General features: G+C 35.8%; 7 protein-coding genes and 1 long non-coding RNA gene across 15 annotated transcripts in view; 2 read left to right on the top strand and 6 right to left on the bottom strand.

Annotated features, from left to right (window-relative positions):
* Positions 1-4,654, bottom strand: part of LOC122002837 (putative clathrin assembly protein At5g57200) — a 5,055-nt gene extending 401 nt beyond the window's left edge. Inside the window, exons 1-15 of one of the 3 annotated variants that reach the window (XM_042558185.1) lie at positions 4,377-4,654; positions 4,205-4,274; positions 4,007-4,104; positions 3,434-3,572; positions 3,229-3,356; positions 3,052-3,144; positions 2,864-2,914; positions 2,648-2,713; positions 2,472-2,537; positions 2,251-2,331; positions 2,069-2,149; positions 765-929; positions 622-697; positions 374-498; positions 1-23 (exon numbers count right to left, since the gene is read on the bottom strand). The exon at positions 1-23 is cut by the window's left edge and continues 401 nt beyond it. In XM_042558185.1, coding sequence (XP_042414119.1) covers positions 1-23; positions 374-498; positions 622-697; positions 765-929; positions 2,069-2,149; positions 2,251-2,331; positions 2,472-2,537; positions 2,648-2,713; positions 2,864-2,914; positions 3,052-3,144; positions 3,229-3,356; positions 3,434-3,572; positions 4,007-4,104; positions 4,205-4,274; positions 4,377-4,466 — 1,352 coding nt within the window. In that variant the 5' untranslated portion in view covers positions 4,467-4,654. The remainder of the gene's footprint in view (positions 24-373; positions 499-621; positions 698-764; positions 930-2,068; positions 2,150-2,250; positions 2,332-2,471; positions 2,538-2,647; positions 2,714-2,863; positions 2,915-3,051; positions 3,145-3,228; positions 3,357-3,433; positions 3,573-4,006; positions 4,105-4,204; positions 4,275-4,376) is intronic. The other 2 variants (XM_042558186.1, XM_042558187.1) reach the window with 2 other exon arrangements.
* A 452-nt stretch (positions 4,655-5,106) lies between these two features.
* On the bottom strand, positions 5,107-12,145 carry LOC122002836. Of its 3 annotated transcripts, none has more exons than XR_006117729.1 (4): positions 11,434-12,145; positions 11,274-11,333; positions 6,732-7,518; positions 5,107-5,993 (listed from the first exon to the last, which is right to left on the bottom strand). It is a non-coding gene; the product is annotated as an uncharacterized LOC122002836 (long non-coding RNA). The 3 variants fall into 3 exon arrangements; XR_006117731.1 differs by having other exon boundaries at positions 5,107-5,483; XR_006117730.1 differs by having other exon boundaries at positions 5,107-6,923; positions 7,068-7,518.
* Positions 12,125-13,675, top strand: LOC122002835 (serine/threonine-protein phosphatase PP1-like). Of its 2 annotated transcripts, none has more exons than XM_042558183.1 (3): positions 12,125-12,442; positions 12,535-13,094; positions 13,183-13,675. In XM_042558183.1, exons 1-3 carry the CDS (start codon positions 12,253-12,255, stop codon positions 13,357-13,359), a joined length of 927 nt encoding a protein of 308 aa, XP_042414117.1. In that variant the 5' UTR covers positions 12,125-12,252; the 3' UTR covers positions 13,360-13,675. The 2 variants fall into 2 exon arrangements, with proteins under 2 accessions (XP_042414117.1, XP_042414118.1); XM_042558184.1 differs by having other exon boundaries at positions 12,139-12,442; positions 13,170-13,343.
* Positions 13,676-28,108: 14,433 nt separating this feature from the next.
* Positions 28,109-29,548, bottom strand: LOC122002834 (E3 ubiquitin-protein ligase CIP8-like). Its single transcript, XM_042558182.1, has one exon. The coding sequence runs from the start codon at positions 29,509-29,511 to the stop codon at positions 28,369-28,371; it is 1,143 nt and encodes a 380-aa protein (XP_042414116.1). The 5' UTR covers positions 29,512-29,548; the 3' UTR covers positions 28,109-28,368.
* A 1,345-nt stretch (positions 29,549-30,893) lies between these two features.
* On the top strand, positions 30,894-33,166 carry LOC121999773 (GDSL esterase/lipase 7-like). Its single transcript, XM_042554411.1, has 5 exons — positions 30,894-31,137; positions 31,208-31,335; positions 31,429-31,677; positions 32,619-32,871; positions 32,946-33,166. The coding sequence occupies exons 1-5, from the start codon at positions 30,894-30,896 to the stop codon at positions 33,164-33,166; spliced, it is 1,095 nt and encodes a 364-aa protein (XP_042410345.1).
* An 803-nt stretch (positions 33,167-33,969) lies between these two features.
* On the bottom strand, positions 33,970-37,832 carry LOC122002833 (amino acid transporter AVT6A-like). Its single transcript, XM_042558181.1, has 5 exons — positions 36,919-37,832; positions 35,992-36,144; positions 35,671-35,874; positions 34,989-35,454; positions 33,970-34,487 (listed from the first exon to the last, which is right to left on the bottom strand). Exons 1-5 carry the CDS (start codon positions 37,343-37,345, stop codon positions 34,346-34,348), a joined length of 1,392 nt encoding a protein of 463 aa, XP_042414115.1. The 5' UTR covers positions 37,346-37,832; the 3' UTR covers positions 33,970-34,345.
* A 5,642-nt stretch (positions 37,833-43,474) lies between these two features.
* LOC122000559 (transcription factor bHLH76-like) lies at positions 43,475-45,337 on the bottom strand. 2 transcript variants are annotated; one of them, XM_042554931.1, is made up of 7 exons: positions 44,890-45,337; positions 44,503-44,640; positions 44,361-44,426; positions 44,218-44,286; positions 44,077-44,133; positions 43,889-43,999; positions 43,475-43,806 (listed from the first exon to the last, which is right to left on the bottom strand). In XM_042554931.1, exons 1-7 carry the CDS (start codon positions 45,175-45,177, stop codon positions 43,717-43,719), a joined length of 819 nt encoding a protein of 272 aa, XP_042410865.1. In that variant the 5' UTR covers positions 45,178-45,337; the 3' UTR covers positions 43,475-43,716. The 2 variants fall into 2 exon arrangements, with proteins under 2 accessions (XP_042410865.1, XP_042410866.1); XM_042554932.1 differs by having other exon boundaries at positions 43,889-43,996; positions 44,890-45,335.
* A 3,805-nt stretch (positions 45,338-49,142) lies between these two features.
* LOC122002831 (structural maintenance of chromosomes protein 4-like) lies at positions 49,143-68,006 on the bottom strand. Of its 2 annotated transcripts, XR_006117728.1 has the most exons (29): positions 67,742-68,006; positions 67,406-67,495; positions 67,172-67,273; positions 66,914-67,090; positions 66,614-66,744; positions 64,150-64,228; positions 63,914-64,071; positions 63,758-63,833; positions 62,219-62,347; positions 62,011-62,155; positions 61,776-61,906; positions 61,532-61,684; positions 61,253-61,442; positions 57,707-57,840; positions 55,795-55,953; positions 55,024-55,329; positions 54,761-54,937; positions 52,912-52,995; positions 52,626-52,835; positions 52,436-52,525; positions 52,237-52,358; positions 51,998-52,153; positions 51,814-51,921; positions 51,647-51,707; positions 51,313-51,447; positions 49,841-49,928; positions 49,703-49,775; positions 49,380-49,593; positions 49,143-49,227 (listed from the first exon to the last, which is right to left on the bottom strand). XR_006117728.1 is itself a non-coding variant. In XM_042558179.1 (28 exons), exons 1-28 carry the CDS (start codon positions 67,874-67,876, stop codon positions 49,473-49,475), a joined length of 3,720 nt encoding a protein of 1,239 aa, XP_042414113.1. In that variant the 5' UTR covers positions 67,877-68,006; the 3' UTR covers positions 49,143-49,472. The 2 variants fall into 2 exon arrangements, 1 of the variants encoding a protein (XP_042414113.1); XM_042558179.1 differs by having other exon boundaries at positions 49,143-49,593.
* Between the last annotated feature and the right edge of the window lie 1,912 nt (positions 68,007-69,918).

Here is a 69,918-nt window from a genome sequence, read left to right as displayed (position 1 = left end):
TCTTCGAATCCACAACCAGCCTGCTAACATACGAAATGAACGAAAGAATAAACAATGTGATCCAAAAAAAAAAAAAGATATCACTTCCAAAGAGAATAACATATAGACAGACTAATAGGTTCGAGTGGATGAATAAAAAATATTGAATTTAGAATTGAAAGGGAAACTAAACTCGCTAATTCATATTTAAACAATTCTTTCATCTCATTTCTCCTTTCGGGCATATACAACAAAATTTTTCTTGCTTTTAAGTACATAGCCAGAGAAAACTCTTCTTTTCTTCTCTTTTCTTCCCATCCTATACTTGTTCCCCTTCAGTTTCAAATTCTTTCAAGTAAACATAGTGTCAAAATAAGGATACGAAATGACAGACCAGTTTCGCTTCAGCCGGTTGGGAGGTGTTGCTGCTTGCAGTTATTACAAGTGCTAACTCCCATCCTGAAGGATCTGTGTATGTCTGAATGATGCCGCCGGTAGATTTAGGCTTGGTATCACTACCTGCAAGTGATACAGATCTATTTTATAAGTAAAGACACAAAACACCTCAATCTAGATGCAATAGTAATCTACAACAAAGTGAATTGAATAAGATCAAGTACGATCACAAAGTAATGAAACTACCAGGTGAAGATAACGCGAGAGCTAATGAATTTCTATCCTCAAGCTGAGTAGCCATGGAAGTAATTTCATCAAAATCCTGCAACATATCATGCTTCCAGTTTCTTTTGATGCCCAATGATCAGAGAAGAAGATATGAAAGTTACCAATAAGTTTGCTATTGTTTCAGACTGAGTTGTCATATCTTCAACTGCCTCTGATTTTTCTACATGCTCAACTGATGAAGGTTTAGCCTCTCGTAGAACAGTTTGCTCTAAACTCTCCCATGAAATTTGTTCTTCACAAGTTGACAAGTTCCTCTCTTGGGACTTCTGGCTCAATATCCAATATCCAAGGTGAATATGGAAGTTTATAAATCTATTTTCATAGAATGGCAAAGTAAAAATAATAGTGGAACAGAAGAATTATCATTTGGGAAAATGGAAAAGCGGCAACTAAAAAATTATCACTCGGAAGAAATTAAGTACAGAAGATGTAAAACCTCAATTGCTACTCATAAGTAAAAGACCAGATTGAGAATTCACTTGTCAGATAGACTGGATGAATTATGAATGTCTTCAAAATGATTCAGAGTTTCCTTGACTTACAACTTTATCATTGATCCTGGGGCCAGACAATCAAGAGGAGGTTTATGAACCAACTAAACAGTTTTGGGGAAATCTTGTGGGCAACTGGACTACCATTGAAGATATGTTTCATTGGATTTTGGTGAAACACAAACTCGTAGCAAGAGGAGTGCAGAAGTAACTCGTCTACCTTGTATAATAGGGCGTGGGATGCAGCATGGGTAGAAAGTAATCAAATGCAAATTAGAAAAATATGCCAATGAAATTAGACTCCTACTTAAATCATTTTACCTTCTAAATTACAAACCAATTACTACTTAACATCCCAAAAATTAAACAATCACTTAAAATGAAAATGCTAAAGATGAAATTTTACTAAAATTAATCCATATAAATCAAAACTTAAAAAAAAAAAGATTCCTAGTATCTTGGTAGAAAATCCTCTCTGAATCTAGAGGAGTTTTCTTCACCCTTTTACATTCTTATGTGAAAAATGAAACCAAAACTGAAAGTTCAATTAATCTAAATTCTAAAGTTGCAATGGTCTTAGCACATTGTATTTGGTACACGTTCAAATGGTGGCTTACAAAAATAAAGAATACCAGGGTAATACTGACCTGATCTCCTTTTACTCAAATTTCAAATTCACATTTCTTCCCATTGTATATAGTCATTTCATATCTCACTGAAATGAAATATGGCCTTGTCCCTTTTCTCAAAAGGATGAGAAAGTATTTATTTCAGCAGCAAAAATTGATTGGCAAGTCCAACCATATCCATAATATTGGGTAAAGCACATTTTCCTTTCCCAAAAGCCAGCTATAGAAATTATATACCAGACCTAAATGCACTCTCTTTAGAATCAAAAGAAATTACAGACTCACCAATGTTTTATTCAGAATAGATCCAATTCGAGTTGTTTCAGTAATGTGTTCCTCCATTGTGGCAAGAAATGATGAAGGTGGCTGTGGAATACAAACAAAACAATCAGTAATACTATTGAACTAAAAACTTCTAGTTGTCGGTAGAAAAGAAAATTGAAATAATAGGGAATGTCTAAGGAAACCTCTTTAAGGGCAGGAAACTGAAAATTTTTGACTAGCTCCAGACCTTTGCAGACCACATAGAATTCAGAAAGACTGAGTGCCTATTGATTGCAGAGACAACAGCCATAATGTTTGTTATGGTACTCAAAAGAATATTAATTCCATAAAAAGGACGAGAGAGAGAGAGAGAGAGAGAGAGAGAGAGAGAGAGAGAGATTCATCACAATGTTTGTTAATTTACCAAGTGCCCAGCCCTTTTGTAAATGTCCAGTGCTCTTGTAGCTTCATATCTTGGCATTGCAAAGAACTGCAGTAAGATTAACAGGACAGTGATAAATCTAAGCCAATCGAAGTATCTTTTTTTCCCCATTACAAAGCCACTATCATCTATTGGAAAAGTATTACTGAGTGCATTACCAAATCAACAAGATTGATTATCCCATCATTCATAGCACGATAGATTATGAAGCTTTCTTTAATCACCTAAACAAAAGATGTTTTCATATAAACAAACTAATCTGTCATGTAGCAACATCCTAACAGAATTTCAAAAACATGACAAACAGTAGCAATTGCTTGCCGAAAGGTTGTGACTTTGAAGAAAAATTTAGTACAAACAAATCATGAACATACCAGTGCCAGGGCATACTGTATAAGATAGTTGCAGAATGCAGCTCCTTCAGGCTATAAGAATAAACTATTTAGTTGTGTAGCAAAAATAAGAAAAGAAAGGTAATTATTATCATTAACAAGATATATCTTGCTTGATTCCTTAGACCAACAGAGAACACTGTTAATAGTGATCAGATAATATTCATTGCCTGGCAACCAATAATGCGAAAAAGCAAATGCTGTAAGGCAAGTAGCTTTTGTAGCAGTTCCTCGCTGCCTAAAGTTCTGGTACTAGTATGTTCCTGAATGTTATGAGAGTATAATCAACAAAAAGAAAAGAAAATTAATAAAATAAATAACAACACCAAGAGCTTCAGAAAGCATACTATGTCAGGGACATCCGAAAACCTCCTCGACAGATGCTCTTGAACATCATATTTTAAAATTTTGTAACACTTTAATCGTTCCTCCAGAAAGAGTGCATAAGTCCGGACCCATGAGGAGCAATCCCAAGCTAGAAAACATCATGAATATCTTCAATGCAACTGCTATATTATATATCATTTGACATATCAAACAGAACAAACTTACCAAGAGAACTGGAATTATCCTTGAAATTGGTCAGGTCAAGGAAATGTGCTTTGTTAGAATAGTGTAATAACTCTTCCCTAAACGTAGAGTCACCTTCTCTAAGTGTCCTGTGGATAACAATTAGTGTCTTCAAAGAGACCTGCAGAACATCACCAGATACAGCGATTCATTTTGATGAATCCTATGACAGAAAATTGCCAACATTTTCATCAGCAAGTGATGTTATCTAGAAACCTAAATTACACAAATCATGCTACATTTGTAACTCAACAAAGGAGAATTGACTCTGAAATTTGTTGCTTCTTCTGATTCATTTACTGCACCACGGTCTCTTCATACCAAACACCAAAGACAGTGAATTAATTAACCCTAGGAAACAAAGCAGATGATTGGCCAATCTGGTGCAACCACACGAGACTGACTTTATGAATTCAGTCAGAGAGCAAATTTTACATGAAGATTGCATTGTTTACTGCACACCAGTGCGGAGAAATAGCGAATGTCATATAATCAAATGGTTGACCATCAAAGGAGAGAACCGAAATGAACGAACCAATTATCAACCAAGCTCACCACCCAATTACGTGTCTTTGCCAATCTCCTAGAAAGTGTGCGCACGCAGTAAGCCACATCGATCCGCGGCAAACTCCCCGAAGCTGCAGCAATAAACTCTGGACACAAAAAAGAGCATGTAGACTTGAACTCGATCAAAATCCCTTTTTTAGGAGCGAGAGGTCAAAAGAAAGATAGTAGAGGGGGAAATGATCTTACTTTGAATGTGTCGCTCCTTGGGCGGGCGTTCGACGTGGCTAGTGGCCTTGACAACGGCGACGTCCACGTCCTTGATTCGAGACAAAGCAAATCGACGCCACAAACGCAGCGAGTTAGACTTGGGTTTTTCCACAAAGATCCAAGATATGTAATCGATCCGCGAAGAAACAACCTTGAAATTGCTCTTGACCGTGGCGAGGCTGAGGGTGGTGGTGTCCTTGAGGGCGCCGTAGGCTTGCCGCCAGCCCTTGAGCGTGCTCATTGATAGATCAATTCGAGAAAACGAAAGCGCTGATTCCAGTTCTTCTCTCTAAAAGCAAATAACAGAGCAGAAGGAACTGATTTCCAACTCAGCCACGATTCTCCATTTATCCTCCTCTTCGCAGTCGTCGTCGACAACTACTACTGCTGATCTCCTCCGCTGCGAATAAAATAGAATCAAGGCCAAAGAAAAAAATTAATCTACCCGTTTAACCAGACACAGGTCCAGCGCAAGCAAGATCTGCGGGATTCGCTAGTGGGTCCCTTTCCTTTGACGAACCAAGAAGCGGAGGTATATTTGGGTACGGAATAGGTTCACCGAAGACAGGACGATAACTACATCTCGCGGGAAAGGGGTATGGTTGATTAATAAATTTATTTACTTATATTTTTATTCAAATATATTATTTTACAATTTTAATTAACTATGATAAATTTAAAAATATCACGCATTCGATTTACTAAATTGATATTTTATTCCAATTATAAAATAAATAATATTTATACTTGAGCACGATAAAATGCTCGAACTTAGCTTAGCATGATTCGATAGGATTTTGATAGTGTCGATAGTTGTATCATTATCTTCGCTATTGGCCTACCTTTCTCCTAGTTTAATTCAAAGACATAAAAACGAAGAATTTTAAATCAGAATTTTACTTTCAATCTATCATCTTGTTCAAACTTCAAAGACAAAGCTTTGAACTAGTCATGTCGTGAAGTTCGACAAATCATGTTGTTCATTTCCTTCTCGTGTTGCTCTTAGATGCCCTCTTTGTCGCCTTCCTCCAAAATGTGATCCTTAAAGGAGGGTGGTGATGGTGGTGGCGGAGGCGGCTGTGGTAGACTTATGAATGAAGTATAGGAAGCTCTCTTTGCTTTGCTAGCCATTCGAATTCTTCTTCGCTTATTGAAGGAGTTCTCAGTTTTTGCCAGGTTGTTCGTGCTCGTGTTGCCCATGTCTGACAAATTTGAGAAAGACTTGGATTTACCGGAGAAGAAGCTCGACAATCCTCTCCTGCAACAATAAATTGGAATGCAACCAATTGATCTAACACAATACACCAGAAGTATAAAGAATTTTCAAAAGGGATTTCTTGCTTGATAGGGAGGGAGTCTTCCAAGGAACCCAAACATCTAAAAGCTCCATTCTTCGCCTGGCTCTTGACCTCTCCTCCTTTGCTCTCCTCCTCTTCCTCCTCCTCCTCCTCCTCCGAAGAGGCCAATGGCGACGACAATGAGTCACCACCGATGGAAGAACTCATGATCAACACCTCATCCTCCTTGCCTTGAAGGCTAACCTTGTCCTTCATCTCCAGTTCTTCCTATACCTCCTCACTGTGAGAACAATACCTTGAATACTACACTCATCAACGTTTATGTTGATTTAAAAGTGATCAAACACAGTTAGACACCAGAAATGCTGCCAATTACAGGATAGGGTTTGTCTCAATCTGGAGCAGCCCACATCACATAATTATTGCACTTCATTCTCTCCTTATCTCTATCCCTCATGCATAAGTGATTCCTGTTTATTAAATAGTTCAGTGCTGCACACTATGATAGGTCAATAACTAATAATTATTAAGCTACAAAGCACACTGTTAATAATAACTACAGGGTAAGGTTATATCTCATGATTGTGCTCTAGATTAGTGTTTTAAAACTATGGGTTTGGATTAAAGATATGTTTTTATTTAATTAGTTAGTGTCTCAACTTTCCAATACATTAACCAACTAATCTCTGCCTAATTAAGATAAATATACTTCCACTAGAAAACAGCATAAGCTTGCTTGAGATAATTTATTTTCTCTTTCTGCCTGAAATAATTGTTAGAAGATCCAAGCAAGTACCAAATGTCCAAGTTCCTAGCAAATTATCATTAGGCTTTGACTTTCTTAAAGAAGTATGAATCTACATTAGCAAATTTTGAGACCCAAGGCTTTGTAAGGTTCAAGAGACCATATTTTCCTAGTTATATTTCAACTAAGGCAAATAGTAACTCAATGCCTCAATGGGCAAATGAGAGTAAATCAATATGCCAAATTAATTGCTAAAAGATTAATGGTTACATATGAAGGCCTAGGTTTAGTCTCCATTGCCATTAGATGCTATATCACAACATCAATAGTTTCAAGATTCTTATGTTAGAGCTTGACTCAATTTTCATGGTAAAAACAACAAAAGATAAAAGAGGAAGTCGGTAATTGAGTAGGCTATATAACCTAAATAATTTCTTTTCATCGAAAGGAAGAAAGAAATTACTAGAGTTGATGACCACTGCACTGCTTGTCTTGAATCGACATGATGTTGCACACTTGAGGTTTCCACTTGGGGCATGACGGCACATCAATTAGCCATTTCTTTTATTAGCGTCAAATTTTTATATCTACCAACCATTTGTAATCTTTGGATACTCCTTTAGCAGCTATAATTAAATCATGACCTCGGATGTCCCTGCAACAAGAGAAATGGTTCTGTTACTGTGCCTCCCATGTTTAAGAAAAGACAATGGATCTTAATTAGGTTTCTAGTTTGTGTTGTAACAAGTCGAAGGAACGCAACTGTTTTGTCTAGGCACAAAGGGAAGGAGAAAGGTACCTGACAAGCGATGTTAATGGGTACAGACATTATAGTAGTTGTTGCTGATTGCAAACCATGAGACAAGCATATAAACTTTGAGAAAATAGACAAAAAGATTAGAGAATAAATTTCTTTAAAAAATAAAGAGAAAGAGGAAAAAGTTCATGCTTAGGGAATAAAATGTAGAGCAATTCAACAAAATCATGTTGCTTAGTCCTTTACTGCAATACCTCACAACAATGTTTCAGTAAACTTTACATTTGTCTTTCCTCTTTCCTGTAGAACTCCACAGAAAATCCAGTGAAAAATGAATGTTTGAAACATTCATTATCAAATTACAATAAGGTCTGTCCAATATCTTTTAAGGATGAGAGGTTTGCATAGGAGGAAAGAAAAAGAATGTGATGTTTTTTAGGACTGTCACTCAAGTAACCTTGCGCATCGTCTGCTGCTTCATTTCTTTTCAAGCCTGTTTCCAAGAGAAAACCAAAACAAAGTCAAAACAAAATATAACAAACGGAAAATTAACATGATTGTTATGCTTTATGTGCACTGCATTCAAATCTTTAGAGTTAAAAACCATATGGAATAAAATGACTAAACCAAGATCAAATCATTAGAATGACGCTGTTTGAATATCAGATGCAGTCCCTTGATTACACGGTTTAGGCATGCTAGAAGTAAACTGCAGCAGCGAAGGAAACAGTGATCAAATGAAAGCACTTTTTACATGGTTTACTAGCACTGCCATTTTGATGTTGGCTACACGCGCGAGAACATTACAAGTACCACCTAGCATCATGGGATTGATGACCACTTTCGTGCCATCAGAGATTATCAATGCTTCCTGGAGTTCCTTTCTGGTCCCAACAAGAATTGAGACTAGAAGTGATCAGACAACAATATAATAGTTAACATGGGGATTTTGTTTTTTTCAATGAAACTCTTGTAAAAGCAAATAAGGCAACATATTTTCAAAGGTACTTCCTGTTATACTTTAGAAATTATTAAGCATAATTCATTCTAAAACAAAAGAATCCCTTGGGATAAGAGCCATTTTTCATGGAAAGTTGGGTTCAAACCAAAGTTTTGGTCCAAATTTAATTCCCATAACCAGGTTCAAATTATTAAGCTTAGAAATTAAATAGTAATGCTAAATATTGAAAAAAGCTTAGTCTATAGTACACATCTGTGAATGAATGTGGATTTGGTTTGTTCGTGTAGTGAAAATTCCAGTCAACCAGGAAGCATATGCTTTCACAGGACAAATTGGAATAGCATATAGAATATCATGCCTAAAACATAACCAACAAAAAAAAATAATACATATATAGTTCAACTTAAGGAATGCTTCATTATTCTCAAGATATGAAGTCAAGGCAAAAAGTAGCAACCAAGCGCCAAACCACTGGCAAGTTCAAATATGAAGTATATAAACCTTCTGCTATGTAAGTAATAATAAGACTGTAAATCCAAGCATCATTATACCCATTTTATTAAACCCCGATCTGTTAATCCATTCTAAAAATAGAAACACTACGTGAGGAACCACCGATCACACCCTTTGTGATAGGCGACCACCTGCACCCCCTCGTGGGGAGCTGCCGCCTGCCACCTCATGGCCAACCAAAGTCATTCGCCAATCCCTTCCAATTGCAATTGTTTATTGGCACTTTCCTTCCATTGCTCTTCCCTATATTTATATCTGGAGCACCTCGTAGTCACACCATAAGGAAACATAGCACCTTTGTCCAGCATGAGTATAATTGTCCTGCCTCTTTCCTGGTGTGAGCAGTAGCACACCCGCAGAGATAGTTCAACATGTGTGTGACTTGAGCAGCTTGGTGAGGTTGCATCCCTGTTGATTTGTGCAAACAGCGGGTAGTCTCTATCATACTTCACCTTCACTCAAGCATCATCAAGTGAATCTGCAGTAAGCATTGTTTTCTAAGAGAGGAACTTGAAATTAAGGGTTGACATGATGTTCCTTTTCTTGTTATTAAATAGTTTCCTCATACTCATACTCTTTGGAATGCCATTTGCAAGGTATCACCATGGTGTTTTCATTGAGAACCAAATTGATTTCTGCTTGCAAGCTTCATCCAAGAGGTAGGATCCACCCTTTTACTTGAAGGGTGATTCTGATGAGATTAGAGGATCACCATGAGAATCTCATCCAAACCATGAGCTGATTTGCAGACATATTTTGGAATGTCATTTGCAAACGGCCAAACGCTAGATTTTACTCCACGGGCTGATTTATCACTTCGCAGAAAGTGCAATTTATTCATACGCCCTAAACAAGTCATGAAAACAGATTGAGTATATTCGAAGAAAGATTTCATGGCAACCAAATGGGATGCTAAGGGTTGGTTTAGTTACTCAACTAAGAAGTTTATATTTGAAGATAGATTTCATGGAACCTAATGGGATGCTAAGGGTTGGTTTAGAAACTCAACTAAGAAGATTATAATGAGATAAATATGAGTCCGTGCTTCATTTCCCTGAATATAAAAATGTAAAGGCAAAAAAGAAGAGACTATGACCACACAAGGTTAGTTATACAAAAGTTAAATTGCTTACGAATTATGACCATTGTTTTAAAAAGCTACCACATAAGCCACTAATGCGGTTGCATATGCAAGGAGGAATCACATCACATCTCCTTATAGTCATATAAACCTTATATTACCTAAACCAATCACTGAATGTGAAAGACAGTCATATAGTTAAATTGATTTATCGGCTACTTTTGCCAAATAGACAAAATATTTTATTCATGGTAGTCATGATTGTGATCCAAACCATCAGATCTTATAAGCTTAAGAATCAGATTGGCCTAAACAATAAAAGTTGTTAGGTAAGACCAAAATTGTGCTAGGATCTTACAAATCTACAATCCAATCCTATGCTTCCTCATCATACCTACATAGGATCTTGACACAAATAACCTTAACTAGGTGGAACAAATTTACTGATAAACATTTTTAAATGTGATGTTCAGTAAAAGTAGATAATTAATTTTATGCCATGTCGTTTGAAAAAAAGAGAGTTGAACTTATATGAGATTCTTGTAACTCCTAACTCAAAAAATGTTTTCTAAAAGTTTGTCATTCTTATTAAAGTTACTCATTACATAAAGATATTTGAATGATTCATATGAAAAACTTTAATTATGCACCATGATATTCAAATGACAAGTATAACATGTTCATATTATTATTATTATAAATCAAAATTAAATACATATGATAAATCATAAATGAAACTTGCAATCCTACAATCTGAATTGATAGACCTCTCCCTCTTCCTAAATAGGATCATGATCCTAACTTGATTTTATCAATTGCTAGGTCAACTAGTAAAATTTCTTTTATATGGATTATGTTGGTTGGTCAACATGCATTGTTGTATGTTAAATATTTTGTGTTATATGCATTGATTAAGTTCAGATGAAAAAATTGAACAGAGTTATGTTTGGGATGGTTGATTTAATAGTATATATTTATTTCTTAGGTTGATTAATTTGATATATTATTTTATAGAGGTTTGTTAGACACAATAGTATTTATTAATATTATTTTTTATAAAATACAAGTGGTCTCTTCATTATGTAGTAGTTCAACTGCATACCTCATGAATACGATTTCTGAAACTTTGCTTATGAGTTAAGCTAAGTGGATATAATTGAGTAACAAAGTCAAAACCTCCTAAATACTAAAGTTGATGTGGCAACACGTTAATAATCAACAAGCATGCAGCTTGGATCATTTTTGCATTCAGTCTAGATATTGGAAAATAGAAGGTTTTTTTTGGTTTATTAACGGACCTAAATAACAATAACTATAACCAGACAGAAAATTTAAAATGACTTCTCTCTGGATTCTGATATTTCCATAGATCTCAACATAACAATGGCTTCCAAACACGAGAATGGTGTTTAAGATTCATATCAACTACAAGCAGAACTGTGCTACTTTTAGCATTTGGACAAAAAAAAAAAACAAGAACAAATCTCGCACGAAACTGATGTTTGCGAGATAAAAAAATGGCATCAACAACCAAACGATGATTAGAGCAGAAACGGAGAAAGATATACAGAAGTAAAAAATTGCTTCTTAAAAATGGCGTTCGACAATATAAAAGCCCTGATTTCTTGAGACGAAAAAATATTGTTTTTTCTCAAACAAAAGGATCAGCATATGGGCGACGAACCGCTCTTACCTAATGCGTCTTTCTCCGAGGGTGCGGTTTTTCAGCCGCCAATCTGTAGATCCAGTAAACCTAGAAACACGGCAAATCTAAAGAGGATTAGCATCGGCTAGTCATCTCCACAGAAGATGAGGGGGGAGGCGGAGGAAGGACGAAAGATCGACTCGCGTACCAAAGCGGAGACGTGGGCAACCAATAGGACAACCACGAAGAGAGGAGCTGCATCCAGCATCCACGGTCCCGATGTGCTCTCCGCCATAGCCCAAACCCTCGACCCTTCCAGTTGGAGCTCGAAAGAGAAATCGTGCTACGTTTCTGAGACTGAGAGGAGATCGGGGAAGAAGTATTCTTTGTTTCTGGTCAAATTTACCGATCCGCACCCTGAAAAATGAGAAATGACAAAGAAGACCCCTAGTGTTAAAAATTCTTAAACAACGCCTCTTTGCCACTGGACTTGACAACATTTTTATCATTTTAAATAAATGAAAATATAATTAAATTATCTATTTTAAAAAATTAAAAAAATAAATAAGAGACTAGGTGATATTATTATTATTATTATTATTATTATTATTATTATTATTATTATTTAATTTCCGCTTGAAACAGCGAGTGGGTGGTTCACCACATGCTTGCCCATTGCATTGCCTCAAGGCTCCACCGCTGACCTTATCCGCAAGTAAATCGTGGCGGGCCCGCCGCTCGCACACCCGTTTCATCCGACGTGGCGCCACCGCGCAAGACGGGGAGCCATTTCTAGCCCTTCCTCCTCCTTCGCCTCAACGACCACCACCACCACCCCCACCTCCTCCTCTCCTGCTCCTCCGCCTCCTCTCTCTCTCCTCTTCATTTCGATCGAGAAATCAAATTTCCCAATAAAAAAACAAGACCTTTTTCCTTCCACCGACTCTTCCTGTTCCTTTATAGTTTATACTCAAATCGGGCACTCGGATTCAGAAAGAAAAAAAAAACAAGATCTGGATCGGGAACGATGGAAGGAGGCGGCGCCGGAGGGGCAATCGACGAACTGATCCAGAGACTGCTGGAGAGCAAGAACAAGGGCGCCGGCAAAAAGGTGCATCTGAGCGAGACGGAGATCCGCAGCCTCTGCTCTGCCGCGAAGGAGATCTTCCTCGCCCAGCCCGTCCTCCTCGAGCTCGAAGCCCCCATCAACATCTGCGGTACGAACTGACTCAAAAAAAAACTCAATCCCTTATTTGCTTCGGAAAATTAGGCACCAGGAATGAGAAATTAGAATGCGCGGATTCCTCAGGGGACGTGCACGGGCAGTTCTCGGACCTGCTGCGGCTGTTCGAGTACGGTGGGCTGCCGCCGAGCGCGAACTACTTGTTCCTCGGCGACTACGTGGATCGGGGGAAGCAGAGCATCGAGACGATCTGCCTGCTGCTGGCGTACAAGATCAAGTACCCGGACAACTTCTTCCTGCTGCGGGGCAACCACGAGTGCGCCTCCATCAACCGGATCTACGGGTTCTACGACGAGTGCAAGCGGCGGTTCAGCGTCCGCCTCTGGCGCCTCTTCACCGACTGCTTCAACTGCCTCCCGGTGGCGGCCCTCATCGACGACAAGATCCTGTGTATGCACGGGGGGCTGTCGCCGGACCTGCAGGCGATGGAGCAGATCAGGGAGATCGAGCGGCCGGTGGACGTGCCGGACCAGGGTCTGCTCTGCGATCTGCTGTGGTCGGACCCGGACCGAGAGATCAGGGGGTGGGGGGAGAACGACCGGGGCGTCTCCTACACTTTTGGGGCCGACAAGGTGGCCGAGTTCTTGAGGAAGCACGATCTCGATCTCATCTGCCGGGCTCATCAAGTAAACTTCCATACTTTCTCGATCCATTCCAAACTGTTTCGTTTCGCCTGTCGAATAATTTGGATGAACCTTGAGGGTGATGGTGCAGGTTGTGGAAGATGGGTATGAATTCTTTGCGGACAGGCAGCTGGTGACCATCTTCTCGGCCCCCAACTACTGCGGAGAGTTCAACAATGCTGGTGCCCTGATGAGTGTGGATCCGAGCTTGCTCTGCTCCTTCCAAATCCTGAAGCCATACAGAGCAAAGGGCCAGGTAAATGACTGATCCTCGTAGGGATGAAGCGACTGAGCTCTGGTTGTGAGCTAGAGAGAGCGGATTAAGGGACAACTGCTTTACATAAAGCTGTTGGATTACCATTTCCATTCAAAAGATTGTTTTTGATATCATTTTGTTGCAGCCAGTTACTGATGCCAGAAGATACGTAACTCAAAAACTGTATATAGAAAAATTTCCCAGAAGTAATTCATTTGATGTTACTGTGAGACGTCACAGTTTTGCTAAACATGTGTTGTAATCATGAGATGTAGCTGAATAAGATCAAAACAATGGTTAAATAAAAAATATTGAACCCCAGAGGTTGTTTTGTTGATGTTAATTGGGAAGGAGTTCGATAAAAACATATATATTGAACCCCTTGAAAGTTAAAGACCTACATAGCCACACCTAGATAACCATTTAGTAGTGACTATGATTGTTGATCTTGTTCGGAATCCGAGTCGGATGAAGATCGGATGAGGTGTCGCTGGTGTTGACGGAGGAGAGATTATGATGTTGCGGTTGTACGGACTTCGGCGAACAGACCTCCACGTGGCCCTGAAGGACTACCGGGTCTGAACCGGTGGTACTAGAAATCTACGCATTCTCAGACAAGCACACAGAATGTTAGAGACCAAGGATCAGGGAAAAAGTCTCCGGAGCTGGTCCTCCGACGCTCAAGTCAGATACTTTTCCTCCAGAAGAACAGTGTACGAAGGAAAAGAAAAGTAGACAAGTGAGCAAGTGAGCGTACCTACGCAAGGGAAAGGGCATCCCTTTTTATATGACAGGGCGTACCTTCTGGAGACTGACCCCTGTCAAAGGGTGTCAGGTGTCAGGACTTATCGAGTAGTGGAGGACACGTGGCCTTTTCCTATAGATTAGAGGAAGGTTCTATTGGCAGAGGACCTCAATCACTGGAATATTCCCTGACATGCAGTAGATATTCTCTGACAGGTGGTTATGATTCCTTGGCCTGTTGTCACGTAACGCCTACTGTTCTGCCCGGGTGTGGTCGAGGCAGCTCGGGTCGATTCACTAAGTGCTAATGAACAGACTGAGTGAATGGAGGGGGTGTGATTGGAGTCCCTTTCTGCCGACTTTTATGATTCAAACCCGACCGAGAATGACAAGTCTACTTACACAAGCTAGCTGGAGAACACCCGATCGGTAAAGCCAGGTCGGGCTCAGTCCTGATCACACGTCCTTCCCCAAACCTGGTTTCCCGACCGGTAAACCCCGCGCTGATTTTATACGCGCGGGTGGCCCCGGATGGTCCTACTCCGTATATTGACTGTCACATCCCCTTGACTTTTGATTGTCACATCCCCTTGACTTCTGACTGTCACATCCTACCATTATAGTGGCAAAATGTGAATACGCTCACCCCCAGCGCCCCCGTCAATCCGTCCTAGGGTCAATACGGAGGAGGTAATTACGGATGACTACTACCACATCTTACCATTATGCACGGTATGAATACAAGTACAAAATTTTGACATTGTGAATTGATGATTATTTGGTGGTACCAAAATTTTGGCATTGCCACAATTGGAAGTTTCAAAACATAAAGAAATAAATAAAATACTACTTTGAGAATTTGTAGAAAAATTTGTGTGTTAATAAGCAGTCCTCCTCACCTTATCAAGCATGAAGGGAGATGCATAAAAGTCATGTTCAACTCCCATGTCTCTTTCTGCGTAGTCCCAATTTATACACTAAGCAGTCAAATCGGCTCCTCATAAAAAAGAAATCCAACTAAAAAAAAAAAATCAAGTTCCCTGCCATATTAAGAAAAAGTCATCACATGAAGGAAAAAAAAATTCAGTGGAAGTTATAGAGCAAGTTCCTGTATTAAGACATAGTCAAGTATTTTTTTTACTATGTTAAATCACTGATATTAGAGAGAAAATCATGTACTTATTGAGACAAAACTCCAATAGATGTATTTAAGAAGACATTGATATATATTTAATTGAATAATAAATAAACGATGTACAACTATAACAAATAACTATATTAAACACGGAAACAAAAGATCAAAGAAATTGATATTCGATAAAATAAAATAAAATTAATTTAAATATAGATGATAATATAATAGAGGATGAAATTTAATGATATAGAAGCATTTATACAATCATATTTAGTGGGATAAGACTTTTATTATCGTTGTTAAATCACTCAACCCTATTTCTAATTACTTTCAGTACTACTGACAGCATCTCTTTTTTTTGCTTTTTTTTTCTTGTTTAACAAGCTTTTCTGACAGCATATCTTCAAGGGGACATCACACCTAGCTAAATTCTAGGGATAACTTGTCACAAATGGATTAAGTTTCAACTAATCACAGACTGTTATCCCTAATGATCGACAGCTTTTCTAGAACACTCGTGAAAAGTTTTAATAACTTGAAATGATTAAACTCCAAGAAAATTCAGTGCAGGCTGGAAGCAAGAAACGCCATCAATTTTTTTTCTTCGATATTTGTGTTATATCAGCAAAAACAATTAAATTAAACAAATGTATCTAGGAGGAATAATAATTGATTCTGTATGAAGTCGAGGAAGATGATGTGTTGGATAGGTTATCTTGATGTTGACTATGAGAAAATTTTGAGCTGAAAGTAGAGGACGTCGACTGATTCTGTGTATTAAAAAAGGAAAATGGAGAGAGAAAAACGTCAACAATCGGGCAAAGGAGGGATCTTCGATGCAGATACTCCGACGTTCAAGTCAAATAGGTGGCCGAAAGGAAAAAAGAATGCAATGAATAATAGACAAGAATAGTGGGCTCTGAGTGTGTACTCCTGTAGATCTGTGCCTTTAGGATGAGTCCTTTATATAGTGTCAATTTACCTTGATCCTGTCGAAGTCTGAATCAAACGAAGGTCAGATGAGCTGTTATTGGTGTTGACAGAGAGGCGACTAGGACACCCTTATCGTATGTGCCCAAGAGAACAAACCCCCACGTGGCGCTGACTGACGGCGGTACTTAAGCTCTGCGCGCACTCAGACAAGCACACGGAACGTTAGAGGCTAAAAAACAGGGGAAAAGTTCCCGGAGCAGGCCCTCCGACGCTCAAGTCAGGTACTTTTTTCCCATAAGAAAGGTGTACGAAGGAAAAAAAATGTAGAGAACAAGTGCAAAAGTACGCGCGCGTACTTGCTTAAGGGAGAGGACTTCCCTTTTTATATGATCATGCGTACCTCTGGAGCCTGACCGATGTCAGAGAATGTCGGGTGTCAGGACCTGTCGGGTGATGAAGGACGCATGACACCCTCCTATGGACTGGAAGAAAATTCTATTCGCAGATGACCGCAGACCATTGGAATATTCCCTGATATACAACAGTTATTCTCTGACAGGCGATTACGATTCCCTGACATTATTGTCGCCTAGTGCCTTCTGTTCTGCCCAAGTTTGACTAGGGGCAGCTCGGGATGATCTTTCGAATATAACCAAGGGCGGTCATGAGAAAAATTAGGCCCGAGGCAAAATTATAGATTTGGCTATTTGAACCCTCCCTCTTGCATTAACTTAAAAAATCAAATATATATTAAAATAATTAATTATATATCATAATCAAAGTAAATCAAAACCCTCCTTCTAACGTTTTTTTACAACGTTTTCATAAAGTGAATAAAATCATTTTTTATATATAAAAATTATTTCCAGGCCATAAAAGTTTAATAATAAACTTTTTTCATGCGCACTGAAAATTAAGTACAAAGTTAATTATAATCACGGAAAATACTAACCAAACTTAATAAACGAATAATCAATTTAAAAAATCTAAAAAGATACGAATCCAAAGCTACTTCAACCCAATCCATTTCTTGGAGTCATGTTGGAGTTAGTATTTTTATTATAATATATTAAATAAATTATGGGGCCCCACTTAAAGTGGGGCCCTGGGCAGGTGCCCTGCTTGCCCCCCACAAGGGTCGCCTCTGAATATAACACCTGGCTTGAGTTTTGACGAGAAGGACGAGCTGTGGCGAGAGCCCCACCTTCCCGTTTGGATTGCTAAAGAACCGACCGAGAGTTGGCCTACTGAGAGCATCAGGTCTAGATATGTAAACCGAACTGAGAAAACCTGATCAGTTGGAGCAGGTCAAGCATTATCCCGGTTGCACATCATGTCTCAGATCTGGGATCCCGATCTGTAAGCACCTGACCGAGAATCCTACGGCTGATGATGTCAAGCGGCCCCACTTTTTCTTTCCCTAATTACTGACTGTCACATCCCCCAACTTTTGATTGTCATGTCCCCTTAACTTCTGACCGCCACGCACCCTTGACTTTCGACGGTCACGCTCCTTTGACTTCAGATTGCCACGTCCCCTTGACTTTCGACTGTCACGTCCCCTTAACTTTTGACTGTCACATCCCCTTGACTTCTGACTGTATAGCCTTATCGAACTCTACCATTATGCATCATATCATACCTCAGTACACAAATATCGATGTATTTCTAAAAAAGGACTGATCATTCTGACATTCTAATACCTTTCTAAAAATAGATTCACTGCTTATGTGCTTTTGCAAGGTAGAAACTTTCATTATAAAGACTACACAAGGTATATTCCTTTAATTCTCTGAAAATTGTTAAACAAAACGTTAAAAAGGAATATTAGGTCGTTGGGCTGAGGAGCCCTTAATATGTTTTATTGGTAGGATGACCGAGTCCCCTTATCGTCCAATCGGCCTTCGCTCGTGACTAGTGTTGGGTCGGATAAAGAATGATGAGCCTCTTGAGGACTCGACTTTTGCTCAACCTTTCCACTCGGCCAAAGAGTCTGGTCCGGTCAGACCATGTGTCTAGCATGTCCAATAGGATCTAAGGCCTGATCGGATAGGCCACTCGGTCGCGATACCTGACTCAGCTCTAAATATCACTAATACAACTTGAGATTTCATCAATCTTGGGCACTTGGGATCCTATCAGACCAAAGATATGATCGGTTAGAACACTCGGGCCGAGACATGTGGCCATGTTAGTTCTGAGTATTGACTCCTTTTTTATCATGGTCGTCATCTCAGTTAGCTTTCTTGACTTTGACTCGACTTTAGAGCCCACACTATTCGCAATATCAATAATTTTAAGGGAAAAATACTTTTAACCTTCTTTATTTTATATCAAGTAGCATTTTGCCCCTCTATATTTTAAAAATAACATTTAATCCCTTTTTGACCAAAGTCAAATGCGAAAAACATTATGAAAGACAATTATGTCCTTGTTTTTAATATTTTTTTTGACAATCTTAAGAGAAGAAATCATATTGAATTTATTGATAATCTACCTTTACTTATTTTCTTTTATTGATTTCTAAATTAATTTTATAAATTCAATGTCCTAATTGATATTAATATATTCATGATTACTGATTTACTAATTAAAATTAATAAATTATATATAATTTCCAACAATATATAAAGATTAAAATTTAATTATATGAATAAAATAAAATTAATTAGTTTAAAATGTATATTCTCATCATCACGTTTGTGTAGCGTTAGAATACAATGTATAATAATTATTTTCTTCAATCCTCTCTAAATTTAAAATTTTAGATCCGTCCCTATCTATAATTATTTAAGATTATGTGAAAATAGGTAAAAGTATAATTTTCTTTTCCTACATGAAGATAAATTTTCTTCGTCTTCTTCGAGCTCTTTTGCTTTCTCATGCATATGCCAGCCTCACATCTCAATTCATCACTAACTTTACCGTCAAAGAAGGTAACACCGACAATGCCAACCTTCCACTAACAAGCTTTACTTTGTAAGACACTTAGAGTGAACGCACCGACAAACCAACATCAATCATAAATTCGAGCGAATGATGAAAGGCATCATCATTGGATGCTTCTATATATTTTTTTATCCTTTATGTATATTTTTCTCCTTCAGTACGTTATCAATCTAACTAATCGATAATTAAAAAATCAATCCAAAGATATGTAATTATTTTTCATAACAATTCAATATATTTTTTCCACTTAATATTATAAAAATATTAAAAATATGAGGATGTAATTATCTTTTGTTAAATAAAGGTAAAATACGACTGGATAGGAAATTAAGGAAGATTAAAGATATTTTTTCCTTAATTTTAATAACGAGACAAGTCGATCGATAGCAATTTCATATCGAGCACTGTGTGGGTGAAGCTCTTTCTAGGGTTACCTCAAATCAATTGCCGGCAGCGGCTCAGGAAGACGGCGCATCACGGCGGCCTACGTCGGCCGCAGCCCTTGCGAAGCGAGTTTTGCATAACGCGAGGTCAGAATGGGGCTGCTCAGCCTCGGGGCTGTCGGCGCCGCGATGACGATCATCAAAGTCGAGAGTGTAGCCCAAACGATCATACTGGAACCTACCGATCGGTCCCATCCTACCCCTGTTAGGGTTCCTCTCGATCCAGCCGTCAACTCCGGCGACTCCCTCGCTTTCGTCCAGTCACGCGAGGCTTCACCAAGAGGGATGCTGCTCGTGGATCGTCTCCGACGGCGTCGAAATTAAGGGGAATGCAGCAGCAGCATCATACACGGCGGCCAGAGACGACCTCGTCAACGGCGTCCAGAGGTTCCGCCGTGGCCTCCGTCTCCATGGAGCGATTCGAGTGAATCTAACGGTGGAGGGAAAGGAGGATCGAGAGAAGTGAAGTCCCAACCTTCTGCTAAATTCCATTCTCCCGTTGCCCGTTGTCCCAACTTATTGGGAGTAGCTAAAAGTATCCACAATGACATTAAATATTTACTCCAAATATTTATGGGACCCATTTTTATATCATCAATTAAATATCTTACTTATTAAATATCACAAATCTCATAATAAAATATCCCCTCAACTAAATATTGATGAGTCCCACCTACCAAATGTTTTTATCTCTTAATTACAATTTGTGGGGCTCACTTTTATGCCACCCACAATGAAATCACCGGGTACAAAGTTGTGCCCGATAATTTCTTTTCTCCTTTCAAATATCCCCCACACAATGGGGGATATTTGGAGAAATATAGGAGATGCCCTAATAATGAGAAGACCGTTTTTAAAAATAAATAAAAATAAAAGAATATTTCATCATTTTTTTTAAAAAAAAACGAATTAATTGCTAAAAAATTTATCTATGACATTCTTACATTATAAATTTTTTCAACTTCATTAAATTTTTTTAAATTTAATAAAAAAATATCTTCATACAGTTAGAATCACGGTAACATTTATTAAAAAAATTTGATAAATCAGATAACACCAATCTAAGTTAATCGATCTGATTTCTTAAAAAATTTTCATCGACTAAATCAAAAAACACTTGTGATGAATGATCAAAAAATCCAATATCTCATAGTTACGGTTGAATATGTGTGAATGGAGAAAAAATAAAAGATGCTAGAAATTCTATTGTGAATGAGACTTTAGTCCTATATTGAGAGTTTCTTAGTATATGGGTTGGTTTATATTGATTCACATACATTGATAATGTTAATAAATATATGGAGAGATTCTCTCTCTTATGCATGGATAGACAAAGAGGGTGTTAATCTAGGACTCGGAGAAAGATATGTAAAATTTAAAAAGCTCAACAAAATTTTTTAATAAGTGTAGAGATAAGTTTTGAGATTTTTTTATTTAAGAGCATGTTTGAAAAATCAAATCTGTTTTTTTTTTCCTGGATGGAGCTAATAATCATTGAGAAATAATAGTGTAGGTTGGCTTTTTTTAAATAATTAAAAAATATTTTTTTTTCAAAAAATTATTTTAGCCCTTCAATTTACAATGCTAATGCAAATGAACTTTAATAACTATTCCTTGTTATATTTGCATTAGTATATTAATTTTATTTTTTTAAAAATTTTCTATTTATTTTATTTAATATATTTGATAAGTTAAAAAAATAACAATGACTATAATTAAATTAAAATTCATAAATTAATTAAATATTAAATAAAGATATTAAATTAAATTTAAAATCATAAATTTATTAATTTATTAATTAAAATCATAAATTTATTAATTTATTAATTAAAATTTATAAATAAATTAAAAATCAGAATTAATTAAAATATTAAGTAAAAATCATATAAAGATATAAAATTAAAAAATAATAAATAAAAATATATGATTTGTAATGTAGAACCCATAAAAAGTTGTATGGAGATTTTTTAATTGAGGAGAGAATTGTAGATTTTTCACTTTTGATGTGATATTTAATTATTTATGTGGCATATTGGAAACTACAAAAAAAAAAATTATGGAGAAATTTAACTATTGGAGATGCCCTAACTTCCTCCTTACTTTGTCAAGTTTACATAGGGATGGACTACAATTATGCTTATGTGAATGATGCAATATCGAGCCAACCCCCACATATTGCAAATTAGATGGACACGAGTTCATCATTGTTGAATCTCAATAAAAACACCACAATTGTACTCGTCTCCATGAGCTCAAGTGAAGTCAACGTAGCCACAACTAGTCGATGATGAGAATTTGATGTGATGATCTGGCCGGATTGTCTTGGACTAGATCAGGTCCAACGTGAGTTTGATCCTCTCAGATCTAGTTCAACGTGATCCTAATCCTCCCACAATATGTTCATAATATTTCTTTGATCGGTGTGACCGAGCATAAGCTCCCCCATATCTTGATCATTTGTACTAATGGCTAGTAGTCACCTGTAATTTACCTCCTCCATGTTGGCCTAGGGACAGATTGACGGAGGCGTTGGGGGCGAGCGAATCACCTTTTTGTCACATAATATTTCTTTGATCGAAATTAAGGTTTGAGATCATATCTATCTTCCTCTCACACAATCCTACTAGATGAGTTCGTAAAAATCTAAATAGTATAGATCTATCAATGAGTTGCAATCAAAACTCAATAACCGATATAAAGAGACAGATTATATTCTTTTCATATACCATGAATTTCTAAAATTATAAAAAATTCAAAAATATCCTTCATTACTTATTTCGAGCTTCCCACAGTGCTCCAAGATTAAACTTTTGTGGGACATGTAAAAAAGGAAAAAAAAAAATAATACAAAGTTTAATTGAGGAAAGAAAAGAGAGGAAAATTACATGCAACTGAAAAAGGAAAAAAGGTAAAAAGGGTCAAGCTTGATCGGAGCACTAGAAAGAGAAGATCAGATAAATTAGTATGTTATTTAATAATTATCAATATATAGTGCATCTTTTGATCAATTTAAGTGTACTTTTGAGCAATTCCCATTTTATTTATTACCAAAAAGATATTCATCCTTAAAACTATCTTTACTTTTAGCGCTATTATAATAACTATAAATTTATAGCGGGTACAATATGAATATTTCAATTTTGATCAACATAAATAAATTATGTTGTAGTAGGTGTAGTTACACAATATAGACAGTTCATCTCTAATTAACATTGATAGACTATTTCATCGCAACTATACTTCATAGTTGTTATAATATGGACTCTTCAGCTAATCAACACTTATTAACATTGTATTACAGCAATACTTAGGTCCTAATCAACACTAATAATTGTGTGTTGTAACAAATATAATTCATAATTATTGTAATATGGATATTTCATCTCTAATTAATATTTTTCAATATCAGATAATACCAGCTATGAATTAGAGCTTTTATAACATAAATAATTTATTTCTAATTAATAGAAGTTAGTATTATGGTGTAGTAATTAAAGAATCATGATTATTACAACTGTGTGGGATATGCTGGTTAGTAGTTATTGTGATTTTATAATTGCTATAATTGTATAGTAAATATAAAATGGATATGCTAGTTATTGCGATTTTATAATTGCTATAATTGTATAGTAAATATAATTTTACAGTTATTACAATAACACTAAAATACGAATAGTTTTAAAAAGTAAAATGTATAGAGAGATGAGTCATCCTTTCAATAGAAAATGAAAATAGAAGGCTCGTTTACCATTCTAATAACAGGGGACTCCTTTTTGGATTATACCCAGAGTGTGAAGTATAAAAGAGCATTCTATTTTAAAATAAAATTAAAACAACAAGCTATAAATACATTTATTTTAATAATGTTTTAACAATTTTAATATAAATTATTTAGGAGACTAAAATTGTAATTTTAATAAATTGTCATAAAAAATTGTTAAGACACTTAGGAAGTTAGAGAGGATGAATAACTTATTTTGCTTCTTGTTGATATTATAGTGAAAAACTCAAAACAATGTTAATATCATTACTTGATCTCCATCTTTTTTAGATGACTAATCCAAGTATTCACACTGTGCACATAACTCCTACTATGAACACACTCTTTCTCAGAAACAATCCCGAGACGGAGAAACCTCGCACAAGCTCAAATATAAGAAATATAACAAGAAATGCAAACTATGTTACAAAATAAAACAAAAACAATTACAACGTGTAACTTTACTTTGTTCGTTCTTTTATTGCTTTGATTTAGCATCTTGTTGACTCGAAAATACAGCAGCACTTCACTCTGAATCATCCAAGAATCAACATCTTCAAAATGTCCACGAAAATCCTTTTCTAGGATTCTTCGATATCTTACAAATGATTCAATTTTTTCCTAATCAATTGTCACATCATCCGAGTGTTCGAATACCTACCGAACGACTCTTTTTTTTGAACCATAATCGATTGGTGAGTCATCCCAATCGATTCAGAAGACTTTAATCGATTGCCCAATCAATTCCCCTTATGTTCTCTCACGAAAAGTCTTAATCGATTATACTAATCGATTAATAGAGTCTTAATCGACTGACTAATCGATTTCAAATCTTACTGTGTTTCGTGAACTTCTCCTAATTGATTGTCTTAGGCTAAATCGATTGGTCAATCGATTCTCGAACTCATTGTGCTTCTCACGACAAACATCTCTTAATTGATTAACAAATTGTCTAATCGATTAAGATCTTCTTGATTGATCATCTCAATTTATTAACATGGCTGAAATTGATTGCTCAATCGATTAACATGGTCGAAATCGATTGCCTAATCGATTCGACTCTTCTGCTCTCTGCGAAGAAAACATCTTCAATCGATTCTTCCAATTGATTAACATTGCCTAATTGATTAATCAAACCGATTAACCCAATCGATTCAACACCTTTCTATGCTCTTGCGTTTTTGGCTCAGCCAAGCTCCCAATTGATTAGGAATTCATCCTAATTGATTGGAGTGTTTACCAATTGATTATCTTAATTGATTGTCCAACCCTAACTCACTTGATTCGAGTCTAGGGTTCTCCTTACACAACATCCAGTCAACTATGACTTGTTGGGTCTTTCCCACCAAGTGTCCATTGGACTTTCTCTTTATCAACCTCTCGTTGGACTTCTGATTACCAAGTGCAGTCCTATTTGACTCACTTGAATTTTCCTCTTACCTAACCTCAGTTAGGGCTAGTCACTTGATAAACTTCCTCCTTGCCTAACCTTAGTTAGGGCTAAGGGTTTAGGATTTATCTTAGGTTGTTATTAGCCGCATTTATAGCATCTATAGAGGTTTCATGTGGACTACCAAGAACCCTCCTATTGCATCGTCAGAGCTAGTCCGACCTAAGCCAGAAGGCGGTCATGATTTGAGAGACTTACATGCATGGAACCAAGCTCTCATGACAAAGGTTCTATGGTGCAAGATATACTATGGATATGTCGGGTGCACCATACATATTTACAACATGTGGAGGTGTGAAGGTGGCAGGTCAAGCATACAGATTTCCCGTTAATTAAGCAGTTGTGCCACATCATAGGTAGTATCATGGACATGGCTGGTTGTCCAAAGGTGTCAGGGCATACCCTTTCTTCCTAGTTCAGTAAGAGGAGTGGAGGTGTCAAGAGAGTATGACCACTTCAACGACCCTAGATCGAAGAAGCCTTGGGCATTGACAGTATGACAGAAGGACCTCTAGCCAAGTCACACTTTCAAGGTGTGGCTCCTCGCCCATGGGAGGCTATCGGTGCGAGTTGGGCAAGATTATCTGGAGAATAGACTATGCATATTCTGTCAGCATAATGAGGAGACCCTGGACTACGTTTTCTTCATATGTGAGCCGATCCGACGATTATGGGACCGAATTAGAGCTTGGCTGTAGATGCAGCCCCATATGGCCACATACTGTTGTATATTGCGGACATTCAGATAGCAATATCAAGGGGCCTCCACCTTGGCCAGAGCTTGCAACCTTGTTATGTTAGTAATGGTACATCACATTTGGAGGGCAAGTAACAACATCATGTTTGAGGGAAAAAGATTTGATGGCGACCATGTCCTAAGGAAGATAATGGGAAATGTGAAAATATTGCCGAAGAAAGGTGGAATAGGAAAATATAGTCCTACCAAGATTTGCTCTTTAGTTGGTATGATTATGTTCATATGAGTAGGAACCCCATAGGTGAAGATGGCGTATTTGAACTTAGGGAATGTTGTTGTCCTTGATTGTTCAAACAATCTTATATTCTGGTGTTAGAGATAGTCTTTATTCGCCTTTACTTTTGAGGTCGTTGAGAATGCCACAAGATGCTATTTTGTGCTATCAGCATGCGTCCAACTTCGCAAGAAGATAATTTCATTCCCTAGCTACTCTTAATCTGCTTGTGGCATGTTTATTTGCAGTGGAAAATTATATACTCGACGGTTCTACGCGTGCTCACCAAAAGCATGACCAGGCACGTAAGAAGGGTAAATCAAAGAACAAGTTGCGGCACGGCAAGTATGACAGATCTCGAAGTGTTGCAGCCCTTGGACACATCTCCGAATAAACTATAAATCTCCGTGACTTCAGAGATGTCACAACTTGGAAACAGCCCCTTAAACATGTCCCCGACAAGTTCCGCAACTTGAAAAAGTCCGCAGCCTCAAAAGTTTATGGCTTCGGAAGTGCAAGACCCCGGAAGTTCATGGCCGCAAAAGTGCATGACGGGTCGTATTTTCTTTTACTGAATTTTGTTCGAGGGAAAAACGTTTAATCTGTGAGACAAGTGAAGGCACTTGCAAGGAGGAAAAGTTATGCTTGTGAATATGTTGAGAACGTTAACCATTATTATCTCTAGTTCCGTTCATTTCTAATTTCCAAGATACATCTGGCCTTAGTGGTTCATGTTGAGGTCATGGTGTTTATCTAGGTAATATTATCTGATAAGCATTAATCCCAACAAGATAAATAGGTGCAACTTTGATCAAAACGACCTAAACCATGTCGATCCGAGCCCCATTTTGATTGACCTCTAACAAATACTTTCTTCAAAAGAGGCAAAAGTTGTGCCCATCATCTGAACTTTTGCCGTGCAATTTCACTCTCGTGTATTCATATTTCCTACACATTCCTATACTGAATCGCTTGTTATACTTCTTCCAATGATTCAAAAGTAAATACTATGAAATGAAAACTCTTTAGTGTGATTTTTTGCAATATTTCTACATTCTAAGTGCACTAGTTTTTATCTACAGAAGGCAAAGAACTACTAATGATTCTCCAATGGAACTAGAGGTATCATAACTAGAATAAGTAACAAGAGTATGTCACCAAATTGAACCATTGACATATCTAAGCTTTCATAGTGGGCAAACCAGATAATAATACAAAAGACACAGTGTTTTAAATTCATATATTTAATGAGAAATCTAATTTCTCATTTGAAGATTAATGTTATTCAGTTTACCCAGGAAAAAGAATAACCAGTCATCAAATAATAACAAAAGTGTTGTGAGAGAGAGGATTACTCTATAGAGCATGAGAAATGGTACTCACTGTTTGAAGGAATGAGAAAACCATCATTTATAATCAGAGAGAAATTTGATTAGTTAGGCACAACACAAATCTATATGCCAATCTAAATCACTTAAAGATTGTTCAATGATTCCACAGCATGGAATATATCACTACAGAAGAGATTATTTCAGGGAAAGAAAGGTAAAAGGTTCAAGACAATGCGCAATCGAGGTTGAAGATGTCATAGATCTTATCACCTCAAAAGGAAAGAAAAAGAATATGCTTTCTGATTTTTGAATTCATCTTGTATGATTCATATTTATATCAAGAGAAATTGATTTCAAATCCAAGTGTAGCAAAAACCTAGAGTTTAGGAAATAAATTATAAAATAGCACTATACACCGATTACAAAGAACTTTGGGTGACTCATAGGAGGTGAATCAATGAGAGGGAGATTATATCATGTCATATGCAGGAAATAGGTATGTGTTCCAGGCTTAGATAGTTTATACTATATTGTCTAGCATTTACTTATATATAGCCGTCCTACAATGTGCTTCCTGCCTTCACATTCATGGTTGAATTAAACATCCAATTAGTGATTGCTAAATTGCATACCAGTACTATCTAACTTGGCATCATTTAGTATGCCGACTGTTTGTAACAAGCAAAACTAGCTTACCAACTAAGGTTTTTCTTTTCTTTTCTTTTCTTTTCTTTCCTTTCTTTTGTGATGATATTCTTTAAGTTTGCAATAATTCTGATGCCAACATAGTTTAGAAAGTTGAATATATGCTGGCCTGATGCTACAACAGAAATGTATACATTGAACCCTTAGCTAGATGCAGCAATCTAGAAGCCTACAATATTTGAACCCCAAGTACTTCACTAAGCAATTTCACTTGAAAGCAAACCCACATCTACAAAACATCAAGCTAAGCCATTATATACCTTTTTATATCTAACAATAACATCGGCAAAATTTCAAGAATAAGCTCTGGATGCTACAATAAATTGTTAACACTTCCACATAAATAAAGCATGCCAATCATCTATAAAAAAAATGTGCCTTTGCATCGACCAATTCTGCAAAAGCTACATAACAAGGCACAATATTCAGACTGGTTTTCTCGTACAACATATTAATAATTCAAATTTCCCATTACTACCTGAGAAAAGAGGGGGAAAACTTTGTTTGCTAGTTGCTAAACAACAGAAATTTAGTTATAATATAGATCTCAACGCCACATCTTAACTATGTATGCACATAGAACTGCTGCAATTGAGAACTTTAAGCTACAGGCAACACTTCAAAATCATACCTGTGCTGTGACTCGTCGGAGATGATCCCAATTCCAGCCGCCGCTGCTGCCCTCCTCCCTTTCCAGTTCTCGTACTCGGGATCGTCGGTTGGAAGCTCGAACCGGCAGAGGGGGCAAGAGTTTCGAATCGCCAGCCATGGCAGGATGCATTCGTTGTGATAAATATGCGAGCAAGGAAGCCGCTTAACTCTTTCGTCCACCAAGATCCCATCTTTGCACACTGCGCATACTGCGTCGGCCTTGGCAACCTCCTCCTCCGTGAGGAGCACCGACGGGAGGCTCTCCACCACCGATTTAGCTGCTGGTGGGCTAACCTTGATGGCACTATCGTCGGCGAATTGCCCTACAAGGACTTCGTAAACCTCGGAATCTGAGGCGTCGCCTAAGCTCTCTTCTTCGTCGACGAAGTACGCCTCCGCGTCGTCGGGATCCACCATGTCGTGACCTAAGTTGTTGACGGACATGAGCACCTCCCAACCGACGTCCCGAGACTCTTCCTCGTCGTGGTCGAGATCTCGAATCACTTCGGATCTCTCCTCGTCGCCGATAACCGTGAGACTGATCACGTCCCTTTCTTCGATGCGAGCGTCTACCTCCTCCCACTCGAACTCCTCACTGAAATCTCTCCTGCTCCCTTCGATTTGAAAGCAATCCCAGGGAAGCGGAACGCCCAGATCCAGATCAGCGGAAGCGGCGACTGAATCCTGTTCTTCCCCTTCGTTAAGAGAAGCTAAGACCTGCTCGTGGACAGAATCAGAATCCGACTCAAACCCCGTCACGCGAAGGCTTTGTGAATCGGTCGGATGAGCCCGGGAGAAGTCGATCGACGCGAACGGGGAGCTCATACTCCTGCCGACGAAAAATTCGTCGGCCGCCCAGTCGTATTCGCGGTCCAGGAACTCCCCATCTTCCTCCCTCTCGAAATCCAACCCGAGACTCGAGGAGAAGGGGCCGGAGGCGGTCTCCTCCATAGACGCCTCGGAGACGCTAAATTCAGAAAAATCAGGGTTCATGGGGAAGGAGGATCCAGCGCCGGATGCGAAAGGTATCGGCGGAGGAGAACGAAGGAAGGGGAGGGAAGCGAGGAGGAAGACGTCGGAAGCGCTCGCCATGGACGATGGCTAGCCTTCCATGGAAGACCGACAGAGAGAGGAGGGTATATCGGCAAAAAGATCACGCGCTTGTCACGTGAGCAAAGCAAATATGATCAGCTAATCGTATTCGACAGCTTCCAGCCCTTCTCCACCACGTGGCAACTATCTACTGAATCAAGTTCGAATTAAAAACCATCCGATCAGTTTCTTATCCCCGATGTCTATATTGATGATAATCCAACACCCTGCATAGATTGATTAGCTGTTTACTTTGTCACAGCTTCGTAGGCTTTTGGTCTACGTGGCATTCATGTAATGTGAAAGACACGTAGTTTTGTGTTCATGAGTTGCCACGTGGATAACTAGGACGGAAGGTGCTTATCGAATCACAACGGATCATGATCCATGATAGAAGACACTTTGTCTTGGAGGTCAAAGCACGTGACAAATCGGGTGGCCAAACCAAAAAAGTGGACCATACGCTTGGCCAGACGGAGAGGTCAATTGATAAGTGACCGCCTGACACGTCAACCATGGAAATTGACCTGGATCAGTGGGCCCCTTTCTCTATAAGAAGTCAGATTTACCCAAGTAGATTATGGGAAAAAAAACTATTTTTAAAATTAATCGGATAAAATCTAAATATTTAAATTATTTTAAAAAACTATAAATGCCAAATCTAAAATTAACCGAGTTACTGAAATAATTACTCAATCTTGTTTACATATTCAAATTATTAATTTGAGTTTTTTTTTGTTAATGAGTTTAGTACCATAAGCTTATTTATTTATTTTTAAAATCTTTTTATTTATTTACAAATCTAATAAAAAAATTAATATCATTGTTTAATTTATTAAACATTAATAAACAAACTTTTATAAAATTAAATACTAAATTTACTCTACCCCTAGGCTACAGTACAACAGTAGAATATTCATCAACTCATGATTTGATTTTAGCTATGATATACTAAGAAGATTTTCCTGTCATAAAACTATTGAGTCACTTTCGAGCACTGTTAAATTTATCATAATAATCAATTATTAGAAAGAGATCGAGTGAATTAATTGGCCCTAAGAATTGCATACATTGTACTAATTAAAAAACACTAACTTTACTTGCAAATATTAATTTATTTATAGCTCTAACAAAAAATAGAAAATTTTAACTATTTTTCTCACACAATAACACCAGGGCTTCCTACAACTGCATGTATCCAAATAGAAGTACTGGTTGCCATGCCTCTAGATGTAATTTCGGCTCGGTGCAAGTATAATAAAAGAGACCTAAAAATTATATAAATAAAATAATTTAAAAATTTATCAAATTTATTTATATAAGAGCTCAAGCCCAAGTGTTAGAGCAGCCCACCCCAGCACTAACTCACCTCAGACGAGTTTATGGAGACTACACGCCTTTGCTCTTCCCCTCCCAAAGCCATGTTGTTAGTCTTCATGGCATTCTTCTGTAGCTCCGGCACTGCTGCTGCGCCTGCAATGTTCATCTTCGGGGACTCCCTCGTAGACAACGGCAACAACAACTTCATTCCATCCATTGCCAGGGCAAACTACTTCCCCTACGGCATCGACCTTGGGGCGCCGACCGGCCGCTTCTGCAATGGCCTCACCGTGGTGGACCTTGTGGGTAAATTCACTTGCATGGCTGCTTGCTTTGGTTGGCCCTGTTTCATTCGTTCAAGTTTAAATTTTTGAAGCTCGACGCTTGGGGATGAAATTTCCACCGCCGTACTTGAGTCTTTCAGCAAAGAGTTCCATGATGCTGAGAGGGATCAACTATGCCTCAGCCTCTGCGGGCATCCTCGATGAGACTGGCAGGCATTTCGTAATCTCCTCATCGTCCTGAAATTCAAATTGAACAACTGTAGACATGAATATCTTCGATATCCAACTATAAAGTAATGTTGTGATTTTGCAGGGAAGTAGGATTCCATTCGACAAGCAGATAGAATTATTTGCCAAGACGGTGAGTGAGCAATTACCGATCATGATCCCGGACCCAGAGGCGCTGTCTGAGTTCCTTTCGAGCTCACTTTTCATCATCAACATCGGGAGCAACGACTACATCAACAATTATCTTCTTCCTGATCTCTACACCTCCAGTAGCACTTACTCCGGAAAGCACTTTGCCAAACTGCTCATCCACAAATTAGTGCAGCAAATAAAGGTAAGCTAAGAACAAATTAGTTCTCGATACAAAGAAAGCACCATTACTTGCTAAGAACAACTAGCATTGAATATCACTGATCAATATTGATCTTCTATATTGCATTGATTGCTAAGAAGAAAGGAGTACCTTTAAATAGCAAAATTCATAACTCCGGTGAAGCGGATGTCAGAGCAACAAGTTATTTTTGCATCTGGTTTTATGAGAATAAAACAGATGCATGATAACTTCTCAAAGCTATTCAGAGAATTAAAATTTAAAGCTATACTGTTCTAGGATTTGGATCTTAGTTCTTAGAAGCCAAGCTCATCGATACAACTATACACATATAGGGTAAGCTCATTAAAAAGCTCTTCCAAAGTCAACTTTGCAGCTTTAACATCATAAGGCCATTGTCAGAGTTGGACTCGAGTCCTAGCCGACTTTGGAAGTACCTCCTGCAATACATGAATTTTTGGAGGCTTAGCTAAACATCATAGAAATTCCATCGAGGACCACATAGTTCATGCATTTGTCAACTTAAGCAATATGGCACGTAATCGACCAGGTTTACCAAAAAAAATAGGAAAGTTAAAAACTATTAAAGTATCTTAAGGTGGTTAAAATTTTTCAATGAATAAACGTCTGTATAAGCAGTGCTCAATAATTCTTTCGATTAAAGGTTTTGTGAGGCCAAGAGGATCCTAAAACTTCAAGTTGCCAAGAAAGGACAAGTTTGTGATGGTCAATATCCTCATGGCCAATCTGGATTTAATTTGAAGTGTACAAAATTGTAAATCAGAAGATTCACAACTACATATTGGCAAACAACAGAAGAATAATAAGAGCCGAGGTATTAAAGATTACTAACTTAACAAACTGAACAGGTAATTCAGGACAGTTCAAAAAGCTTAGTTATTAACAACCAATTTATGGACTTACAATCTTCTGGTTCCCCTCAGACCATCTACTCCATAGGAGCCAGGAAGATATTGCTTGCTGGACTTGGGCCGCTTGGTTGTATACCGAGTCAGCTTTCAATGAGCGGCATCACAAGTGGGTGTGTCAACCATGTCAATGAACTTGTGATACAATTCAATCAGTTGCTCATACCTGCAATGATCAGGCTGAACTCCACTCTGCCAGGTTCCTTCTTTGTGCATCAAAACAACTATGACACCTTCTTCGACATGATTCAAACACCTACAAAATATGGTAAGTGAAAGTAGATATACCAAAATACATCCAAGCATTGACTCAACTAACTGATATTTCAGGGTTGTCCTCAGGGTTCTCAGTTAGCAACCAAGCTTGCTGTGGGAATGGAAGGTATGGAGGGCAACTGACCTGCCTGCCCTTGCAAAACGCTTGTTCTGCTAGAGACCAGTATATCTTCTGGGATTCCTTCCATCCAACACAAGCAGCAAATGCTATTATTGCCAGAAAATGCTTGACTTCAACTAATGGTGACTGCTTCCCAATCAGTGTCAATCAGCTTGCGGAGTTGTAATAGTAGAAGATTAGGCAGTGTGTTTGCTGAAATTCTTGTTCACTTACAATGCTGCCATGGTAGATTTCCAGTCTATTGAATTACTAGTTTACTTTAGAATCAATGGCAATAGAAGTTTTAGGACTCAAAATGGTTGGCCTGTTACAGAATTTGTTCATGCAGACAGAGAACCATTTCCGCTCAAGCTAGGCAATTCATGGAGATTAAGATATATGCTTTGAATATCATTGTATGATTATTCAAACATTGTATTCAAAACAAACTTGTTACCAAAAGAAAAATGAAACTATTTGGAGTCTGCAATCGCACCCAATTAAAATTGGAATAACAGATGAAAAATAACTTCCATTGCCACATATCAAATTTCAGTACATTTTATCTACAATGTTAATATCTGGAAAAAAAAAAAAGAAGACGAGTAAACTGCATCGAACTGTTTAAACTTCTTTAATCTTGTACCAATACAAGTTAGCCTACCATGAAAATCTCATTGTCCTGGTTTAATATATACAACATATCTACTTTTCTAAAAATCAACAATGTGCATCATCTCCATGGATTTAGAAACTGTGCAGAAAAATATTAACAGCAAAATGAAAGCTGCAAGCAAACAGATTTAATATCACTGTCAAGCTAGGGCTTCTGAACTCACCAAAATAAACTGAAAACCAACTACCAGTTTGGACAGTGTTCCTTTTAACTTATGATGGTCATATTTGCCCTAGATCTAATGATAAATTCTAAGAAAAACAGGTTCCAGTTTTTTGGATGCCTTTTCAATACGAACTGAGATATATACCACATCAAGCAAATATGAAACTTTATTAGACATTAACTGGACATATGATCTTCGTCAGACCTAAGGAAATACATTCCTTGAGGTCCTTATACTACAATCAATAATACAACACACAACTCAACGTATAGATTGAGTTATTTTATCACTGATAGGTACAATTTTGCACCACCACAACCTGATTCATCATCAGAACTAGTTTTATGATCTTGGTCAGACCTCAGGAAATGCATTCCTTGAGGTCCTTATACTACAAGCTACAATACAACACACAACTCAACGTATAGGTTGAGTTATTTTATCACTGATAGGTTCAATTTTACACCACCACAACTTGATAAATCATCATAACAAAGTTTCCTCCCTACATATATCAAGTTGCATCACCGGAAGTCTGATGCTTTACTCTTGTTAAAGAGAGCATATGCATCACTGTATATAGCAATGACGTTGGACAAAACTGCAAGTATAATCATGAAGACAGCTACAATCTTGTCCCATTTTGTTGCAATGCCATGAGAGTCCCTGAAACAGGAAAAACAATGGCAACAAACTAGGAATTAAAGATCACAGAACATTACAGACAGCAATAATGTATTAAAAATAAGGGAGATTAAAGCACACTATGCATTATTTAAAAGACAGTGTGTATCATATAGGCAAAACAATACTTTGAGGTCGCATATTATCATGTATATCTAGATCCACATGAATATACAATGTTTCGAATTCAATAAATATCTTTTGCATGAATAAGCAGACGTTATATAACTCTTTCTCTCTAAGCAAATAATCCAAAACTTGCTTATTACATATAAGGTTAAACTTGCCAATGATTTTTCTACATGCAAAGAATAATGCAATACAACTGCAGGTAATGTGAACTCTGATACAACTTTTAGTGGCCTTCCAGTGGGTTACTTAACTGAAACCCATTAAAGCTGAATTTCAAGAAACAATAAACATATGGAGCATAAAAGTCCTGCATCCAAAGATAAGTTACTGCAATGAATTGCTAAGACGCACCTTAGGGTAATGGCAGCAGGAAAAATGAATCCAATGCAAACAGCAGCAGTTGCGCCAGTGAATTGGAATGCATCCCATATACTGGGAATAAAGTTAGCCGCCAAGAAAATAATTGATAGAAGCACCAATGTAATTGAAGCAAACCTCCGATTATCAGAATACAAAGGATTGGCTGATGGAAATAGTAGGCCATCTACATTGAGCCGGAGAGCAATGAAGATCATGGGGAACACAAGCATGAGGTGCACAGCGTAGCTAACTCTGACTGCATCACTGAGGATAGAGCTATATGGGATATTGAGATTGGTGTCAAAATTGGCAAGCACATCATCAAGTGTGGATTCACCAAACAGGAGAAAACCAAAGAAGCTTGTGGCTATATAGACTGTGGAACAAAGAGCCAGTGATGTCTTTACAACCGGCTTTATCAGGGAAGAATCCTCCAATTCATTCTCAATAGGGTGAACTGCAAACACCAAGTCAACAGAAAAGAACCTCTCAGGTTATATGAACATTTTTTATGAGTAAGGGACTGATAACATGAATCAACAGTTTGTCCTGATAATAAATGATAGAAAACAAAGGGAAGAAAAATGAAGAGTTGATTAAAATATGGTAGCTTCACTTAGCATGGACGTTAAGAATTATGCAAATAATTATAGATGAATTTCAGTTACAATACCATTATAATGGCAGATATATGCAGTCACAAGAACTGGGGCCACTGTAAAAAAGTTCCAGACAGAAGCCAAATCTGGGATGTCCGGAAACAACTTGGGCATTGCAATGCTTCCAGCTAGCAATTTAACAATAGCAATACCTGCTGTGATTACAACAAAAACAACTGCAAGTGCAACTGATAAGGCAGATGTGTACCTCAATGAATCTGCCAAAAGAGAGAAAATATAGTATCAGTCTGGTCAAACACAAATTACTAAAGAAAATGACAATTCAACTTCTCTGAAAAAATGTTCTCAATCAGACAAATATTATGGCCACTAACCCACACGCTTGAAGCAAGCCAATGGAGCAAACACTGCCAGCATAGAAACCAGAAGAATGAAAAACCGACCAGTCCACCAGTGCTGTCCAAACCATCCTTCCAAAACACCAAAATGGTGGTCACCACTAGACGATGTTCCAGAAAGCACATCACCTTGTACCAACAAAAAAATAACTTTCGATCTTAGAAGGCAAAAAACATATGAAGCATAATCAGGTAGATAGAGGGAAAAAATGTATCAAAAGCCACTTAAGAAAATTATTTCAAAGTAGTTAGTTTTTAATGTGTATTCAGAAGATAAACAGGCACCCAGAAATTGTAACAAATGGTTTACATACATATAGGAAGAGAATAGAATAAACAAAAGGAAAGGCCTGGTGATAGTAATTTCAGACAAAAATTGGAAATGAGATACTCAAATTGTATTTAGGGATAACAAATCAATATCTGGTTTCTTCTTACAGTCTTGGTTAAGTCTCATTAGCAAGGAATGTTGTACTTGTAAAGTTTCATTGAGGCTTCTTAATCAAGTCTACAAAATGAGAATCCCATTTCTTCCTTTCCCTTTTCCCGAGGTGTCTTGGAAGGAAAAATATTATAACTTGTAAAAAATTCTAATCTGACAAAAATGTTTTAACAAAAAAAAATTAGCAAAGAAAGATGTGAAATTGTGAGCAAAACTATTCCATCTCTTTTTATCAGTGAATAATTTGTCCAACTTCCACAAGATAGTATATGGCAAATTTCTAACCAAGCAACCACTAGAGTAGCATCAAAAGCGAAACAGGACTGTGGAATTCAACTAAGTGTAACTTCTCTAATAGCTTAGCAATTAAAGTAGGCAATTTTGTATTGTAATTAAGCCACAACCTACTAAATATAGGTCTCAAAAAATTATTAAGAAAATCTTTATTTTGCAGAACATACCAATAATAATCATGTAAACAATCAGCACCCCAACGTTATTCACAATGATACATAACTGAATTAGAAGCTTGCCAATCCTTCCAAATGAATCACCCATAAGTCCTCCATACGAAACTGTTTTCCCAGCACGGCTAAACCTTACCAACATGTCGATTGATATCTCAGTGAAGAAAGCAAAAAATATGATGAGGAGAATTCCTGGAACCAGTCCGAGGACCTTCATGGTGGCAGGAAGGGACATAATTCCAGCTCCAACAATAGTAGTGGAGAGGTTAAAGACAGCACCAGCAAACGAAGCACCATTGAACTCATCAAATCCGCCAGTTTCCTCCTGCTTGCTTGGAAGTAGAGGAGCCTTCTCATCAAGGATTCTCTTGCCCCTACTGTCCCCACCGTTTGCAATAGGAGAAATATCTCCAATTGTCATTTTTTATCACCCAAAATTCGACTTCTACAAGAAGGGAGAAGAACCGCACACGAAGATCTCGAAAAGAACAATTTCTAACAGTGAAACCCAGAAAATCCGAGACTCCAAGAAAAATTATGAATGCCCCAATTCACGATTCGAGGTATATGATAAAAACTCCCAGTTTAGCAGACCCCAAGATAGTTGGAGACAGGTACAGACCAGCTTTAGACAGCAAAGCTACGAAACTAGGCAAACTCCAATAAAAAAAGGTATCTTTACTCTCCAACCTCGATAACTTACGGTTTGTCACAGAACAAGAAGAAATCTAAAAGCAGCGCAAAGATAAGATTTGTGTTGCTGTTTTACAACACGGAGACCGCCGTTGACGCCAGAGATCGATAGATTCCCTCCGATCGTTGAAGAGAGAACGGAGAGATGCTTCCTCTCCTCTTCCCTCCGCCGGTGCAACTTATAGAGAGAAGGAGAGAGATCTGATATGTTTCTGGTTTATTTGCCCTAATTCAAATAAATCTCATATAAAATGGATTCGAATGTCCAAAATACCCTCACAGGTCAACTAATTTTCACAATCTAACCACCCTAAGGACATATCTTCTGTCCGAACCAAAGGACAAAATTGTCACTCTGTAAAAATAAATCGAGACGAAGAACAATTTTTCTAGGTTCACGTTACGTATGTTACTCGATCTAGGTACCTGGAATTTAATTCGGAATAAGCAGGCGGACCCACGCGGTACATTGTTTTACAAGAAATGATAATGAGTTCATTAATTTGCCACGTAATCAACAATTAAGACATTAGAAAAATAAGTTAATACTTTCTCCAATTATTGATGTCAAGCGTGTGAATTAAATTTGCACACATGACATTATTTTTTTTAGGATCATCAATTTCAAATAATTGAAGTTCAAGTGTTATTTAATTCAATAGATAGATCATAGAAGAGTTACTTAATAAATAGAAATTTATATGAAAAACTATTAAAAGGATATTTTATCCTAAATTATCTATCTTTTGTTAGTCTAAATATTATATAAATATTATAGTAGTTTTGATTAAAATTATTTTAATATGTAATAATTTTAACTTATAGTAATTTTAATTAAAATTATTTTAACGTATAAATAAAGAGTTTTGACGAATTAATTTATGAGCCCATTACAAATTAATCTATTATTCTATTTGATAAAATTATCGTCCACTAATGAACTGAAAATCTAAGATGGAATACAATTTGACACCTCGATTGATTGACGATGCGTCTTGCAAGGAGAACCACAAAATCAATTTGATGAATCGTATCTCAAATCGTTCTTAGCCCTATAAATTTTCAAAAATGATTGAATGTCAAATACACATAATCTCAATCAATCACATAAGACTCCTACAATAAAATAAAAAATATTAAAACAACACTCCAGCTAAAGTGCTTTTGATTAAAATTGCACATCTCATGACATCTCCGATAGTTACATTTATATTGTCCGGGATAACGATGCAATCATTAAGGGGACGTTTAGTTTAGGAGAATAGGAGTAAGGAATGGAAATGAGAATCATTGATTATCATTGTTAATGTTTGGATTATAGGAATAGGAATGCAAATAAGAGAATGAATCCTTGAAATTGGGTAATAACTCATTCTCGTATACCTCTCCTTCAATGAGCCATGCATTACCCTATTTTCATCAATCAAAATATTCCCTTATTCCAAAAATACTCTTGACCTAAAACTAAAATTTTCTCCCTTAATATCAAATATCAAAATTTATTTATTTATTTTTTCTTTCATATCACTTCTCTCTCCTTGTTCTCTCTCATCATATTTTCTCTCTCATCATTTTATCACACATTTCCTCTCTCCTATCACACTCTCTTTCCTCTTTTTTTCTCATAATGTTTTCTCTCTCATCATACTTTCTCTCTCCTCAATCTCTTCCACTCTCTTCCTTCTTTTTCTCTCGTCATACTTTCTCTCTCATCATACTTTCTCTCTCCTCAATCTATCTTGTCACACTCCTTTCTTTTTTTTTCTCAACACACTTTCTCTCTCATCATACTTTTTCTCTTTTCAATCTCTCTCATCACACTCATTGTTTTCTTTTTCTCTCATCATACTTTCTCTCTCATCATATTTTCTCTCTCACCATACTTTCTCTCTCCTCAATCTCTCTCATCACACACTCTCTCCTTATTTTTCTCATTACATTTTTCTCTCTCTTCATCCTCTCTCATCATATTTTCTCTCTCATCTTCTCTCATCATGCTCTAGATCACACTCTCTTTTCTCATTTTCTCTCACACACTTTTTCTCTCTTTATTCTTTCTCATCACACTTTCTCTCTCATGAGACTTTTCTCTCTCATCATTCTCTTTCATCATATTTTTCTCTCACATTCATCTTTCTCTCACATCTAATTTTTTTTCCTTATTTTTCTTTTAAGGGTAAAAAAGGAAATTTTGATTTATTCCGATAGAAAATATGCAACTAACCAAACATTGCTTTTAAGAATGATATTCATGCTCATACCCATTCTCATTCCACAATATAATGATTCCCATTCCGATTCCTATTTCTAGGAAAAAACCAAACACCCCCTAAATTCTTCAAATTGTTATGGTGTACTATAAAAAATAATTAGTTGAATGACAACTCATGATCATTTGAATAGGTTTTTGGGAGTGTTTCCTGATTTATTTTGATGGTCGATGAAAAATTTTAATATGATCGAATTGATTATCTCTATAATTAATCGGATCGAAGAATTGAATATCTATATTACTAAAAAAATATTTAAAGATCTATGAGTTTTTTTAATCTCTAATATATAACCTTAATATCATATAAAAAAGCATAAAACATATCGCTCTCCGTAATAAAAAACCTCCTCTATAATTTTTTTTTATGGATCCTATGTTATTAATTTTTTTACATTGCTAATTAATGACTGTCTATATTGTTGATCTACTTCAAGTTTAATTCGTGATTTTGTATTCTATAACATCTTATTCTATTTAAGAATTTAGGGTATGGAGTAGATCAATATTTTTATCCGAGTAACGTATCGAATTAGAACTTAACTACAACTTTCCCTTGGAATGATTTAAAAATATCATGTATTTATTTATGGACTGAATTACATCAAAAATCAATGCCAAAATAGCCATAAAGATATGCAATATCATTGATATTATTGCTTGAAGACAAATACACACTCTCAACTATTGTTGCAATAAGATTATTACAATTTTTTATCAAAAGTTCAATAGGAATATCAATCGTCACATAACCATCATTTGATTCTCCAATTTTTTTCATCTTCTAAATTAGCAATCCAATCCAAAAATTAAGTATTCTTCTGCAGAACCTAAATTCTGTAATTGAATATTTTTCAATAAGCTTAATACCTAAAAAATTTGCAATAATATAAACATTCATATTTCAATTTTTCTCCTGCTTGATCATTGTCTTCAAATTTTTTATCCGATGTAGTGATGAGAACTCATCAATGAGTGCTCTCTTCAAGAAAGTATGATTCAGAACATCTTTTGAAATCACTATCTTGTTTATTGATTTTAAAGAGGAGTTGAGACTTCATCTTCAGAAAAGAAATAATCTATAAAAACCAAATTATATTTAATCTAATACTATTTCATATATCTTAAAATCCTGATTTTTACCTCTTTAAAAACTCCATTTTATGCATTGTTCAATTTTGAAAAATACATCATATTCTACATAAATCAACAATGTTAACAAAGTATGGTTGAAAATTGAAATAAAGAAATAAAAAAATCCAAATAAAAAAATATTCTCCACTTGACTTTAAAAAATTCACCACGGTATTTTTCAACAAATTAGTCCTGTCAATTTCATGACAATTTACATTCCATTAAATTCACGAATGAACTTTAATTTTGAAAAAAACCTTCCGATCAATTAAATTATCAAATTCTTGTAGCACGTCGATTGAAGTCAAATCTTGAAATATTATATTGATTTTTAATACAAAGAATTCTATAAAAAAATATTTAAATTGATGATGAAAACCTCATTTTTCATTTTGGTCCTTAAATCAATGGATGTTTTTCTAGTAAGTTCAACATAGTCTCTATCCCTAAGTAGGAAAAAAATATTTCCAATATTATCTACAACTCGGTCGTAGTAGCTTTGCAGTAGAGTCGTAGCAAAAGTGAAGTTTGGAGTAGTTGAAAGTTCAAAAGGATGTGCAGAAGCTCGTATGTCAGTTGTGTGTAACTGTCTTCTTGAGACAACCTTATAAAAGGCATGGAAGGCACCTTCCATAGATATGGAAGATGCCTCCAATGAGACAAATTCGATCCCGACCAACCCGGCACTTATTCACAACTTTGGCCAAAATTTATCCTGCGGAAGGCGACTTCCATAGCCATGGAAGATGCCTTCCATGAATAATACGAAGGCACCTTCACTGCTTGAAGACGCCTTCGGACACTGTTCATCCGAAGGTAACTTTTCTCCTTTTGTCCTGCAAAATAATGTTAGTCCAAATAACCTATAAAACAAGTATTAGGACAATAATAATTTAATAATAAAGAGTAGTAATTAGTTTCTGCCCTTTCAGGATCAGAAACTAGTCAAGGTCTCAGTTTAGGGATCCCAATTGGAGCTAAACTGGACTGATGTCTACTGTCCCTCAAATCGGGATGCGTCCTCACAAAGTCACTCTCCTCCAGTGAGATACCTTAACTTACAAACTTGTCAGACATCCGGTTAGGCCGTCAACCTGTTTAGACTTCACACCAGCTATCCGGTCGGCCCGTTGACCTAGTTAGACTTCTTGCCATATATTCGATCAGCCCGTCAACCTATCTGGACATCGTACCAATTATCTGATCGGTCTGTTGACCTAGTGGGGTTTCCTGCCAGATATCTGGTCGGTCCGTCGACCTATCTAGACTTTGTACTGCACACTTAATCATATAGTTAGATCACAACAGAATCTAACTTAACCTATCATTCATCAAAATGCGAGTTACATCGTTAGTATAAACTGCACCAACAGACACCCACCAAATTCTTTACTTTATGGTGAGTCTCATGCGATCATTTTACCAATCATATCTCGAAAACAGAAAAAAAAAATTATAAGCTGCAAGAAAAAATATTAGATCAATTAATCATAAAACACAAAAATAAATTAACATACAAAACGTATGATTTCATTAACATCTGTATTCTCCAATGCACTAAAGGACTTGAATTTATAGATCACAGATGGAAATTTATCATCAAAAACATCGTATACATGAGGTTTTTGATAAAATTAATATTGTATTTAATTGTTGCTGTCTTATACTTATTCGATTCTCTTCAACAATAATATTTTTTAAAGTAAATACATGATCATCTTTAAGAATGGATTTCATTCTCTCCAATAATCGGAAGTTTTATTGTTTAATGTGTACGTTCATCCTACAAAAATGTAAAAAAGAGTAATTCTCCAAATAATAATCAAATAAATATATAAAAAAATATAATTATACAACCTCTTTATTATGAAAGACATATTCTAAATTAAAATCTCCATTGTTTCTATATACATATACATCATAATTATAGTATGGGGTTCAAATTTCGATAAAGTCGAGATAAATACCTCCCTTATGTGCTAGTCGTTATTCCAAAGGCTAATAGCCGTCCGTGATTTACCTCCTCCGTGTTAGCTTTGAGATGGATTGGCGGGGACGCTGGAGACGAGCACATTCACCTTTTGTCACAATATACATCATAATTATAACTAATTAAATGGAGTTTTAGAGCCCACTACATTGTCGAAGAATTAACCTCTCGAATGATATTAAACGGAGGAGACTTTTTTTTTTCCTGCCTAAAGTAATTGTTTTAAGATAGTAGATACTATTTTTTTTAAGAGTTCAGTAATATATATAGCCTACAAAACTCTGCTCTCATTAGTATTAAATCATGTGATGGAGCCAAGGTAAATTTTTGAATGCAATTTATATTTTTCAAGTTATTGATCAGATTTATAATTAAAATTTGAAGAAGAATTTGAGAAGTTTAAATTGAAAAAAAATAGACCGTTTCATTGATTAAGTCAATGTCAATTAAATTGAATCTCATAATTGAAGTCACGAATAAATATTCACTTTATTAATAGAAATTAGATAGAGCAATTTCATGCTGATTTCTTGATTCTCTTGTTGCCCTAAGAACAGAGGGATCCTCAAAAACAGCTCAATTCCTATGCAAGATAGAACCACAGCACCTGAAATGCTCTCAAAAACTCTTTAAAAAGCTAATCAATCTTCAAGTGCTGGCCTTGTTTTTTGTCAGCCTTGTGGAATTTCCAAGCAAAGATTGATCGTCATTGAGTTCTTGGTTGCTGAGGGTTGTTGCCGAAACAATTAGCCATTTGCATGACACTCTGTAGCTGTTCTTCCCAAGCATTAGGCACCTGCAAGCAGATTGCAAGCTAGATAAGTGCCGCGATACACTATCGAAAAACTGAGGGAATTCAGATCATTCCAACGGCTCACTGAGTCGAGTCGAACACTCATTGCAGATAAACCAGATTGAGATGGATGAACTTTAGCATGGAAGCCAATGGCAGGCGAAGAAGGCCCGCTTTGCGACCGATGAAACCACTGCTGAAAAAGTATCAAAATTGAGTACAAAAAACACCAATTGAAGCATTCAATTCCGACTACTTTTCGGTATCACATACATCCGCTGTGCTTAAGTCCATCCTTGGATTCACAGCTGAAAGCTTCATTGATAGAAACTGTTGCAAGCAAGAAGAGTTTGAAACAAAGGGATGATGACACTTGAAGAGTTAAATTCACATTCTTTTAGTTTGGCAGCATACCTCGACCTGCCTCTGCAGTGACTGGACATAGTTGATGATCTCGTCGAGCATCACCGCCTTTCCGGTGACCTAAAAACCAAGGGTTTAAGCAGTGAGTTTCAGAAGCGTGCCAAGACATTGGAGATGTGTATAAAAGGACCTACTTTGCTGCAACCAGGAACAAGCTCTTGAAGGAACTTCATCCTCTGGCTGATCTTCTCCCTTCTCACCTGAATTCAGAGCAATTTCTTTCTCAATTATCCATTCGTTTCGATCCCAAAAGGGGGGTGTGGGGAAGAGCCTCACTCTTTCTGCAAGGCTGTGGCTATTGGTCGCCTGGCCGCGCCGAGCTCGGACATGAATGTAGTCCTCTTTTGCTTCTGCTTCTGCTTCTGCTTGCTTGCCATCAGATTCCTGAGTGGTGTTCCCATTCTCCTTGCTTTTCTATATTACAAAAGGTTATTTTCATAATTCAAATAATAAATTTATCATTACGCCAAGAATCAATTTAAAAAAAATTAAATCCGGTGAACAAAACACCCGCCAATACCGGTCCCAAAGAAAGATCAGACTATATTAAATGAATGGTAAGAAATTGTTTTGATAATTGGAACTCATGATCTCAAAGTCACACGGTAACAATTTTATCGAAAAAATAATAACAATAGTTTAAAAAAAAAAAAAAACATGTACCGCACTGTTTCTCTTCCTTTTCTTGGCAGCAAGGCCTTGCGGCGAGGTGCTCCTGTCTTGGTCCGCCATGTCGATGTCGATGTCGATCTCGGAGGAAGGGTGGAGAGATGGAAGCCCTGCAGCTCTCCTTGCTGCGAAAGCTGAACCGGAAGCGAAATGGGAGGCGTTTGGATGAGTACTCCAGGCCATGCCTGCATGAGGGGGCTTGTTCATGGCAAGGAGGAGGGCAGCTTCAGCCATGGGAGAGCTCCAGAGGCCTCTAACATGGTCAACACTCTTCTGATCCATTTCTGATGCTAATGGCTGAAGTTATCGAACAGAAGAAGAAGAAGGTTTTGAAACCATAAGAATGGAAAATGGAAGAAGAAGAAGAAGAAGAGAAAGGGAAGATGAAGATTGAGAGGAAGGCCGAGAGAGAAGGAATCAATGGAACAAGGATAATAATGAGTAGCTTAGCTGGTGCCAGAGTTGGAAAGGCAAAGCAATTAAATAATCAGTGGTCAGTGGACTAATCACGAACTCAAAGTAAGCTAAAACCAAAGAGGATAGGGCAAAGAAAGGCCCACCTGCACAGGATTTCTCAAGCCATATTGGACTGAAATTCAGAATCTGTTCTTGCTGGCATCAACTACTGTCTACTGGGGCTGAGTAACAGCAATGCATTATGTAGCCCCCTGACTAGTTGACTAGGGTGCAATGGTAAGATGCTTGTGCAGTTAATCAGGTATTTATGAATCAATTCCTAGCTACCATGTACTTGGAATTAATTTACTCTTGTGGAAAGATAATCATGGAATGATGAGTATGTCTGCGCTTCTCCATTTATTCCATTTATTCTGACCGATCGGTGAAAAGTGAAAATTTTCAATGGGATCAAATGGATCATCTTCAAAATTAATCGATTAAAAAAAAATTAAATACTTATATTATCAAATAACAAAAAATAATACATTATGCATGCAGCTTTAATCAAAATTCATTAAAATAAAAAAATTAAGATATATAAAATTTAAGTTTAATATTAATTAGGAGATATAATGCACGATGAGAAGATAAGAATTGAAAACAAATGAAAATATTAAGGTAGATATGTTGAGATATAAAGATTTATGGATAAGAAATAAAAATATTAGAGAGAAAGTCGAGTTTGTGTCTATTAAAAAGGAAACTCAAGAAATAGACTTTAGTTAGATGATGTGAAAATAAATATGTAAAATAAGGGAGAGAAAGCTGGTCCAAAGTTGTAGAAGGATTTATATAGTGAAGTTCACCTAGTGGGATTAAATTGATTATTGTTGTAGATATAATAAAAAATTATTAAGATTAGAGACAATGTAAGAGTTGATAATTTTTTTTAAAAAATATTTACGATTGTATAAAAGGGTGAAGGAGTTGATAAAATTTTTTTACATAGATAAAGAATGATTAAAATGAAGGAGGATGTTAAGTATAGTTTATAATTATGAGGTACCTCTAAAGTTTAAAAGAAAGTTCTACAAAATAATAGTTAGACTATGTTATATAGAGCTGAATGTTAGGTTACGAAACGAACACACAAATAAAAAATGAGAGTCATAAAGATAATAATATTAAGGTAGACATGTTGGCATGCAAGAATGGATAAGATAAAAAAAAATAAGAATATTGGAGAAAAAATCATAACTAATTGCACCTAACTAAAGTAAAACTCTACAATGCATAAGATTTTAATAGATATGTATTAAATATCTCAATTAGATGATGTAAGATCACAATAAATATATATATTAATCAACTAAAATAGAGATCAAAGAAAACATATTTAGAATAATAAAATAAATTTTATTTAAATATAAATAACTGACTTACACTTATTAATTCTTAGCCTGACTTTTGCATTGATGACTTTTGATTCTTCACTTGGCACACTACAAACTTATATTCATGAACTAACAGTAGTTTCAATAGAAACTAGATTTAAATGTTATGGTATCCAACAATCATACTTCAAATATGTTCATTGATTTTTATGGACACAAGTATTTGGTGGTTCTTATGATCGTATAGTGCTAACACAAAAAATGTTTGTATACATCATCCATCATGCTCGAATGTAACAAGAACACTAGGAAACTTGAGAAGCAAAAGTGAAAGTTTCATCTTTGTTTGCGAAGGCCCTTTTAGATAACACTCTTCTCGCCGATGGTTAAACCATAATGTACATGACTAGGGAGAGGATTTTACCCATTCGTGCTCGTGCGATAATGTATTGCTACTAGGGACAACCTAGGTGGACCGTAAAAAGCTAGCAAAGTCTCGATATGGTTTTCTTGAATAGAGAATGATCTTAAATTTTCAAGTTTCTTTTACTTTTGAAAATGAAACGAAGGATTGCTTCTCAAGTCTCACAAAAGTAAGTTTTGAGCTAGTATATTACGATCCTTTCTATTGAAATATTGATCCCCACAAGACAAATAGCAATGAACAACATTGTTAGCTTTGGAGACTCGTTGCCACCTAAATATTACGATAATTGTATAAAATTCTTTTTGTTTTACAAGAGTCGTAGGTGAATTAAGGGGCTTTAGATTAAAGATATTCTTAGATTCGATGAAAAGTAAAATAAATAAATAATAATAATAATAAAGTGACATTATTTATTATTAATGTTTGCATGCTTTAAGTTTTAAAATATACATTGCATTGCATGTGCATACAACTAATTATTTGTTATTGACAGTGAATTTAGAGCAAACAACAAAATAATGCACAACAACTCCGAAATCTAGTCAAACAACATTTTGACAAAATAATAAATTAATTTATTTATAATATTTTATTTTTTGAAATAGATTCTTAATTCTACACATGTGAGACTCTGAAACCTAGAATTTTATAGTCCAATGCATTGAGAATATTTAACCTTTCTCCCTTGTCATTATTGGTCAGCATATAGGGAGTTGAGCTTTCTTAGACTCCACATCTTAAATAAATTAATCCTCTTACTTTCCTTTCTTTAATAAAGACCAATTAGATTCTAACCATTAAAGAAATATAGCCATGCACATTCTTCAAAAATAAAGATTGTTAACATGATTGCAATAAGTTTGAGAAGACAAAAGCTACATTAAAACCAAAGCCATAAATGTATGATAAATTGCTAAGTTTATACATATGTACACTCACCGATCATGGTGAACGCTCCTCACATACAAGTCCGGACATCATTTTCAGGCGTCCAGATCATTTTTCATTTGCACCCATTGTGGTCGCCCACGATAATTTCTAAAATTTCTCAAACATTGTTAACTCTTTCTAAGTATCTTTTTGTAAGCGTATTAGAGTACTTTGTCTTTGACAATCCTATCCTTACGGGTAGGGTCTGAAGTCTGAACCATGCAATTTCCATTTTTTTTTTTTAAGTTTTAGATTATAAAAAAGATAGTCCAATACATGAAACTCTAGTCATATGGGTCTCGAGGAATGATCTATTGTATATAATCTTATCTTACATTTTGTAAAAAGGATGTTTTCAGAATTTCAACCAGTGATCTTTAAATTTTAGGTTATAATCATTTTTCATATGATTTTTTTTTTAAAATTAAAAATTTATTTATGCTTAATATTATAAATCAATGTTTCAACACTATAAAATTTCTATTGACATAATCGGAAACTTAAAAAAAAACAGAGAGAGCGAGATTGCATGGATTCAGACACTGGTAAGGGTAGGAACAATATGTTGTCCATATTCTATTTGTCTATACATTTTATATAATACTGAAAAGATGAACCTTGACAAAGACATACATATTAAAGTGTGTATGAGTTTAACATACGTTGTCGGGACCCTGCAGTAGCAAGACGTCTAGTAAATTAACCAAACACTCACGGTTTGAATGTCAACTAAGAGGGTTTGTAACTATACCAAAGCTTTTATTCGATTGATTAAATCAAGAGCATATGGATTGGATTTAGATATTAAAACTAACTTATCGAAAATAATAGATCAAAATCAAGTGTAAATAGCTTTTTGTATGGTCAAGGTACTCATTGAAGTAGTCCATAACCTCTTCTAGTAGTCAAGTCCCTTTTTGAGTTAGTCACCCTCAAACATAATTATCAAACTTAGTCGACACACTCATTCAAGTAGTGAACTTAGTCGACACTGTATTTAAAAAGCTAATACACCCTTTCAAATTAATTATACAATCGACTCTCCTTTTAAGACCATTGTTCCATTAAGGTACTTACAATTTAAGACGATTAGCAAATGAAATGACAAATCCCGAGCCTTCAAAAATACTATACAAAGCAGGTCTTCAACATCAGCCAAATGAAATGGAGAATTCATAGGTCCTACGAGAAAATATTCAACTTACGAGTAGAACTTGTTCAACCAGAAGTTGTACACGAAAGAAAACACAAAGTTCTGTTGATAGAATGCAGATTCAAAAATAAAATAACTAAACAGATGTTCGTCCTTGATACCAGAAGAAAAAGCAGGATACCGGATAAGTGTAGAACTTTGGGCCTTCCAGGTGCCTGCTCAAATCATCTGACATTTTACATCTGGCAAGAGTTTTGTTCACTGCAGTGCCAATTTAAGCAGCGTTGCCACAGTTTACAAAACTTCCAGGGTTAATAGTTATGCTTTTTGTGCAATTATCGGTTTTGTAAATGCCAACAAGCCGATCAGCAAGTTCGAACATGTTATTCCGAAGACTGTATTAAAGAGGTGAATGTCAGAATAATACAATGAAGTAAATCAGTAAAAAAAGCGATGGAACTTTTTAAATAGAATGCTGATAGATACTGTTGAGGCATGAGATACCTAATGATAATAAATTGGGCATCTTTAGTCCGGTCTTTCACATAGTGTCCCACAATCGATACATTTTTGAAGTCTGAAAAAGAAAAGAATTGAGACACGACTCAAAATAAATAGTAAGTTCGAGTATAAGAAACTTACCAAGCGCCGCATCAATCTCATCCATAACATAGAGTGGGGTGGGCTTGTAGTGGTGGAGAGCAAATACAAGGGCCAATGAGCTAAGTGTCTGCTTGTAAATTCAGTTAATGCAAACACGCTCATTATACAAATGTCAACAAAATTAAATTCTCCAATTTAACACAAATAAATCTAAACTCCAAAATCAAACACAACTGCTAATAAGAAAAACAAAGTTGCACTACCTGTCAAATAACTTAGTAAGTTTGCTTTTTCTAAGAAAAATGTTTCTGCTCAATTGATAAAACATTAAATCTAACTACCAGAAATAATGTGCTGATTAGTTAACGTCCCATCCATGCAGTAGTACTTCCAAAATGAATTGAAATCTCATACCATACGGCAGGACGGTATGCTCAAAACCTCTTGTTCTAATAAATTATTCAAACTCAATACAACTCAACACAAGGTAATGTCGTGTCGTTGTGTTAATGATGTCGACCAATATGGTGTGTGCCAACATTCAACTCCCCTTGGCATACTACAACACAAGATGAGATAAATTAAGATAATATTGTTAGTTCTTATTTTTGTAGTTTCTCTCCATATTAAATAATGTCAAATTATATATCATTATAGATAAAATACAAAGTTCGCTTTAAATATATAATTGTCTCATCTTTTTCTTCTTCATCTCATTCCTCCAATTTACCACCAACATCATATATTGAAATATCAGCATCATACCAAAATAGTATTGTTCTAATTAAACTTTGCTTCCAAATGCAAGATACATAGGAATCTAGAGTCCAAAATACTTAAAATCAAACTTGTTAACAGAACAAGTTAAATCATGACCCAATCAAACTTCAAGAATATTAAAATTATACACATATCAAATTAAAATTTAGGGCTTGAAGAATATTATTTGTATTAGATACTTCCACAAAATCTATAAACTCGTGTATAAACAAAATTTTCCAAGTGAATTAGTCATAAACAGTTTAGAATATTTTTCCATAAATAATGTTCATGAGTAATTCATGAATTTTGTTCAAACACAATTGGAATTTTTGTGCCACTAGGTGACATCTAAGCCTGCTAGGCTCAAACACCATGGCGCTAGTAGGCATCTGACATTATGGGTGGCATTTGGGCATGGGCTAACATAGCCAATTTACTAAAAATATTAAACTATCATATATCTCAATTCTTCGACTAAAAATATATGTTTTCCCAGTAACAAATCCATGCTAAGTTTGTTTGATTCATTATAAGTTTTCAGTTGAGCATTCAAGTTATTCCACATTTTTTCAAAGGAAAAAAGAACGACTGTGAAAAACATAACCAGAAAATTTGAATCACAACTTGGTAAATAATGTTAAAAAGGGCAAAAAAATATTTTATTTCCATATGTAATTAAGCTACACAATCGCAGATTATCAGGCATAATTCCATAACATAAATAGCATATTGAAAGATATTAAACAAACCTTCTCACCACCAGACAGATTAGCAATATTCTTCCAGCTCTTCTTTGGAGGTCTTACACTGAAAACCACACCTTCTGAAAAAGGATCCAGAGAATCAACTAATTCAAGTTCTGCATCACCTCCAAGTGTGATCATCTGTGGTTCAGACAACAATCATGCATAAGCTTTGATAAACCAAACAAAGCCAGGAGGTACTTATCAGGACAATGAGTTGTGATAGTTATTCTTTTTTTGAATGTTTCAAACATTAATAATTAATAGGAAAAATACAATCAAGTAATCAACATTAATTCTCCACCATAATAACCCAAACAATCAATTTCATTCAACACACCTGATACATCTCCTTCAACTTTAGAGATATTATGTTGAATCCTGCCATGAACTCATCTAGCCTGATATCGTTGGATATTTGTGCACGTAAGTTGTTAGGATAGCAAATGTATTGTCACAACATTAACAAGTATAAGCTAAAACAAGTCCAGTCCATGAACTGCTTGCCTTCTCTTTTTCAACTCATCGTAATGCTTCTTCACTTCATCACATTCTTGTTTAACAGCATTTAGTTCTTCCACCCGTTCATTGTAGACCAAAACTTTTTTATGATATCTAGGGTAACCAAAGAATGCTTTAGAATATTCTGTTCAGTAGAAAGTATGTAAAAATAATAACCAGCTAAGCTTACTCTGCAATTGAATCCAGGTTGGGATTCATGTCCTTCAGCTGAGCTTCTAGCAAGGTCACCATTTCCATTGCTCTTCTCATATCACAAGGATTTTGGAGTGCCTCATCTGATAAAATGGCTTGAATCTTTTCAGCATCCAATGCATCACTTTTCATTCTGCCCAAGCATGTACCTTGTACAGTTTTAGGAAGATAAATAGCAGCTAACCCATTTGTAAACCAAAGATAAAAGAACCATACAAATCCATCTGCTTAACAAGTTCTGATTGGTTGTCATCAAGTTTTTTTCTTAAAGCCTTGGCCTTTATCTCCCATTCCTTTTTAAGTTTTTTTGCATCTTGCAACTTAAAATCAGCATCAACCTGTGCACGAGAAATGTGATTTTAAATGAAAAGCATGGCAACGTGAACAATCCTTCACTGCATCAAGCAAATATAACCTCTGCAGCTCGTAGCTCATCCATAGTTTTCTTTAATTTATTGTATTCATTTTTTGTTTCCTCAAGAACAACCTTGTGCTTGTCAATGAGCTGGAAAAAATATAATTCCAAAAAAGTTTGTCAACCTGTAATCCTATATAATAGGAAAAGGACCATTAAGAACATTCAGCTTCAGAAAAAGATCATAGACCTCTTGAGTCTTTTTATAGTTTTCTTGGACAACAAATGCCTTTTGTTCTATTTCTTTGAAAATAATTAACATGTTTTCCTTCTCCAGGACAAGTTTTTCTTTCTCTGTCTTTGTATCCTCAATACCCTTTTTCAACTTTTCTGTCATTTTCTGGCCTGAAGCTATGTTAACTTTGTGTCGATTAATGTCACTGCAGGTTTTATCAATACCCTGCAAGAAAACAATAGTTACATGTAATTCTTATGAATCTTGCTATAGTACTTGTTTACTTGATGCATGTCCATACTTCTTGAATCTTTGCAACTTTTGACTTCTGATTTTTCAACAACTCGCCACCGACATTTTCTATTTTCTTCTGAAGCTCAGAAGCCTGCAATAGTACAGACGGGATAAAGATAAAAAGGTGACACAGCACAAGGATGCACCAAAACTAATCTCAAACTAGAAAAAACTGGCAAAGAAAGATACGATAAATTAAAGAATAATTCATTGCATGGGATCCAAAGGTCTTTTATAAACCAGCAATGGAACCAAGTCTTCTGGAAAAAGGCCTAACTTATCCCAAAAAAAATATAACACACTTTAAAAAACTTAAAGCAGCTTAAGAATTAAAACTGGGTATTTGAAATTATCCCTACATTATCTACTATGTTAAAAGGTCATCTGACTGAATAAAGAAAATTACCTAGAATACTGAAATTAGTCACAATTATTCTTGTCAAACAACATTGAGGCATACAAATATGCAAGGCTCTTTGGCATCTCCAAGTAACATACTAACATTGTGGGTCAGAATAATTATGCTCTTGCATCAGAGAATGATAGCTGCTGATTTCCAGAAAAAAAAAAACAAAAAAAAAAAACTAACCCATAAAAGCACCAGTCAATAAAGACACTCGGTACAAGTTGATAATAACATGGTTGTTAAAATCAGTGAATAGCCTTAGCACATGTCTCATCCATAACTTAGTAATTTCCTTTAGGATAGCAATTTGCCCCACCCTAATGAAGTCTCAACCCTATTAAGGCAATCCCACCCCATCACACAAATGGAATGAGCATAGGACTAAAAAGTAAAAAGTAACCCACATATATGAACAAGTATTGGATAAAGTCATGCCTCACCCACTACCCCACATAAATTTAATTTACAATACACATATAAAAAGTACAGCTTGGTGCACGAAACTCCCTACAATACGGGGTCTTGGGGAAGAGTTGAATCACATTGGGTCTATTGTACGCAGTCTTATCCTGCATTACAAGAGATTGTTTCCACAACTCAAACCTGTGACTACCAAGACACACGGCAACAATTTTACCATTGCACCAAGGCTCCCCTTCTTATAATATCCATATAAATATTATAAATAAACATATGTACTTTATTTTATATATTATTGGTCTACTCCCAACTGACGTGCATAAAAATCAAACATGGCAAATAGAGAAGAAAAAATTCATCTATAATCCACGCTGCTTCACTTTCAATATGAAGCGGGGATGGGAATTGAAGCTCGATGCTTCATTGTGTCGTCCATTGTTACTTGACACTAAGACTATATAGCCTGATACAAGCACTACACAAGTGGTACCAGATAACATGGCAAAGCAGTGACGCTTTGCATGTGTTACTCGTGAACCAGCCTCAACACTTGGCCAAACAATACTGTAATCTAGATGTGGGCCCACAACACGTTGCCAGCCATATTTAGGTTTAATCATCAATTAGCTAGCATATACCAACCCCATTTACTGCATTTGAGCAAAATTTATATTTCAAGAACATACTTCATCTAAAGACTATACCTCAAGAAGTCAGTTGATTTAGTTTATATTTGATTTGTTGCAAATATAAAAAATCAACAAAACATTAGAAGTTTATATTTTATTCAAATTCATTCAAAACAAATGTTAATAATGACCATACATGATACATGTATTTATGTAGGTACTAACAGAACAATATGCACCAGGTGGTGACTGGTCTGCTTGCTAGACATTTCAAAACATTATCAAACGGTTAGGGTTAGATAAGTTACGACTAATGAAACAGAGCTGTCCAACCCAAGTAATTTGAGACAAAATATAAAATAAAAATCCTCAAAATTCTGAAACAATATTCAGACACTTACTCTCTCCTTAAGCGTACTAGAGCATTTAACAAGCTTCTCTATTTCACTTTGCTCAGCAGATATGATACCATCCAACTCCTTCAACCGGTTCAGTTCCTCTTTCTTTGGTTGGGATGCAGCCTTCAATGCCACAAGCTGACTTTTTATGTAATTATGTTGTTCATTCAAACTATCAATCTGTGCAAAAAAAAAAAAAAAGTTGTCAGATTGAGACACATGCCACAGGGTATTAGATGCACTAATAATATCAGATGCATAACAACCTCCTTTTGTGTCTTAGCTAGTTCCATTTCATAATGGGCTTCATCCTTTTCACAAGCTTGAAAGCGTCTAGTGCAATCAGCAATCCTGTGGCGTATGTCACTGAGTTGGTCAACCAGCTGAGCAAGGTCCTTCTCGCAACTTACAACATCTTCTCTAGAAACACTTTCCCTAATGTATCTACCCATCTTCCCGCCTCGGGGCTTGTTGCCGCCACCACTCATTGTACCTGACTTCTCAAATAGTGCACCTTCCAATGTCACAACACGGCGGAAGTCTTTATCCCCTCCATATGCAATCCTAGTAGCCTAGAAGTAGAAAACAGAAAACAGTATCAAAGAAGCATTTTGTTGAGCAATACGGTCACTTAATCAGACAAACTGACAATGCCAAAAAATCATTCAAGTTAACTAGCATGAGATATTTGACATGAAATTCCAAAGTCAAAAAGTAATAGTAAAACATTATATGAAGATAACATGACGATCATGCAAGCTAGAAACAGAAACCTTATGGCAGTTTCCATATTCCTTATGAGAGGATCAACAATTTGCTGAAGATGTGAGTGCAATTTTGGCATCATTGTAGAATCTAAGAAAAATGAAGACCGCAAACATGCAGAATAGCAAATTGTGAAGTGTAGACCAACAACTTGATTAAGCAAAGACTGCTAATCAGATAATTGGTCATGAAAGAAATATCCATTGAACAAAAATTAAATTACAAGACTTACATAAATGAGCAATGAACATCAGGTAAAAAGTAAAAAATACCTGATCAAGGTCTTTTGCCACAACAGTATTTCCAAGTGCAGCAAAAAACGCTAATTTAAGCTTTTCATCTTTTACAGCAACAAGATCAAAAAGGCGAGGAACTCCTTCAGGAGTTTTAACTTTATCCTTCAGCTTCCTGAGTTGATCTAATTGTCTTTCCTGCAAATAGGAAAAGTTTCCATATTTGATGCATGACAAAGTGCAACTTAATATAGTTTCATGTCTCTAAGAGTACCAGTGGATTTTTAATATTTCAAAAGTTCTTTTTTAGTTAGTTTTGCAAGTCTAAAGCAAACATCCTGCACTCATCCAGCTAACATAGAAAGAGTTATCTGACTTATCAAAATGTACAATAATCAAAATTCAAAACTGTGATTATATAAATTTTGTATTGGTTCTTTGTAGTTAGGATTAAGTAACCATTTCTATTTGATGTCGGAGCATTAAATGTGCAGATTTAATGATGCTGACTGATTTGACAATTTAGCTCAAAGGCAAATAGCCTGAATCAAGTGGTTTCAAGGGCAAGCAACTAGATTGAGTGGATACAAGGGCCAATGGCCCAAATCATGAGGCCTCGAGTACAAGCAACCCAAATCAAGAAGAGCCAAGGGCACGTAGCACAGATCAAGAGATGATTGTGGATGTAATATTAGGATTATTAAAGATACTATAGATACATTAGATGAAATCAAGTCTTTAGGTAAAGTTGTTACTTAGAGATCTTTTTGGATGATATATTGAGACCTAAAGGGATTTGGATAGCCCTATGTTAATGTTTTTAGGGCTCTTGGGTTGATAACAAGGTTATAGGGTTACCTAGACGAAGTAGATTGCTTTGATCGATCAAACCAAAGCCTTTGGTCAACCAAAGCTTTATGCTTGGTTGACTAAGGTTCAAAAATCTGCCTTTAACAACTAGTTTGAATGCTTTGATCGACCAAATTTTTATGCTTGGTCACCCAACGTTCAAAAATCAGCCTCCAACGACTAGTCTAGTTGCTTTGATCAACCAAGGAGCAACCTTTAGTCAACCAAAGGCTTGCTAACAACATGCTTTTGATAGCATTAGAGCTTAGGTTCATAAGACTTTGTAGTTACTTTGGACAAAAGATGTTACACAAAAAAAACTATTCTACTTGGTTCATTCTCAAGTGTCCTAGAAGCTCTCTAGGTAACATTTTCTAACCTACGATTTAGATTTTTGTCTTTGGGGATAGATAAAAACTTTTACTCTCTTATATGCATTTTATATTCTCTCATTTGTTGTGGGTTAAACTTTCATGACTGTGGAAATCCCTTTGGTGTGTGTCAAAGTTAGTACCTTAGAGGTGTTATCCTTGAAATTATAAAGGCTCACACTATTATCTCTTACGAAGAGATATTAGTGAATTTTATCAAAGGGTGGCCACTAAACCTGTCATAAACTGGGGAGTGGGAGCTGAGTTTCTGAACTATGTTATATACACATATTAGCACACGTGCGCGCGCGCACACACGCACACTATCACAATTATATTGTCACACATGTGAACTTACTATTGACCTTAATTTGAGTTTGTGACATATCAGAATTTGGCCCTCTAACCAAACATTTTGATTTAAAATGTTATACAACTACTATTTTTGTCGATCTATGACAAAGTCCCAATGAACTCGTACATCTATTTTAATTATCAGTAGTAACCTTTTAGAAATAAAATGAAAATCTCCTAGAATGCAATGAGTCCCAAATCATTGAAATATTTTTTTATTAGATGTAGTAAAGAAAAAAATCAGTTGCATTCGTCATGCTGCATTCTGATTTATACTAATATGAATATCATAGTCAGTATTCTAATTTATATCAAAATGAACATCAAAGTGAACCTGTAGAAGAATTTAATCACAGCATATGCAAGGAACTAATTACCAAAATCATGAAAGTGGCAATGCCAAGATTTTTCCTGCGAAGCAACTCAACGCACGCTTGTGCTACTGCAGTAGTCTCGACCACTATATAATCTAGTCCAGGACATGCAGTGGATATGGCAATGTCATATTTTGCTGTCATAAGAAGTATAATAAGTAAATTTTAGCCAGAAAAAATCAAATATGAGAAATTATCTGGTACAGAAATTTTAGTATTCAAATCAAGGATACCATGGTAAATCATTGATTAGAAAAAAATGGTAATAGTTGCAAATAAAATCTAAATGAGCATATTCATATATGTGATTGCTAATTTCAGATTTTGATCTGAAGAGAAGTCTGATCTATTGGTGATCAGACCAAAGTCCTCAAATTCAAAACTAACACGATAAGCTACAAAATCAATCAATTTCGAATCCACTAGTATCCAAATGCAGAACTTGGCGCATCCCGACAATGAACTTGTATTTTTACCTGATTTGTCAAGTCTTTTGAGACTAGCATTCAATCAACACAAACAATTCCATACTCGGGACAGAATCAATTTTTTTTAAAAAAAATCTGTTTTGGCATACTCTGCTAAATAATCTACCAATCCTGCATTGTTGTTGAAGGGGCCTTGGTGCAATGATAAAGTTGTCGTGTGACCTGATGGTCACGAGTTATAGTCGCGGAAACCGTCTCTTGCAATGTAAGGTAAGGCTGCAATAGAGCTTTATGCACCGGACTACCCTTTTGTTGCCCCACCCCACCTATGATCAGATTCAGCAACTGGGCATAATCCATAACTGAGTTAGCATCAAGGATCCCTTACAATGATATAACATTACTATATTTGACTGCTCTTGTCCTCTTTATCCCTTCCACCTTTGAACCGCAAAGCCCTTTTCTAATATGATTTTGCTGGATCAGAGTGGAAAAACCTCTCTAATATCCCTATTTCACTACTCTATAGTTGATGTTATTCCTTCCCTTTCAAGAACAAAATTGGAGAGACATGAATTTTATGGCCTCTTCCTAGCAATTGGGTGATACAAATTGTGCAAGAATCATATATTTCAACACAAATCCAAGCCTACAGCTAATCAAATCAAATGGCATATCAATGTTTCCCACATGCTGGATAATCACTTAAGCCATCAACAGTTTTTTGCACTTCTCACATCACCCAAAACTTTTTGAATATTGATCCCAAACTACCCATTCTAGTGACAAATGAGCACCACGTGGACAGTTTGAATTCAAGTGATTTGTGTTAACACCAATGAGCAAAAAAACAAGAATACCACTAGGTATGTGATGGTACAAGGCCCAAAGGCTTAATTCCATCCATTGGAACTATTCACGACAAATAAACAAACAAAAAGGAAAATTTGAAACTAATCAGAGACTATAAAATCTTAACACCTTCCATTTCCTCCCTGTGCCTATCTTATAATCTTTCCTATACTACTAAATTTTTTATAGTTTCTCTGAAGAACTCTCACATCTCTTGTTTTTTCTCACAAGTCTCAATGGCAAAAAAATGTTATAGATCCTGAACTTGACAAAATATGATTAAGCATCCTTAATCAAATAGATGTAGAGTAATTTTGTGGAGCTACTACTGAGCTTTTCAGCAATTCCAAGGATGCAACACAACTAGGAAATGGTCATTCTAGTCAACCAAAGGATCCGAAGGTAGAGTTAGCTCAGAAAATGGAACAATTATATTTTTATGTTAGTGAGATAATAATATACAGGTATAAATAGAACTCTAACATAACCAAAATCCTACAATACTAATGTAGGACTAAACCCATTACACTAATAACCGTATTAATACTAATGTTAGTAATGCTCACTCAATCCCAAGTCGAAGCACAGATAGTACTATCTATTAATGTCCGGCTTGTTAAATGAACTAGATAAATTATCATATAATAATTATAAATTAAATATGATAATAATGAAAGGAAAAATGGATTGGTAAGTGTTAAAAGTATTTTGATCAAATTGAGGTGTTAAATACTTAATCAACTAGTTTATATATTGCTTGAAAGAGAAAAGATTCTCTCACAAAGAATTTCTACTTGAAAGAGAATGAGATTCTCTCACAATGGACTGGTTGAGAAATGCGACAGTTGATCAATTGTGTCCGAGAGGAGAAATCATCAAGTCCTTCTTGGACATAATTTAATCCATGATGAGTTGCAGTGACATCCATCTAATTTTTGGGATATACACTTGAGATTGGGACATTTGTTCTCCATAAAGTTCCAAGATAGTGTGGGTTATATAAAGGTAAGATGTGACTCTTTCCTTCCATAGGATTTGGAATTTGTGAAGCTTATATGACATTAATAAGCTTTAACAAATCCAATAGGTGTCTATTCATGGGATAGCATAGGGAGACCAATGGGTATTATACTATTACTTTTATGACTCACAAGAAAAACAGTGTTCGCTGCTTGTGACATCATGTTTTTTAAGAAAGAATACATAAATGTTAGAATAAGTAGGAGAAAAGTAGAGCTCAAAGAGGTTTAAACAGTGCCACTTATAGACATTCCTTAACCTTTCTTAAAAATCAGATAAATCAAAAGACCTTATGATAGCTCCACTACTTAAGATATAGGAGCCACATAATCTTGTAGGATTCATTAAAAGTCTAAGAGATATGAATCTTAAATCTCCCCCCATGATAATGTGCTCTTGATAGGGGTCAATGAGACAACAACCTACGAGAGAGTTATATCAAATGTTGAGTCTGAGAAATAACTTGAGGCCATGATGCCTAAAATGGACTCCATATAGGCCAACTAAGTTTACACCTTCGTTAATCCACCTGAAGGATGAAAACCATTGGGTGCAAGTGGATCTTCAAGAGAAAGATCAATATGGAGGGCAAACGTCAAAGGTTAGGCTCATTGCGACAAAATATCATCAATGTTTTCACCAATAACTATGATAAAGTCCATCAAAACTTACTTGTCATCACTACACCATAACTATGAGAAACAACATGGATGTAAAGATTATATTCCTTAATAAAAATTCAATTACGAACACATATATGTCTCAACCTCATAACTTTGTTGATATAAAGCATGCAAATAAAATTTGTAAGCTCAAGAGTTCATTTATATACTAAAGGAGACAATTCGGAATTGAAATCTTCAATTTAATGAATTAATCAAAACAAAAAATTAACCTTTTGTGAACATGGAGGTTAATGGAGCATATTCGTCAAAAATCAGTCTATATGTTGATATATATTAGTTAACCAGAATGACAACTCCATGTTGTAGTCGATGGAAGAATAGATTTCGATGAAGTTCTGTATAAAGGATTTGAGAGAGACAAGCTATATATTAACATCCCAGACAAATTGGCAAGTCAATGTTTGAAAAGGCAATGTAGGAAATTTCTTGTTCATTCACACAATTTCTAAGATGACTTCAAGTATGCAATAATATATGCGTGGTAGATGAAAATAATAACAATAATAACTAAGAGAAAAATGTATACAAGTGTGCATAAAAATATTTTATACTTGAGGTCATACCATCAATTGAACCTAAATCACCCAAACGACCATAAATTCCTTCTATTTCTTTTGTCTCTTTCGCTTGCAATATGGCTTTCAGGACCGAACCATGACTCTTTTCTGATTCCAAAGTAGATTTCATTTCTGTCAGTTTCTGCCTTGCTGCTTGCTCAAGACAAATAAGGGATTCTTGTTCCTTAATGCATTCCTGAGAAGCAATCAAGTATAAGCAATCAAATCTTTCAACTATCCAGCAACCACAGAACAGGATGTAGAGATATTAAACAAATGCAATACCTGTTCCAACTTTCGTGCTTCCGATTTTTCAAGCTTTTTTTGAGCTAGCTTATTTTTAACTTCAGCAATTAATTCATTTTTAATTTTGATATTCTCCACTATTTCATCAATCTGATGTTTGGCATCCTCAAATGCTTTCCGACCAGCATCATGCTGAAGAAGATAGAACAACTTGAATCAGCTCAATTTTTTTTTTTTTTTTGCATTTCTGGCATTAGTATTTCCTCAAGGGATAGTCAACTACCTTTTCTCTCAAAAGTTTGCTTTCAGCACTTGCAACATCTAAGGATCCTCTGTGCTCAATTAGTTGGTTTTCCCATGGTTCCAGTTCTGCACGGACCTCCATGAGCTCAGACCGGTACATCTCAGTTTCACCTGCAAATTAACAAGCCAAATTTAGGAATTAGCCAACAAACAATACATGCAAACAAGAGCAAAAGGTCTAAAAGAGTAAATATGAGTTGCTAAAAAGAAATCACCTCTGGAGGTTTCTTTAATTTTTTCTAAGGTAATTTCCTCTTCCTGTAGCTGATGTTGCAGTTTAGGCACTTCTTCTTCAAGTTTGGGTATTAGGTCTGACGATCTTTCATGCTGGCTTGCCAGTTCATCAATTTTTGCCGAATCCTGTTATTCAAATAATGTTCAAATAGTTGCATTAATCTGGAGAAGAATACAGTAAACCCTTACCTTCCCTAGCTTGTCTTCCAGTTTTTTTATTTTTTGTTTCTTGTGCTTTAAATCTTCCTGGTGCTTTACATCCTGCCGCTCAAACTCTTTAAATTGTTCTTTGCATGACCTCATGTCAGTATCAAGTTCCTGGAATTTAAAAAACCAACAATCAAATGAGAATTTAGAAACATGATAGAATTAGACGTAAAGAAACAATCCACGAATATGCACAAAACTAACAAGCTTGAATTACCTAGATGATCATGAACCCCAATACTGTGTGAATTACATAGATGAACTCTAAAACTATCTCCAAAGTTTCAATATTTAAATGAACTTTTCTTATTTTGTCCTTCGATTAATTTCTTTAATGGCAAATAATGGACCTGTTATGCATTTGCTCAACTGCGATCCACATCAACATAACTAAGCAACTAAAAAAAATCTATCCAAAATTAAGCCGTTTTGTCCATCAATACCATTTTTGTAAAAGAAGAATAGAATTCAGGGGTTTATCGGGACATATGCGCCACTATTCTGGTAGCCAGTCCATTACCTCATATGCGCAAAAAGGTACCTGACTTATTTGAGATCCTAATGAACCAAAAAACAGCTTCCACTAATAGGAAAATAAGAAATTAAAATAGAAGGACAGACGGTGACTTGCAGCTGTGGATGGAATGCAGATCATCTTGGGGCATTATAAACCTAACTGTACTTGATACACATACAGCTGAGCATTGCAGAAGACTCCAGAATTTCACCTACTGAAAGTCACTCAAAGGCAATCAAGGAAGCCCTTCAAATGCACTCCTTGTCATTCAATTAATAACAGATGTGACACATTTAAGTAATCACATATATAATAAACACAGTAAATTTTTGAAAACACACCACGAAATAACAAAAAAAATTAAGAGTTTGAACTGCCAATAAAATAGTAATGATAAAACAAATTTTATCTACCAAAGCTTTTTTAGCACTCAAACATAACTGCTGATATAATTAAAACTCAATCGCTTCAGTAAAAAATATTTTATAGAATTCAATAATATTACCAACATAAATTGAAACACTAATCCAATTTCTTAGCAATGGTAATTAATTCCTGGCAAGATAAAATATTCTAGAAAATGTAGATGTATGAATAAAAACAAATTTATCTGCAAAAACATAGGCATCTGATTGATCATCCATTAGTTCAAAAAAAAATGGCAGCTCAGTGCACGAAGCTCCCACCATGCAGGGCCTGAGGAAGGATCCATTGTACGCAGCTTTATCCTGTTTTTTGCAAAAAGTTGTTTCTAGTGATCATCCATTAGTTGCATCCTAAATATGTACATGCGTGCATTTATTTGTCTGCATTCCCTATGACCTACCTTCATACTTGTAGGATGCTGGTAACAAATAATTTTAAAAATTAATACTCATTGTCTCACAATGAACATTGATCTTTAACAATAGCATATGATAATAACTCGCACCCACTATAAGGAAACAAGAATCTTGCCTAAAGAAATTGTCTATAAATTTGTAGCTTCAGCTAGGTATTGTTACCTCTTGTCTTTTTAAGTATTTATCATACACAGACTCTAACTCCTTCAACGTCCTCAAATTCTGTTGGATTTTTTCCCTGAATTAAAAACAAAAATATAACGAATCATAAATTTCTGAATTTGTACAGCTACCAGTTACAGTGACCACTATTATGACCTTTCAGCTGCATGGTTTTCTTCCAAATTTGACAATTTCTCCTGCAACTCAGAAACATGGGAAGAAGCATCATCAAACGCAAGTTTAGTTGCTTTCTCTTGCCATTTTAGAAGTGACAATTCCTTCAACATAAATGCTTCTGCTTCATTTTTAACATCCTACAGAATGATGTAACAATTGTTGAGGTTGTTACAATTAACCAGTATTTACAAACAAGTATACAGTCAGATATCTACCTCCAAAGTGTCTCTTTCCTTTTCAGCTAGTTTTACCATCTGAATTGCTGCAGACCGTTTTTCATTGAGGGCCTCAAGCCTAAAGAAAACCACATCAGTATCTGCTAATGAAGAAAGAGTAGGGCATATCAAACAACTAAATCTTGAATTGATCTATATGTACAATGTTTGTTTGATTGAGTAAAAGAGCATCTATGAGACTAATGCTTAAGACAAGTAAAAGAGTATATAAGCATGTAATAGATAGTTGATGAATAAGAGCCAAATATTTTGTCACCTCAACAATTTTGAATGTGAAGATTATAAGGATATTATAATCATTAGAAAAATCAAGTATTAGAAGGTGGTTCAAAACAGTAGGAGATTGGCCCAATGTCTGTCACCCCACGTAGGCAATAGGTGAATGCCTAGGCAAGGTTATGCAATTAGAGGGGACCAAGGCAAGGGCCTAAGTGGTCAGCATAAAATATTATTAGAATGGCATCATGCACTCAAATTTACAATCATAAACCAATAAAAGGGTTTTAAATGCATTATAAAAAAATACAGCAAAAAATAGGAGTTGCATGAGAGAATAAGATAGAAAAGGATAGAGGTACCTTGTTGTGAGGAGGAGAATCTTGTAGAGAAAAGTAGTAAAAAGAGGAGAAAATAATCATAAATTTACAAAAAGAAAATTCTAGAGTTGGGAATAAATATGAGGAAAAAGGAACAAGAAAACAGAGAGAATAAATCTAGAGAAGACACAAAAGAAACTCTAGCTAAAAATGGCTAATAATAGTTTGAAAATAATTGATGTTGAATGAAGTAGGTCTCCAAGCATTTTGCCAAAGCAATATGCTTGATTAAATTGGGAAGATCTAAAGTTAATATTTATTAACAAATGAACCTAAATTTTTTTTTAAAAAAATGTTTTTTATGCATGGAGGAAGCAAACCACCAAGAAAGACTGCCTATGCTAACTTTTGAAATGTTCACTTATCAATGGTTGTCTATAACCTCTCGCCAAAACAAGCGGCTGCCTAAGGCACTATAAAAATATGATAAAAACAATTATGCTAAGCTTTTTATGACAATGTGAACAAGTCAAAACTGATCATAATTCAATACAACAACCAAGTCATATCCCCCTATACTAACTTTTTGAAATGCTCACTTATCAAGGGTTGCCTGCCACCTAGGCGACATAGCCTCTAGCTAAAATAGGCGGCCACCTAAGGCACTTTATAAAACTATGATAAAACCAATTATGCTAAGCTTTTTATGACAATGTGAACAAGTCAAAACTAATCATATTTCAATAGAACAACAACAACCAAGTTTTATCCCACTAGGCTGATTAATTATGAAAACTAATCATAATTCAATATGATTATCAAAATTCACTAAATTGATTCACAAAGCATATCTCAAATTCACAAACTTGGCTGAAAGGATAATTTGACTAGTTGGCATGTAAATATAACTTCAAAAATTCTAAGCTCATTGAGTTTGCTAAGGATAGAGAATAGAATAGCAATCATTGTAGAACTAGATATATTGATGAAATATGATACTTGAACTCTTCATTTATCCCTCTATACCTAACCGCGCATATGGACCAAATATGAAATATTTGAAAGCCACTTGGTATTTCTATTGTTCATGTGTAAAATAAAAAACAGTTGTGCGAAATACTTTGATCCACAATAATGTTGGACACCCATACCCTAGTCTCAGATCTAAAATCATAATTGACATCAATTTGAAATGTCTTGACCATGACTTCTTTTCTTGTGACAAAAGAAACCTTTTCTACAAGGGATTATTGTGGAACCAACAATTTCTTGATCTCTAGATTTGAATTCAAGGTTGAACTTTCTCAATTTTTTCCTGTTTACAATTCAAAAAACTATTTACCCTAAACAAACAAAAATGAATAATGGTGGCAACTATTATGTTAACTTAAAGTATATAGTTAAAAACACATGCTTGAGAGATAAAATAAATATATAATAACTAGACATAAGAAGAATACTAGTATTAAAATGATACACTTCGACTATTTATCATTTTTGGAAAATAAGATTTCGCTACGTTGATTTATTTAGTCTATGTATTACATATCCTAAATCACAATCATGAAATAGCTTTCGAATTTGAAGGAATAGGTGCAGCAGCCATTTATTTGATGCCATCTAGATTAAAGTGGAACAATCTTATAAAGTATAAGGGTCAAATTGAATCAAAATAAGATGGGAGTCATTTAAAAATGTCAAAAATACGAAATTAGCATCAAACTTAACATTAAGAGATTTTTCTCTACTATCTATGTTATTAAATTGGAGGATAAACCAGCAAAGGAGGGCAAAACAGCATCTCAAGGGGGAAAAAGCATTATAAGCATTCGCATCTCATCTTTATCTCTGGTCTACATAAGTACTAAGTTGATTAGGAATTAGTAAAAACAACAGTGTTAACTCACTGCTTGTAGGTTTCTTCAATCTTCTCCACGTACTGATTTGTTCCAATAATATCCTCAAGATATTCAAGGAATCCTTCATCATGAGGCCCTTGAGCCTTTGGTTTCATAAGTGAGATCTGTTCGACTTCACCCTGGTAGGCCAAGTACCAAAAGATAGTGAATTATAAAAGAAGAAAAGGAAAAACAAGAATCATCTTGGTTATAACCTAAATTTGGAGTATTTTGCATAAAGGCACAAACCAAAATGGATAATTACGATTGAAAAATCATTCTTCCATCTGATGGAATGCAATTGTATACCTGTAGGATTAGAAATCGGTTATTATCCAAGTCCACTCCTTTTCCCTTCAGCTTTTTGGTGACCTCAGTGAAATTACTTCCACGGTCATTAATGTAATATTTTGAAGCATTATCCCTAAACGCAACTCTTGTAATGATGAAATCACTTCCAGCTACAGCCTCAAAGGTTCCATCATCCTGGTATAAATGTGCATCCATCCATTCCAGTGACACTTTCAAAGATAAACTACCAATCAACTAAGAATATTAAAAGCGTACCAGGTCAATAATTTCTTGAAAGTGAACCGAAACTCCAGCACTTTCCAGATTCTGGTGGTTGCTGGAGATATGTATCAGCTCCGACACTTTATTTAGGCGCATCTTCAACCCCAGAAAATCAGTTCAACAAGATATAGAATTACCAGCATCGTATTCATCCAATTGAACTACAAACCAAAACACCAACATACTCGAAAGAAAACAATGTGCGTCAATTAAAACCGTAAAAAACACCTGTTTCGCCCGCTTCCCAAACACAAAAAGCATCGCATCTATGACGTTACTTTTTCCGCTCCCATTTGGACCGACAACTGCCGAAAAACTCTGAAACAGTAAAAATTTGATAAATTAGTGACAGAGAATGAACAACCAGCAAGGCGAACTGATATTTTCCAAGTGATGCCGAAACCCTTCTAATGCAGTCACCTTCAACATAAACGCTTCTTAAATCCTAACGATCCTAGGGTTTGCATAGTTTGTAGAGCGGAAAAAAAAAACAATAGTAGGAACGACAAAAAAAAACCCTACAACAGAGAATGAGAGGGAAAAGAAAGGAAGGGAAGGCTCGACCTTGTGGAAAGGGCCGATCCGCTGCTCGCCGGCGTAGGATTTGAAGTTGCGCAGCACCATTTCCGTGATGACGAGACGCGCCCTCCTCGTCGAGGGAGGAGTGTGAGTGCCTCCGGCGCCTGTCTCAGACTCCATGGAAGTGACTCGCGCACGGGAACGCAGGTCGCAGGTCAGATTTTTGGGAGTGAGGAAGGAGACGACGAGATTCGATTAAGGCGCGCGATAGCTCGATTAGTTCGAAAGCTTCCGCCTAACTTTGGGCGGAAAAGGGAAGCACATGTCGGTCCCTCTAAAAGACCAAATTACTCATCCGTTTTGGGGATTATTTCATTACGAACCATTTTGGATTATTTTCTTGGAATTTTATTTTATCTCGCACTTGTTGACAGCTCTACTACAAGTGTTGTTAATTTGATAATTTCCACATAAATTCTATAAAAAAAAACAAAAATCAATACAGCATCTTTGCAAATTCATATGATCAAAAAATACTCCTTTTTTCGAAATATAGCAAAATAGCACTTTGCTCATAATTTAATATCTAAAATATCATATATATTTTTTAATTCAACTATGCATATTCTTACCGACTAATAATATGGTAAATGAACAGTGAAGACAGAACTATTTGGGGTTCTACTAGCTACATTATACAACCAATCTCAAGTAAATTTATCAAAAAATTAATAATTAAAATTGAAATATAGGTAAAAAAATAATTAGTTTGTCTTAACTTTAAGAGTATACAAAATTAAATAACAAGAATTTAATTGGTGATGTAATAAAACAAAATAAGTCGTAATATGTATTACATAAAGTATGTATTAATGTAATATATATTGGTAAAAATATCTTGTACTCATTAAGTATACAGTGTCAATGTCAAATACAATGGAGATCAACTGTATAGTCAATGGCCCATCTAAGATAGGGTTGGTTAAAATAAAATAAAATAAAATAAAATGCATAGATATTTAATAGCTTATAATTTAAGCTCAAGGAGAATTAATTTGTTCCTTTTTTCTCATTTTATTTTGATTATCCATCCCTTACACACTCAAAGTCCTTGTATCTATTTCATACTCAAAATCCAAACATCAACAATGAAAATCAATAATTGTTATTCTCATTCTCTACTCTTATTCTCCTAAATCAAATGCCCCCTAATTTATAGATCTGTCCTTGATGAATGGTATTCCTTTTTAGTTTATCCATCGGATAAAAATTTATAGATATGTCCTTGGTGAACGGCATTCCCTTTTAGTTTGTCCACCGGATAAACCTGAAAGTGTATGTGAAAAGCAGTCCCCTAGAGGGTTTGATTAATCCTAGTATCCTAGCTTTGGGTCTAACTAATCCTTAGGCGAGTACTCTTTCCCTGATTCGCTCACAAGATAAACCTGAAAATACAGTGGCTCCTGACGTAGTAGCCCAGCAATCCCATTAGTTCAAGCACAGTGGGTGTAATATTACCCTGCATGAGAATCAAACCCTAGGTGTATGGGGCATACTATCTTGCCTCTTATCGTTGCACTCTGTTTAAGGGTTAAAATATCATCATTATCCAACTATTCAGCTCTTTAAATCGGCTAATCCCAATGGTGATTGGTCCAAACTCATCGAAGTTTCCCACTTGTTACTAGGATAAATCTAAGAAGAGCATGTGAGTCTTGGCAAATGGTCCAACATCATGAGTGATTCGAACACCACGAGCATTAATATGCCCTGTGAGAGTTTCAAATCCTCGTTGTATGGGAGCTCATTCCACCTTTTATCATCGCAGCATGCCCTGGGGCTCTAAAATATCATCATTTTTGTAATCCAAGTATCCAACTCTTACAATCTGACTAATTTTAGAGGTAATTAGGCCAACCTAGTGAAAGCTTTCCATCAGTCGTCAAGATAAATTAGAAAACACATGTATCCAACTCTTATAATCGAACTAATCTTGGAGGTGACAAGGTCAACCCCACTAACTATCAGGATAAATTGAGAAGTACATATGGGGTCTTAACAAACGACTCAACATCACAAATTTGGGATAAATGGTTCCACTCCATTGACTATCGAGATAAATTGAGAAGTACATATGAGGTCTTAACAAATAGCTCAACATCACAAATTTGGGATAGATGGTCTCACTCCAGGGCTCTAAAATATCATCATTTTATATATAT

The sequence above is a fragment of the Zingiber officinale genome, chromosome 7A (assembly GCF_018446385.1).
Source record: "Zingiber officinale cultivar Zhangliang chromosome 7A, Zo_v1.1, whole genome shotgun sequence".
Taxonomy (NCBI): Eukaryota; Viridiplantae; Streptophyta; class Magnoliopsida; order Zingiberales; family Zingiberaceae; genus Zingiber; species Zingiber officinale.
The sequence above is the reverse complement of the archived record's forward strand: the minus strand, read 5'-3'. Positions and strand labels throughout refer to the sequence as shown.

Excerpts from the sequence above, each read along its gene's own strand:
- LOC122002834 (XM_042558182.1), bottom strand. The coding sequence starts at position 29,511 with ATGGCGAGCGCTTCCGACGTCTTCCTCCTCGCTTCCCTCCCCTTCCTT.
- LOC122002835 (XM_042558183.1), top strand. The coding sequence starts at position 12,253 with ATGGAAGGAGGCGGCGCCGGAGGGGCAATCGACGAACTGATCCAGAGA. Across the intron at positions 12,443-12,534 it reads AGCCCCCATCAACATCTGCG|GGGACGTGCACGGGCAGTTC; the intron begins GTACGAACTGAC and ends CGGATTCCTCAG. Across the intron at positions 13,095-13,182 it reads TCATCTGCCGGGCTCATCAA|GTTGTGGAAGATGGGTATGA; the intron begins GTAAACTTCCAT and ends GTGATGGTGCAG.
- LOC121999773 (XM_042554411.1), top strand. The coding sequence starts at position 30,894 with ATGGAGACTACACGCCTTTGCTCTTCCCCTCCCAAAGCCATGTTGTTA. Across the intron at positions 31,678-32,618 it reads AATTAGTGCAGCAAATAAAG|ACCATCTACTCCATAGGAGC; the intron begins GTAAGCTAAGAA and ends GGTTCCCCTCAG. Across the intron at positions 32,872-32,945 it reads TCAAACACCTACAAAATATG|GGTTCTCAGTTAGCAACCAA; the intron begins GTAAGTGAAAGT and ends GGTTGTCCTCAG.
- LOC122000559 (XM_042554931.1), bottom strand. The coding sequence starts at position 45,177 with ATGGATCAGAAGAGTGTTGACCATGTTAGAGGCCTCTGGAGCTCTCCC. Across the intron at positions 44,641-44,889 it reads AAAGGAAGAGAAACAGTGCG|AAAAGCAAGGAGAATGGGAA; the intron begins GTACATGTTTTT and ends TTTGTAATATAG. Across the intron at positions 44,427-44,502 it reads GCCACAGCCTTGCAGAAAGA|GTGAGAAGGGAGAAGATCAG; the intron begins GTGAGGCTCTTC and ends CTCTGAATTCAG.
- LOC122002833 (XM_042558181.1), bottom strand. The coding sequence starts at position 37,345 with ATGACAATTGGAGATATTTCTCCTATTGCAAACGGTGGGGACAGTAGG. Across the intron at positions 35,455-35,670 it reads ATATATCTGCCATTATAATG|TTCACCCTATTGAGAATGAA; the intron begins GTATTGTAACTG and ends TGGTGTTTGCAG. Across the intron at positions 34,488-34,988 it reads CCTGCTGCCATTACCCTAAG|GGACTCTCATGGCATTGCAA; the intron begins GTGCGTCTTAGC and ends TTCCTGTTTCAG.
- LOC122002831 (XM_042558179.1), bottom strand. The coding sequence starts at position 67,876 with ATGGAGTCTGAGACAGGCGCCGGAGGCACTCACACTCCTCCCTCGACG. Across the intron at positions 67,496-67,741 it reads GGATCGGCCCTTTCCACAAG|AGTTTTTCGGCAGTTGTCGG; the intron begins GTCGAGCCTTCC and ends TTACTGTTTCAG. Across the intron at positions 49,594-49,702 it reads GCCCAATTTATTATCATTAG|TCTTCGGAATAACATGTTCG; the intron begins GTATCTCATGCC and ends TCTTTAATACAG.